Consider the following 72,089-nt stretch of genomic DNA (forward strand, 5'->3'; position numbering starts at 1 on the left):
CCTCGGGGACAACTTACAGTTTACAACCTCCTATTTCACAAAGCAGCATGTTAGAGAAATCAGACTTCTGCAAATTGATACAAAAAGAGCGCAATACGATAAAATACTTGAACAGGCATGATTAGTGCCTGTGAAACCAGTTGCTAATGTTAGCGGACACTCTTAAATTGAACCCCAGTTTAAACTACATGACCTGCTGGTTTAACTAGTAAACTGCCTGAAAATTCACCAAATGACATTAAGACATTAAGTCCTCAGTTATAGAGCTATGGCTGTAAGTTTTGCATCACCCTATAGAAATGAACTAATTTTGCTTCATAAAGTCGAATGAAACCTGCTGAATAATATTACATTAACAGATTGAATTACATACCACTTTGTAGTTTTCCATATACTTTAGGAAGAACTGACAAAAACTGTGACATTTCAAAATCTAACATAAAATATTGTACTAGTATTATGGCTTCGGGTAGACTTGAGCGATATCTCTTTGTAGTTTATTATGTTAATATATATTATAATATATTATATTATATTATATTATAATATATATTTATTTTTATTTTTAATTGTCTCAATCCTAAAATTATAGGTGATGCAAAACTTTTGGCCATAGCTCTAACTATCTTTCCTGTTCTTTTTTTTTCTCGAAACTTCATTTTTAAATTACGAACATGCGTTTACTGAAGGTTCCTGTTGTACCAACTGTCTTAATTTCCTGTAATTTCCCTTCATGATTAAAGTTGTGATTATTCATATGTGCTTGTAAGTAGTTTTGACATATTCAGTAAAAAAAAATAATTAATTTATTTCACTGTTAATAGATCAACTTAATTAAATCTCAAACATGCTAATTGTAATCTAATGAATTGTTCGTTTTTAATTTGGTTTCTGAATTCCTTCTTTCCACTGTATCATTTGTAAATGCCCTCATTTTGTTATTTACTTTTATATTATAACACAGTATGATATAATATCAGCAAACGTTTACAAATAAAATATTAATGGACTGCTGGCTCAATCTTTTGAGGTAAGGGACACCCTAATATTATTATTATTATTATTATTATTATTATTTATTTCTTTGCTGACGCCCTTATCCAGGGCGACTTACAATTGTTACAAGATATCACATTATTTTTATATACAATTACCCATTTATACAGTTGGGTTTTTTTACTGGAGCAATCTAGGTAAAGTACCTTGCTCAAGGGTACAGCAGCAGTGTCCCCACCGGGGATTGAACCCACAACCCTCTGGTCAAGAGTCCAGAGCCTTAACCACTACTCCACACTGCACCCCTAATAGAAAAAAGCAATGTATAGAGAAACACACAGACAGTATTTGAACAAACTCGACCTTCAACCAATAAAGCCACCTGTCTCTGTGAATCTTACACTGTCCTATTAATCATAAAGTCATTGCCAAGTTCTCATCTTTACAACCCTGCTCAACTCTAATCTCTCCCATCTCTTAATAAAAGGTAGCATTGTATGAACCTGACCTGAAGAAAATATAGGATCAACTCTGTGAAATAGCTGTTTATTGCATATACCATCATCAACATATATATTTTTTACCACTACTTTTTATTTGCTCTTGCAGTAAACCGCAATGCTGCAGATCCATTTGGCCATGCCTGAATTGCACATAAGCATCCCTTTCCTCTCTGCCAGTGATAGGTCGCACAGCACACGTCCCTGTCAGGGTCACTCTATACCAAGACTCCTCTTAGTGGGCAGGACTTCTTGACCTGGTTTCCCCACTCTGAGACAGGGGTCCTGGACTAGGACTGGGGAGATCCTGAGAAGCGAGACTATCTGATGGTGTTTAGTGCTTGTTTCTGGAGCAGCTTGACAATGCCCTGCAGGTCAGGTACAGGGAAAATGTGGGGGACGTCTCCTTCCATATTCTTCAAACGTGACCTCCCCAAACCCTTCCCTCTTCTTTCTACTTCACCCACCTCTGTTCTCATATTGCCTGTGCAAAGACTGAAAACGTCCTGTGTGTGCCAAAGAACTGTTGAACTGTATTCAGACCCTGACATATCACAGCAGAGTGCGACTAACACAGAGACGCATGACAACCAAACTTCAGTTTTCTAGTGTGAGGTCACGTGAAGATGCTCCAGTTTGCAGCGTATTTGAGGAGCAGTTGAAGGGCTGAACTGAAACTTTTTCGATATCCCGTTCTAGTTTTACCTCAAGTGAGTGCCATTGGAAATGGAAATGAAGGAAACACTGTGAATAAAATGTAAAATGTATAATATAGCTGTCATTTTATTTAGTCAGCTTGTGTTATGTGTTGCCTATTTATCCATAAAGCCTTCTGAGCTGTCTAGATCAAGAATCACTACCTACAGAAACCTGAATGGTGTTTTAAAGCTGCCTGCCTGACAACTGCTCCCCGGCTGATGAAGAGCGGCATGGTGAAGCAGAATGTGATGATTCTCTCCTGACAGACCATTGCTGTCAGGCTGCTTAATCCCTTGCATTTCCTTCTTGTTTGTTATAAATTGACGTTGGGGGAATCTAGTTGCTTCCAGCTAAAGATAATTGAGAGCTTCTTAAACACGATTGACAGCTGCAATCAGAGCTTTCTTTTCTTTTTTTTAATTGAACTGAAAAAGAAATGTAATTAAGTGTTAGTATTTCTGAGAAATCATTATGTACCTTAATAAAAGTGTGCCGCAGTAAAAGCATGGCAAAGTGTAAAAAAAAAGCATGGGTAAAGCATATTTAAAAAACATGGCAAACCGGGATAAACTGGGGTCAGGACGTTACAATTCTGATTAAAGAGTTTGATTGAGCTCCAAAAGGAAATGATCGAGCGAGACCAGGCTGAAACAGAACAAAGCTTCTCATGTTTGCTGTTTCTAACCAAGGCCCCTCCAGGCAAGAACTGCAAAAAGGAGCAGCTAAGGAAGGGGGGAAAATAAAAAAAGAGACAAATGAAATTAAGGGGGCACAGAATTCTATGTGTCGCTCTGGAGCAGGTGGGAATGTGATTGAACAACAGTGGAACACAGAAACCGGGAGCGTCACAGCTGACTTCAATAACTAAATGAATGTACCTTCTTAGCAGGGGTGGGCAGGGAACAAGCACTTGGTTTGAAATAAAAGTTTGAGGATTTGAGACCTGAAACCACTTTTCTCGCTGACACAAGCTTAGCGTGTCAGCAGGGTACTCCAGATGTGATTCTTTAAGACGGGTTTGAAATGGCAGGTGAGTTTCTTTGTGAAACTGCTGCCTCTGATTCTTGAAGAATTAATTTGGCCACCCTGCTAGAGTGAACCACAGCTGGGGTTTCTTAAGAGAATTCTACAGCACTGGGTTTATCTCATCAGGTATACGCTGATGAAATCCAGCCCTTAGTGCTACCGTCCATTTATGCACATGTCCCATCTCCTCCCCCAAGTTGATTTCTATTTACTGTACACCATTTGTAAAATACAAACATTCAGATCTATACTACAAAACGTACATTTAGAATTTAGATTTAGATTTAGATTTAGAATACTTTAACCACTAGGTCACCCTCCTTCCTAGTCCCCCATTGTCTTCACAGCCACAATGAAAGCACTAAACCTCACTACCTCTCAGTCCTTCGTGTGAATCACTAACCCAACGCATCACTCCAACTTTCACCCTTAAATGTCAGCCCCTAGCTGGATCAGACAGCCACGCTCCCCCGGACACACACACACATGTGCACGCGCACGCACATGCCCGTACGCACACACACACACACACAATCGATTTAATGAATTTGTATTTCAGGGAAAACAGAAGCATTTAAAGAAACGTTAACATCACTTTGATAAAGATTGCCTGTTTAAAAAAAAAAAAAAAAAAAAAGGCAAAGTGAGCTTAATCCAAAACCGAATTTGACTCTGTAAGATGGGAGTACATGCATTGGATCCTAATATAAAACAGAAACAATACAGTGAACTGGAAGTCCTGCTTTCCACTTCCATTTCCAAGCCACTGTACATTTCAAAAAGATACCAGCAGTGTTTTAAACTGTGGTTGCAATTTCACCAGCCATGTCTACCTGTGCTCAGCGGTGTGTGTGTGTGTACGGAGCTGCAGATGCTCACATTATTGTAGAGTTTAAATCTCTTCTTGCATCTGAAATGGAATTTTAATGATTTTGTGTGTGTATGTGTGTGTGTGTGTGTGTATATATATAAATATAATGTGTGTGTGTAATGCGTTCCACACGTGTTCCAATCATTATGCGTGTGAGACGTTGGCTGTAAAGTGCTGTAAAAGAAATAAAACAACAAGATGCACTGTGTGCATATTATCCCTTAGCTCAACTCAATCACCCACACAAGCAATGGATGGTTGTTTATACACTTCTGTGCACTTTCCTAAGGGTGATGTCAAGTTACTCAGGGCCAAAGGCTTTTAAAAGTTGCCTGCAGCATAATTCTTAATTGGACAAATCAGCTTTTATCAGCTCTGAAGATCACAAGGAATCTTTTAATAATCCTGCTCTTTGAGTTCCCCCACGTCACAAGAAGTAAGGTAGCACTTGTAGTTTCATGCAGTTACAGATGAAGTTAGTGTGTAGTAAACTGTACTATGATGTTACCATGTAATTACATCAGATAATACAATGGTGTTTACAAGACCATTCTCATGTTATTACATGGAACTGTTGGTAATTAACCAGTTATTCTGATGTGATCACGTGACAATTCGTGCTTGGACCCGTTATTTGTTAAATCGGCATTGCATGCATTCAAATGGGTATATGTACAACATGTGCAAGTGACAAAGGCAGTCATTTTCCCTGTATAACATTGGTCATCTTACTAATTCATTTGAATTGTTCTTGTGTGTAATCTGGAGTTTGCTGGTAGAGCAGGCATGTATCGTAGTTTTGCTGACTTTGATTATTCTCCTTGTGCTTCAGTCCTGTCTGATTGCAACACTGGTGACAGCAAACTTGAAGGAGCAGCGCATAGGCAAACTTCCTCTTTTCATTCTAATAAAAACAAAGAGGTAGGAGAGATCATATTCAGTAACATCTCCAAATAAACACAAATGAAGGAATGAAAAAATCGGTAACTCAGCCGTCGCTCGAATCCCAAATTATTCCAGGGTTACGGAGTGGGGCAGCCCAGAGCCCCACCATGGAGTAACATATTCCATTGCCTAAGGCTAGGAATGGAGGGGAGCGCTGTCATTGCATACTGATGTCAGCGTGGAGAAGCTATGATTGAAGCTGCGGAGAGCTGCCCAGGGACTTGGGTGCTTTGTGTACTCTGTCTCGCTGTCTCTCTCTGTCACTCACTCTCTCTCTCTTACAAACTGAAGTAATGCAGGTACTTGTTAATTGGACACTAGCTGCTAGTTCAGGGTAACATCAGAATTCTTCTTTTTCTTTTTGTTTTTCTTTCATATTTTTCTTATACTTTTCAGACCAAACATAATCAATGTGGGTCCCTTTTAGGTGCAAGTACCAACCGAAAGATTAAATACTGTGTTCCTTTTCTTCCCCATTAAACTGCTCATTATCGCCTATTAGTTTTATGTTTCTCATGTGCCCCCCCCCTCCAGAATCATTGCATTATTTTTTCTTTAATTAGGGTGATAAATGGGGTCACGCAATGTACATGAGACTATGTTGCTTAAGTGTCAAAACACTGTTGAGTCTCTGTGAATAATCTGTACAGCGTATGAAGTCAATTAAAAGCAGCGTTATATTGCAAATGAAGAAAGTGGGTGACAGTTTGTACTCACATCTGAAATATCATTATATAAACGGTGTCTCTAAAAACTAGTTACAGTTTGTAACCTAGTGGTGTGATAAAAATAATATGGATTACATCAAGAGTGCAGACAATTTGAATCATTTAGCCAAATGACACTGATGTGCTTAGAAAATAAAGGAAGGAATCAGCTGAATGTGAACCCAGAACAACAGTACAGCTAACTGGTGAAGAAGCCCACTGTGCCATCTCACTTCCATGGAAGAGCATGCTTTTCATTGACTTATAAGGTCAAAATACAGAGGGCAAAACTATACAGTAGTTAAGGTGTTATGCAAGAATAGCAAGCTGATTTATGTTATATTTTACCAAAATGTAATGAAATAAAACATGTGGTAGAGACCGGTACAACATTCTATAAAATAATCCAGAATCACCTATTGAATATAATTAATAAACTGGAAGAGCATAGTTTGGCCAAATGGTCTTCTCTCCTTCCCTATGTTCCTGTTACATTGCAGAGTGAACCCCCCACCCCCTCTAGTTCATATCCTGCTACCAATCATCAAACTGATTGGTAAATTGATACCTGTTGGCCTCACAGGAGTACGGCCCCATCTACCATGTAGGGTGAATGTCATACCCAAGTCTAGGAGTGCGATTACCCCTCTGGAGCACACGGCACTGCGGCACAGCAAACAGGTGGTTAGTCATGCCTGCAGGCCAGTCGAGTTGTACCACAAGTTAGCGTTTGTTTCTTCTCAAAGACGCACGTGACGCTCACACACGCATCAGTCGCCGGCTAATTGGACCCTGGTGGGTGACACTGGCAGTGTAATTAAAGCAAACAAAATCTACCATCTCCGCAACTGTATTTTATGGGCCTTGATCACAGCGCAATTGGTTACTATAAAAGACCTGCCTAATTACTGCAGGTCTGAAGGGTGTTTTTTTTTGTATATGTGTGTTTTCTTTTCTACGCAATCCCCTCTTTTTAATCAGAAATGAAAGCCGAGCTTGTCTGAGAGCTGGAGGACTCGTTAGAACTTAGTAATTAGTATGTCTTGTTAATAAGCCCTGCTCTGATACTGCTGGGCTGGGAACTCTGTAATGAACACACCTGCGTTCTGAAGGGCTGCCCCTGCCTTGTTACTCCAGCGAATTGACATGCAGAAACCATTGAAGGGTCCCTCACTGGAAGCAGGGGTTTGAAATGCAATTTCCATTTCACAGCAGATATTTTGTTTTAATGAAAGTAAAAGGTCCATTGTGAACACAACTGGACAGAATAAACCCTTTTGTCTGGTAGAATTTAGATGATGTTCAACTGTAGAGAATGCGAGTCAGACAGCAACCTGATTATAAGAAAGACAGATGGATATGAATCAGGATCTAGTTAGACAGTAAGAAAACGTTTGGCAGATTTAAATTGAAAACAGAAAGACAAAATAAACAGAGCAATGAAATATAGTGTAAACAGAGGAACATCACCCAGTGCATCAAAGGGAAAGACAGATCAGACGAGGAAGAGAAAAGGCTAATAGTCAGATGGACTGAAACTCAACATTGAGTTTTTTCCACTCTTGGTAGATGGATAAGCTTGCACCTGGACCCACAGCGATGGCTGATGGTACTTGCTTGCTGGCTTGGTCACTGACGTACGTCAGCTCCAGTGTCTGGGTGATTAGGCAGCAGGCAGGTACCTGTCAAGCCAGACATCATCTTTCATTAGAAGAATACAATAGAGGACATATGCTCTGGCTTCAAGTAGCTAGGATTAACGGATAGCAGCATTTCTAATTTGAAAGGAATGGGTATGTTCTGTATTAAGAATTTACACTTCAAAAGGAGAGATAGTTACAAGCCCTGCAATTAGTACAGAACAGTCTTCTCAAGTGCTGGATCCATGGATTTGTAGTTTAGCTCCTTGGTGGTGTTCGTTCTTTCATTCTTTTGTTTTTTCTGTTGATGGTGTTGTTTTTTCACATTGTCCAGCTGGGGGCGGAGGGGGGAGGGTACAGTCAGTATAAGCATCTTAAGCTACTTGCTGGATATTTGACACATTGCAGTTCCCTTCTATATTAGTCCTAGATCACTTGCTATGCAATAAACACACTGCATTATTTATTCCTTTTTGATAAGCATAACATCACTGCCCATTGTACTGAAGGGTTTTTGGACACTGCATCTGCAAGTATTATAAACAGGCTACTGTGCACGCATACCACAGGGTCGTTTTTAGAAATACAACGCTGCTCCAGTCACGCGGAAAATGTTTATTTTAGCAGGTTTACTGTCTATCAGGAATATTATAAACATTTCAACAAGGTATAAAGAGAATGATAAGGCAGTAAATGCCACCTCTGTCACGAAATGGTTAACGCTTGAGGATAATTATTACACAAAAAACTGAAAAAAAATACAGCCTAGGCTCGGAGTAGCTGAGAACAATAATAAAGTTATAATCAGTCTATTTCTGAACACCGACTCCTGCTTAATTCTTGTGCACATCAAAATACAGCAGCCCTTCAAATTGTCATTTTAAGTATTTATTTCCTCATAACTGGCCGGTGAATTTCCTTTGTAATTCAGCAGCAAGCCGTTCTGTGTATGCCTTATACATATTCATCTGAAGATGCTATAGAACACGCGGTGGTAGCTGTCCTAATTGTGTCCTTGATGAAAGGATATTAATATTGAACACTTTGCAGTCACCACCACAGTGCAGTGGAGGCTCACTGGTTTTCTTGGAAGACACAAAGCGGACGTGTGTCTGTCTCTAATGGTACCTGAGTCTCCCAGGGCAGGGGTAGAGCGAGTGTCACTTCTTGATCAGCCTCATCAAAACAAATCCTGGCCTCTTCTCCCGAGGGAGACGGAGTCCCAATCGCATGCCATTTAATGTTCATCAAAATGAAGTGGATGGTTAAATTATTCCATATACTGTTACTCGCCGGGGGCACACTCACCAAGTTTGGGTAATTTATTCAGCACGTATACAGCCATACACCCCCACACCAGGGCAGGTGAGAAATTACTGAACTTATCCACATGCACAATTTAAAATCAATGCTTTACTGTTGCTAGATATCAACCTGTTAATAAAGACATTGAAGAGATCAACATGCAAATTGCAAAAGGATGGGACTGTACACCACCCCCCCCCCCCTAAAAAAATAATAAATGTAGTGGGTTGAATTAAAACAAAATAAACCCAAGAGTTCACACAACTGTAGCATCTGAAGCTGGAAACAAATTGCAGTCGGGTATCTATCAGCTAGCTGGAACTAGTCTACTATTGGCATCAACTCATCGCCAGTAAAAGCTATGACTGTAGTTGTTGCAGCCCTACATTAAGCAATTAAAAGGCAGGAAACACGGTGTTTGGGAAGTCTTGAGTTAATTATGTGTGCATCAGTATATGATTGTGGTGTTTTAATGTCTGGCTTGGTCTTTGAGTTTCATTCCAGACCTAGGTCTGGTGTATTTTTCTGTTGGTACGTCTGTTAGTTCTGGTTTTGTATGTTCCTAATGCTGTTAGCAATTGTGGCTGGTGAAAATGTTCAACACTTAAGACATTGAGAAAGACTTTAGGTTTTACACTTTTTTTTTTTAATACAGTATTTCTAAATGTACAACTTTTGAGTATTCTTACACTAATGGTTGAGTTACAGTAGTTAGTAAGCTATCGCAGGTGCACTGGCTGTCAAACACATGTGTTTTCTAATTGCAAAGCAGGGAGCCCAAGAAATTCTCAGCAGCTGTAATTTTATTCCAGATGTTTGGTTAGTATAAACACACACTAAAATGTATTCAAACGGCATTAATGTCAGCTGCTTTGAAAGGGCCTTCTTTAATATATATGTTCTAAAGGGTGTTGAACTGAACATGCTGTTTTGCAGTAATCTATATTTAAAAGCAAGTCTTTCAAAGTTTTGACCCTGAGTTATAACAATGTTAAGCATGTCCAGTGGGCAGCACTGTGAACATGTGCTAGCAGTGTGTAATGACTTCTCTGTTATACTTTGAACATGTGCTAGCAGTGTGCAGTGAGTTCTCTGTTATACAGCATACTCATTGTGTGCTTCCATTCTCGCTAAAGTGCTCTTTGTGAAAAACATACTGATTTAGAGTATGCCTTTCACTAATGTAACAGATGCATTTTAAAAGAAGCTTTTGAACTCTCGCAAGGATCTCATTACTCAGCTGACCCAGGGAGAAGCATGGCAGGGAGGTGGGACTGTCCTCAACAACGCCCCCTAGCGCTAATTCCGTGCAGTTTCATTGGTGGGAGCCACAGTCACACAGTGCCAGCTTGAGTAACATTGCTGGGATTTGCAGACCCCACAGTGATAGTACTGGGTCCAAGTTATACAGAACTTCCAAAATATATATAAAGTTGGCAAGAAAGCTTAATATCTTGCACAAAGGTCCAAAATAGACCAGACTGGTAAACAGCGCTTCATCATCCTGGCTTGAGCTAAACTTGCCAAGGACTGGAGGCATAAGCAGCAGCCTTATTAAAACATCTCTTTGTTTGCCGCTCCTGAAAGGCTGCACACCTGTGTAAAGAGAGAAGCATGTTTTTGTGCTGTTCTCGCTAGCTAGTTTGACGCCCGCTTCGGGGCTACACATCAGAGATAGACTGCTAAAAACAGGTTGCAGGGGTCCTCGCACGCAGCCTGCCCGTGGTGCTGCCTGAAGGGGTACCATGGAAACAAGCAGTCTGACAGGCTCTAGGGGACCTGCCACAGCTGCAGGCGCTTCCTTTTTGACAGGCAGATGAAGACATCATCACCACCCCCACCAAGCAAAACAAAAACATTACCTAACGGCTATATTAACCGCTTTGTGGCTGAAACTGCATGTTGAATGTTGGGTGTTTTACTTTTCCTGAATCTTTTCAAGGTCCTCCGTGCTGGTTAGCTGGGTTTTGTAGAAGGTTTAGGCATGTCTGTTATTCAAATGTAATCTTGTATAATCTGCTACTGTGTGCAACACAAGTTCGTGTTGAATATTTAGCACATACATTGAATTGTAACACGTGTTCATGTCTAACCCCTGTGAAGACTAATTCAAGCAGGACGTTATCTTAGTGACCATGCAAAGAGTCAGACTTACTAAGCTTTTTATCCAGCTGCTGTTTTATTTGAAAGTCTAGTCTGCATTAAAAAGGCAGCGTATGTTATCCAGTTCATAAAAGTATCACTGAAGACTTGGTAGATGTCATGGCTCTAAGTTTCAGTTTCTTGCAAGTGTGTGTTTTCTGCCTAAACTTTGCTTAGTACTTGTATTAGCTAAAATGCATCACAGCGTACCAGGGAGCGACTGTAACATATGCCTAATATACATGCATCCATCACAGAAAAAAGTTTGGTAGAAACCAGTGGAAAATTAAAAACAACAAGAGCTTCCTATGAGTTCCTGTTTTTATTGCGATTCCTGATTGAAAGAAACAAGAGATTTGCGTGTCTCTTGTGAGTCGTGTCATTATGCATTTTCTTTCTTCCGAAAAATCATTATTATATGGTAACTTTTGTCTGCGCCATTGTTTTCATTTATTTTTGATTGAGCTCCATCCCCATACGTCCTGGTGGAGAGTTTTACGCTTGTTAACGAGGAGGGATTAACAGTTTCCTAGGCGCGTTAACATGTACCTACTTGGTTCCACCCAGCGCAGAGCCACTTGTTTTGTTGTTGTTGTTGTTGTTGTTGTTGTTGTCCTGCTGCACTCACAGTGTGACGGAGCAGTGAAAGCGTTAAGGATTCAGCTTGTGTGTGGGATTTATCTAGTCAGAAGCTCGGGGTCACATCCACTCCCCCTCACTTTGAAACGGACTCCTGGCAGCTGCTCCTCAGAGAGTCCAGTGATGTCTCCATCAACTTGTCAAAGGAATAGCCCGGGGCGATGCTCGGCCCCCCTGAGCCAATCAAACTTTTACAAAGCTTTAACTGATGCTCTTTCCCTGGTTTACAACTGTGCAGGAAGGAGGGGGGAAAGGATTGAGATACACAAAGCAGGCCCTGCAAGGTTAGTAAGGACTGAGAGGCTTCATACCTCAAAGCAGTTCTTTCGGGGGGGGGGGGGGGGGGCGCACAAAAATGTCCAGGAATGGTTCTGTTGGAGGTGTTGTAATTCTCACTGAAAGTAATTCATTGTTAATTACTGTGACTGTTACTGATAAATTGATCTAGCTGCTGTAAACCCCATTTCAAACCAGTAAAAAAAAAGAGCCCTACAGTAGTCCCTTGACAGAGGGCTTGGGCATGGCTGTGCTGTAAAATCCAGCCTTGGGTTATCCCATTGGGCTTGAGGTTAATCAAAAAATGCATGCCCCTCTCCTGGATATCTATAGCAAACACAGTCTGAATGTCCGTTTCCAAAATTTCAGCATGGCAAATACAGTCAGCACTCGCATATCTTAAAATGTTGAGTTCAGTGACGGTTAAACGCATGTGATGCGTATCTGATTATTTCATTTTGGCCCGTTCCAACCCTTGTCCATTTTTCAGGGGACACAAAAAAGATACAATATCAAAAATACATATCTGAAAGGACTGTGTTTTAAAATAAGTAGGCCATTTAGATGTGTTGTATTGGTTTTGTTGGTACAGTACTATATTTTCAATAAAATAAGTATTTTAATTCAGAACAATATGATAATGAAAATATCACTTGCCAAAAGAGACGACATGTGTAATACAGTACATACTTTTAAATCTGATACGTATTGTAGCAGTATGCAGTGGTAAAACGTGGCTGACGTGTATCTGCGTAATGGATATCTGAGTGCTGGCTGTAAGTGTTTTCAGTGTGCATGATGCACAAAACACAATCAGCACTTTCAGTGACTGCAGACCCGGGCGTGTAGTCAGTGCGGGTCAGGCACAGGAGCACAGGATGACCGAGTAGGTATATTGATAGGTACCTTCCTGGCTATCTCTGCACAGCTAATTGTATGTAGTGTCTCCAAACTTGTGTCTATTCCCCAATGTGAAAGCAGCGGGCTATTTTAAGTGGAATTGCGGTCTCATTCATTCTACACCTATTTTCCCAGGCAGGTTTTGACTTTAAAGGAATCTTGTCTGCCTCTGTTTTCGGGGGTTATTTTAAAGCTGGGTGCCAGCACACTTCTTGAGGGGCCTTCTGTAGCAGTTTCAGACAGGCACAAAGAGCAATCAGCCCCCCTCAATTCTGCTAAGACGTGAAATGAATACTTTTGTGAGCTCCACAGAATAACAACGCGCGCAGGCTCTGAAAGAGTTCATAGAAAACATGTAAGCTGTTTTTTCTAACATGCCTAGAATGCAAAATATGAGGATAATGGAGAGGGGAGCACTGTTGCTGAATTAAAGATATGCTGTTGAGAACATATTTCATGTGGTGAAAAATTGCAGATTGCATATTGAAATAACTATCGGTCATTGTATATTAATATAGAATTAATGTTACGGGTTGGGGGTCAGTGGTTTTTGTTGCACATCAGTTAGTCAAAACAAAGTATTTGGTAAAACTTGATTTAATTGTTGTGTTTAACACATCTAAAACATGATCCTGATAAGCAAGACTTATCTTGCATATATTGCATTTGGTTCTCATTCCCCAGTAAATAATAACCGCTGTATTTTAAATAGCACACCAGCCACTAATCCCTTCTTCAGTAGACTGCATGTACATATATATAACCCGTGTGATTTCAGTGTTTAAGTGTGTGGATAAATAAGATGTTATGACCACTCGTGCCCCAGAGGTCGGTACATTATTGCGTTAATTAAAAACCTCTGGTGTTGAGAATGAACCTCCTTTTACAGAGCCATTAAGCATTGGAGATTTTAATGGAAATTGAAAGTGCCAAGTACTAAGAATTGAGAGCCCTCTGTGCGCTCATTGGGAGGCTGCCATTGTGAGCCAGACTACAAAGCAGAGCCATAGAAACGGGCTGCTCACAACGCGCCTTTGATCTATTCAGAAAACAAGGTATAGTGGTGGCAGAGCTATCTCTATAGCGGAGATCCTTTAAAGTAAAGAGGGAATGTATGCATCGTGTGTGTGTGTGTGTGTGTGTTAGTTAGTGTTGTTGCATTGAGAGCACAGAGCCTCAGATGTGGTTTTTATCTATGTATTTCTATGTTGCATTTCCCTGACTATTTGACCATGTTTGCAGTCGTTCCAGTGCTTCTGGGTTCTGTTGCTCCAATATTGAGCTCTTCTCACGTTTCTCTAAATCTGCCTTTTAGCTTGACTAGAGAATCCAAAGTGCTGGGACTGAGACTTCCTCACGCGTTCACATCGTGAGCTCAGCCAGCTCCTCCTCCTAGCTGTCTACAGGGCCGAGACTCCCTCACGCGTTCACATCGTGAGCTCAGCCAGCTCCTCCTCCTAGCTGTCTACAGGACCGAGACTTCCTCACGCGTTCACATCATGAGCTCGGCCAGCTCCTCCTCGCTGACTACAGGACCGAGACTCCCTCACGCGTTCACATCGTGAGCTCGGCCAGCTCCTCCTCCTCCTTGCTGTCTACAGGATCGAGACTCCCTCACGCGTTCACATCGTGAGCTCGGCCAGCTCCTCCTCCTCGCTGTCTACAGGACTGAGACTCCCTCACGCATTTACATCGTGAGCTCGGCCAGCTCCTCCTCCTCGCTGTCTACAGGACTGAGACTCCCTCACACGTTCACATCGTGAGCTCAGCCAGCTCCTCCTCCTCCTCGCTGTCTACAGGACTGAGACTTCCTCACGCGTTCACATCGTGAGCTCGGCCAGCTCCTCCTACTCGCTGTCTATAGGAATGTGGAGTAGGAGGGGCTTGCAGAGTTGAAAGGTCACATAGTGTTGCTGCTCAAAGACAGATGAGCCGTTCTTTATGTGGATCTAAAATAGTAATACAAACTGGAGCAGACTAAAAACAAATGTTTAAATCAATTCCCATTTCTTTTATTATTTATTTCTAATCTTATTTACAATAAAATAAAGGCATATTTATATAAACATGAATTTAGATATACAGCTTTGTTAAAAAAAAAACTAAAAAAAAAAAACAACAATACAGGATTTTAAATACATTTACAGCCCTGGAGAAATACATATTCTCAAAGTAGTATGCACCGGAATGCTCTTTACAATGGACTGGAACTCGTGTGCATAATAACACTCTTCAGCATTACAAACATAGAGCCCACCATTATAGAGAAGAAAATGACAGAAGACGAAACACAATGAAATAGGCTTGCTGATTCAGACATTTCAATAGCAGATCTCCACACATTCACACAATTCTTCATACTACCTATTGAAGAGGAAAACAAAATCCCATATCAGAAACTGAAAGGCAACTGCCAGTGTTTGATAAAAAAAAAAAAAAAGTATAATAATAATAATAATAATAATAATGTTGACAGAATAAAAAATACAATCAGTGTTACAGCAGTAGAGAGGAGTACAGAGATGAGTTTATTTGCCACAAGCAACATGGAAAGAAACACAAACATAGAAGCTACTTTCTAAACACGTGCACTACACCGAATCCCAACTTAAAACATCATGTAACATGCTCCCAGCAAATACAAAAACTTAAGAACTACTTTTATTTTATATACACACACATTCTTCATTTTGTTTGGACAAAGGTAGACAAGTAATGGATAGCAGCTTTGAAGAACACAAGCATCATTTTAGACAGCGAAGGTGCATGGAAGTGTTTACATTTGTGATGAGTGTGTACATACAGCACACTTAGGATAAAAAGAAGTGCCTAGTCATTTAAAGCAGCAGCAGCATCTTTTTTTCAGAGAGCCTAGTTAATAGCTAGACATATTGCAACAGTAAATGAGAGGAGACAGGTATCCTGCTCTGTGGTCAAGCAGACAGCCAGACGGATTAGCTGGTGCGCTGGGCATTCCACGGTATGAAATTTCAAACTTTATTTCATCCAGGGATATGTCTGCAGTGTGCACATGGACAGACAGACAGACAGACAGACAGATGGCTCGAATCCCAAAGTCAACCACGCTCTCCAATAGGGCAGTATTATTATTTCATGCCGCACTGCTCAGTATATTACATTATTAGATACTGAAAGCGTTTCAAGCACCCCAGGCCACTCAGCAGGATCGTGCCACAGAGGTGACGAGAGCAGAATTAGTGCGAGTGGTGAGACAGCAGGCAGCAGCAGGAGGGCTAGAGGCGGGAGCTGCAGCTTCACTAGGTGAGTGTTCTGGCATTTCAAGGATAGCCCAACCTTCCATCTACGCACCTTTTCTTCCGAAGCGGGCTGTGGCTGGTGGATGGGGGTTTTAATTCGGCGTGCTGCACCTGTAAAAACAAACAGCCATTCCGTTGGAGGCAGGAAATGGGAGCTCGCTGGAGCGAGCTAATGGCTCCCCAAGGAGCCGCGGCGCAGGAAAGCAGAGGAGGGTTCAGAAGTAATGAATCATTTTCTTAACACAGGAGCAGAGGGGATTAATCACTGAGAGGAAGGATTTGAGAAGTCCAGGGTCCCTGTTTCTCCTCCCGCCTCCCCAGCAAAACTAAAATATTAAAAGCAGATTTCAGCAGTTAAAGAAACAGGCTGGCAGGCAGTTTAGAACAAGTTTAATCACTCATTACTAATTCCATGTGAAGTGGTTTTACACAAACCATTGCATACCCTAAATCAGAGCCATGACAGAACCCCTGCTTGCAAAGTCTTTGTTTCTTTAGTATAATGTCGTTTGGCATTAAGACCCCAGGTGTCCACGCTATATATGGAGTTCCCCTCCCACCTACTCTCAGCGACTCCCCTCTGCCATCTACTGTTTCATGATCAACTTATTTTTTTAGCATTGAAAAACTGACGTGGAACAGTGAACCCTGCACTTGCTCCTTGACCCTTGGGTGTGTCCAAGCTCACACTATAGAAAGCAATGTCTGAAGCAGATATGTGTGATCAACACATGTTCTGAGGGTTGTTTGTTTGTTTATTTGTATAACAGTTAGCACAGACCCAAGGTAGGGGGCAGAGGAAGGATTGATTGCCAGAAGTTTCTTTTTTAGTAAGTAGAAACTAAGAATGAATCCTTCAAGAGTATGAGTCACTTTAAATACAAAGAGGAAACGCACTGGCTCAAAAACCCAACCAGTCTGATGTCTACCTCAGTACTTCAGGCAGACAGAACTCCGCCAGTTTCCTTGTTTTATTTGGTATACAGGAAACTTAGTGATATGCATACAAATACACACACTCCTGTATACCAGTAGCAGACAGCCCCACTCAGCTGAAAGAAGTACAGCGAGTTCCTTAGAGAACGGCAATGGAAGCTTGGCAAGGAGTGCTACCAGTCTACGTCAAGGGGCATTGAAGCAAGGGCAGAGGGTTAGACTTTATTTCGAGACCAGACTGTTTGTGACACAGCCTGTATTCTTTCTGCTTGGAGCTGAAGGAGCACCTCATTGATAGCAAGCCACTTCCTGCCCTTCGCACAGCATTCACACAGAGAAAACAGACAAAATGCGCTGAGAGCTCTTGATAATTACAAAGGAAAGATTTTCTGTATTGGCAGTATTCTCGTGGCATGTGATGTAACTGCAAATGACACATCAGCCATCGCTAAGACACACTTGCATATGGATCACAGCGGGATTGCTGTAGCTCACAAGTTCATGTACTGACTTTTCCAACCCGATGTGACAGCGCCCTGTATGTGGGTTCAGCTGATAGAGTCTAGGAAGGATCAGCCAGAGAGACGTCGGCTTCATGTTGCTTTCTAATGACGAGATTCAATTTGCCCAATGATGAGGGGTGCCACATTAGACCTTAGTTGTGGTTCACCTTGCTTCAGAGGGATAATGCATTGGTTTGGAAGCTCTGATTGACCATGTTACTCCACTGCTTGTCTCAACTGGGAGCCTCTGCTCAGGACTGAGTATTTGGGTGGCCACTACTGTAGAGTAGGCTGGGATTAGGGTGCACTGGTAGTAGCCAGTGGTGTCATCTTTCAGGTATACTGAATTAAAATACTTGCAAAAAAGAGTCTGTCTGAATGCAATGTACTGTATAAAGTGTGTCCCTGCTTGTTCTTTTGGTACTCCTTTTCAGAAAAAAAGTTACATCAAACTGCTTTAGGATTTGTTTTGATTGATGTGTTTTTGTTAATCTTAAAAGGTGCTGCTAAAGTATTAAAAAATAAAACGCAGCTCAAGTAGCTGGAAGGGAGACACAGGCCAATCAGTTTTCAAAGTGTGACCAGATCCTGACAAGCTCCTCTCCGTCTCAATCAGACACTTACCTTCTGTATATCCGAAGGCACCCTGGAGAGGAAATCTAGGATTTCGTTATTGTCGATGGTGTAGTGATTCCGTAACTTCTTGGTAAATTTATTTATTCCTTTAAAATAAAAAGGGGTTCATTAGAAAAATCCCCCAAGAAGGCTGTATACAGTGATACACATTACAAGGGTTAAAGTTCACAAGCTCTCTCCTGACACATTCACAGCAAACCAGAGCGCCAGAATACAACTGAAGTATTTGAAATAGAAAACCTGGCTAAAACAGCGACACATCTGCCCACTGATTATCATACCGCTAGTTAGTATCTGTCTCTGCTGTACTTACTGTGCCAGAACAAAAGGGAAAAAAAACATCTGGCCTGCTGTTGCTAAGATAAACAGTGTGACAGTGAATAAGCAGACAGGCAAACTAATACCAGACAGGCAAACTAAACTGGTCCATTACTCTGAGATTACTGAGATTCGCTGTAGTCTTCACTCAAACGGTTAGAATGACAGCGCTAAGCAAAGCAACAACAGAAGAGAAGCTCCTCGGATGTATCTTCATGCAATCGGGAGGTCTGTGTCTGAGCTGTTAAAACAAGGGGGGCTCAGCTTCCCATCCCGAACGCAGCCCAGCACTTTCACTGTGAAGTCTAACAGCCCGGCGGGACAGGCTCTCGCTCCATTTGTCCGAAGGCATGTTGAGTCCTGCACAGTTTCACACAGCTCAGGCAACGTTTCTGAGAAAGCAGATGTGCACTCACTCCCCAGACACTTCTTGACCGAGCAACAAAATTGAATTTTGCCCTTTATTATTATTATTATTATTATTATTATTATTATTATTATTATTATTATAAAATTTTATTATTATTTCTTTATTTTCTCAAAGAAACAGTATTATTCTGATAACCAATTATGCAAGTGTTTTTGACACTGGGCAGAAATAATCTGCTGGTTTTCCCCCCTCGTACTTTGTTTTCTATTGTTATGTTTTCAATGCCCACAGGGCTGGCTGTGCAGCTTGAAAGCTCTGTCCTGAGGTGAGAGTTAACTGGAAATACAGGAAGGGGTTTGCTCGGTTTGTTTGATATTATTTGCCTATTGATGGGGTTATTGATTCTGCTCTGCACAGGACACAGCCTCAGCACAGTTCCTAGGAGCTGCATTGTAGAACCCTGAATGGAATTGTAGAACCATGAATGGAATTGTAGAACCTAAGATGCTCCTGAACTGCAATGTTCCAAAACAGCAGACTAGAATGTGTCTACCAAGCCTGGCCTCCCCTCCCAAAGCAAAAGAAAGCAGTGCACTTACCCCACAACAAAACAATGTACCGCAGAGGGATGAAATACAGTAAAACCATGGCAACAACAAGAACCAGGCAAGCAAGACTGGACAGGAACGGGACGGTCCAGTTGAAAGTGCTGCAAAGGAAATAGACAGTTATTCAGTGTGTATTTATCAACACAGTGACAGGAGTCAACTGGAGGGCACGGGTAGTGGACAGTACATGGGAACCGAATCGAGCATTTGGATTAGGTCCAGTTCCACGGTCATTGTCCTTTACAGAGTATGCAGAGTCACTTACAATAGGACATTGATTTAACATCTCATCCGCAGGATAGAGCACAAGGAGGTGAAGTGACTTGCTCAGGGTCACACAGTGAGTCAGTCAGTGGCAGAGATGGGATTTGAACCGGTGACCTTCTGTTTATAAGCCCTGGACGTTAACCACTGGCCCACACTGCCTCCTTTTATTAATAACTGTTGATTGAAGTTGAAATGAAAGTCTGTATGTGCTAGATGTTTTAAATAGGGAGCAAACCTTGTTAATAATCAAACTGGCTGGACTCCTGTCACTCATCTTGATAATGTGTTGGTGAAAAGTCATAAACCTAGAACACAGAGCACTGAATCTGGGTCTCACCTGCCCAGCCCCTCCTTGAGTAATTAAGCACAGCCGCAGCATGCGCTACTTACTTTTTAATTCTTTCTCCGAAGCAAGCAATTTCTTCCAGGTTATTCTGAACTGTTATCACAATATCCTGAACCATGTGAATTTTTTCTATTAATCCTTTTCTCTCAGATTCCTGAAAACAGAAATAAAACACACACATTAAAAGCTATCCATGTGCATTGTCCCTTAGTTTCAATAGGCTGCTTTGCCTTGGAGGTGCAGGTGGCTTGGATGTACATTACCGAACAATGGAACGATGAAGCCAGGTGGTTTTTAAGCTAAAATACACAGTGTAACAGTAGCTGCAACTTCAATAAAGAAACAATAGGAAATATGCACACCAATCATATCGCCAGACTGCCACTCTGTGCATTAGGGTTAAAGCTGCTGGAGAGCAACGTGAACAGAGAGCCTTCTCAATCCACAGGTAGTGCCAGGACATGCCTGCTCTTGCAGCTCCGAGTCTAATCCCATTCAACGACCTGGGCTACCTCTTTGAGAGTCTTCACACATTCCTGAACGAGCCTGGCAGTGTGGAGACAACACAGCCTAACAACCACAACACAGCGTAGCAACCAAAACACAGCCTAGCAACCACAACACAGCCTGGCAACCAAAACACAGCCTGGCAACCAAAACACAGCGTAGCAACCACAACACAGCCTGGCAACCACAACACAGCCTGGCAACCACAACACAGCCTGGCAACCACAACACAGCCTAGCAACCACAACACAGCCTAGCAACCACAACACAGCCTGGCAACCACAACACAGCCTGGCAACCACAACACAGCCTGGCAACCACAACACAGCTGTTTTATAAACAAAGTGAAACGCTTGGGGAGGTGCAGCTTCTACCAGATTCATTTTAATAACAAGTAAGAGACGTTGTAGTTCCAATACCTTCCTAAATAACTGGATCACAATGAACACAGCCCTAACTTTTTCAACAGCCCTAACTTTTTATTTTTGTCTGCCAAGTGAATTTGGGATTATTTATTGTTCCACATTACCATATGGATTACAATATGATTGTGTAGCATGTGTAAAGCAAAGTAAAAGCAATTCCCATGAGACGTGTATGTGTGTGTGTGTGTGTAGACATGTTGACCGCTACACCCCAACACTGTTCAAAAGGATCAAATTGTCTCTTGGCTGGCGTGAGTGTCCTCAGGCTCCAGCCACTGCGTCAGTGTAAACACTTCCGAGGCTCATGACTAAGGCTTTCCAGTGGGACAGTGGGAACCCAAGATATGAAAATTAAACAGGGATGAGAATTCTCACATCAAAAAGATGTAAGGAATGACTAGCCATCTGATGTTCTTTGTCATTAGAGGCTTGAGGATGTGTACATGTTTCTGCTGAAAACAGCTCGGTGTGACAGCCTCCAGACAGACTTCTTTATCAGGAAGCCCCTGGGAACCGGGGAGAAACACAGGAGCTCAGCCAGAAAGGATCGAGTCTGAGAGCCTTCACGCCAGCCCTGAAGCAGCTGGACTAAACAAGACAGAGAGGCAGAGCAGGGAAAGTCCCCGTCTCAAAATACTTTCCCTTTGATTTCCCATCCAGATGATCCTTGTATGTAAACCATAAAACTGTTCACGATGTTACCACTCAAAGTTCAAGCTGCACACCAGTACTTCTCAAATGGGCTTATATTGCTGGCATGGCTCATTATTTCAGATAAATGATAGTTACAAAGTAAATGCATGTATCATGCACGCACGGGCAATCCATTTTGCATTGAAAATCTCACTCACATACTGTTAAATAAATGAAAAGATCTCCAAAGAACCAACTACCATTGAATGATAGAATAATTGCATGACCCACAATGTGTAGTGCATGTTAACACATGATGCGTGTGGCAGGCTGTGTGATTGGAGGACAACCAGTCAATCAGGGCTAGGACACTGACAAGCCGATTGCTTGACAGTATAACCCTGCTCCACTGGTCACACAAGTTAGGTGCTAGAAGTGCCCTTGAATTAGCTAGATGAGGACGGCGTATTTGAGTGAGGCCTCCTTGTCTCTCTTTCCCATTTACTGGCACCTTTAATTTCAGCAAAAACCCAACTAAAGTGTATTGGATTCTACACTGCTGAAGCGATATTAGACCTTGACAGCATGCACAATAAACACACGCAGGGATCGCCCAGGGATCCGAGCCATTTGGAGAAATGAAAGAAAGTTACAAACTCTTGGTTAAGTCCCCCACATAAGGAAAAAAAAGAACTAAAACAAGGACATGAGTTTGGCTGTGACAAATACACACAAAAGGTAACCCATGTCAGAGCCGGCTTCACAGTCTGAGATGAAAAACGACATCCCGGAGCTTTCATCTTAATAAAGACCAAAGAACACAGGCATAAGTATGCTCAGCATCTGAATCAGTGAGCTGTCAGGATTATTTCAATTTATCTCCCAAACTGCCTTTGAAGCCCTCCATCTTTTAGCGACTCCTGCAAATCTTTCAGTGCTCATTTGATGATCATAATCTTTTCGTGCGATTCTTTTTTTTGGAGTTCCATGAAAAATGTTTCATTACCTCTGAAAAATTAAATAAAAAAACAGCGTGAGTGAGAGATTCCAAGGATCTCAGACAGTACAGAGAACTACTCATCAGAAAACCCTTTGTGATTCCGCATTCATTTAGATAAAGAATACCATGTAGCAATTTACCGACATCTACAGACGGTGATACAGACATATGCAAACTTCATATAAATGCTTATCTCTTATCCATTTCAATGCAGACAGATGTGCCGATAAACAGATTCAAGTTACATCTGGTGTAATGTATCTTACATCGTATGACAGAACATATGCACTATTGCATTTACAGTCCGTCAACAGAAGGAATACACTGCATTTAGTTTTGCCAATTCAGAAACAAGTACCATAGTACTGACATCACACCTGTCTGACTAAGCATCCAAGCAGATAGTCAAGAGATCAGGTAGATATGAAACATTTGCAGCAATAAACGTCTTTGTCATTGCAACTGCACTGCAGACCAGTTCAAGCTTTAGTACTAGCCTCAATACAGTTTGTAACAGGGTTAGCAGCTCCAGCCTGTGGGTACCTGACAGAGGTACCAGCTCCAGCCTGCGAGTACCTGACAGAGGTACCAGCTCCAGCCTGTGGGTACCTGACAGAGGTACCAGCTCCAGCCTGTGGGTACCTGACAGAGGTACCAGCTCCAGCCTGTGGGTACCTGACAGAGGTACCAGCTCCAGCCTGCGAGTACCTGACAGAGGTACCAGCTCCAGCCTGTGGGTACCTGACAGAGGTACCAGCTCCAGCCTGCGAGTACCTGACAGAGGTACCAGCTCCAGCCTGCGAGTACCTGACAGAGGTACCAGCTCCAGCCTGTGGGTACCTGACAGAGGTACCAGCTCCGGCCTGTGGGTACCTGACAGAGGTACCAGCTCCAGCCTGCGAGTACCTGACAGAGGTACCAGCTCCGGCCTGTGGGTACCTGACAGAGGTACCAGCTCCGGCCTGTGGGTACCTGACAGAGGTACCAGCTCCAGCCTGTGGGTACCTGACAGAGGTACCAGCTCCAGCCTGTGGGTACCTGACAGAGGTACCAGCTCCAGCCTGTGGGTACCTGACAGAGAGGTTAACAATGGAATGACTGCTCGTGAAGGCGTGCAGGGTGCAGGGGGGAGTACAGCGCTGTACAGGAGAAACAACACAGAGGCTGACAGTTCAAAGCCGAGAGAATCCAGCCGTGACCCCGACAGTCTGGATTCCCTTAGAAAAGCCGAGCAGAGAGGGGAGGGAGAGACTCCCAAGGACTCAGCCACGCCGGCCGGGGGCCAGCGGGAATTGGAGTGCTTTTTATCTTTTACAGTCATTTATGAGAGAAATCGGGGGATTTTTTTGCTGCAATTAAGCACTGTCTGTCAGCCCAAGATTGATAGCTTCAGCCAAAGGGAAGTCGCTTTGACCACATCATTTGTAAACAGACCCCCTCTGTGGACAGATTAGCGTTCCCAGAAAGGGGCTCTGCTATGTATTACATGCACCAGAAGGGCATTTGCTTTCTTTCTTTTTTTATTTAAACATGTATCTCTTCTCAAATTTGCACTCAGGCACAACATTTAACATTAATCTCCTTTAGTAAAATCTGGAACTGTATCCCATAAACCTTTCAGAGCTTTCTTAACTTGCTTTCTCTGGGTTCATTCAAATTCAAATACATATTGTGCTTTTACTATAACTGGATGTTAAGGGTTTGGGAAAATGGAAAAATAAATTACATTTTTTTTTTTTTTTTTTTTACTTTTTAAAAAATTCACCTCATCCCTCAAAAGTTTTCCTTAACTTGAATTTATGGTAAAGCATTTCTTTAAAAAGCCTAGATTATTGATATTATTGGAAATCCAATTAAATATTAGGCTATTAAAGCAAATGTAATCAAAAGAAGAACTCCACACCTCCACACTCAGTCTCCTGAAGTGTTGCACACCAGGTGGTCTCCACTGTCATTGGGTAAGCCTCCATCCCCACATCACATCGAAGAGCAACACGCGGTGTAGAACCTAACTGCCTGAATTCCCTGGAGAGGGGAGGACTGTAATTAACCACTCCGAGAAGTAGGATATTTACATTGTTCTGCTTGGTGGGAAGATAGCAAACAAACCCATCTGTGCAAGTGTATCTTAAGAGGTGTCAAAAAAGTGTAAGAAAATAAGGTGTCCACGTATCAGACATAAAATTGAGGTAGGAAGTGTCAATCCATCCAATTCATTACCAGCACAGGTTAGAACACTCATTAGCCAATGGGATTGCTCCCTCTGACCTTAGCACTGAGTGAAGCGAGTGCCAGTATAGGGCAGCAGTGTGGCCTATGTTCTAGCTCTGGCCATGTTGATAATACACCTTGTTAACGGTAGGTTAGAAGGTTTCACTAAAACTCAACGACGACATCAGGAGGGTACTTTTACAATTAGCATTTCCTGACAATGGAATGTGTATTTATCAAGCTTTGGCCACAGCACTTCTCCAAACAGAGACCTCAACAACACAAATGACCAAACCCCAAACTCACCAGCAGCCTAGCCTTCTCCTCCTGGACATTACAGCGTTCCAGACATGCCTGATCACAATGCAAAGATGCCCTGATTTCAGACTGCATTCCCTTGCTCCCTGGTGGGGCATTATTTTTATTAAAGAGAAACCGTTTCCCCACAACTAAAGCAGTCCAAGACAAGGTCCTCCTTGAAACTGGTAAGCAATCTGCTTGCGTGTGCACCACTCTGCTTTGCTATGTGGCCCTATGCAATTACAGTGAGACAGCGCCGTTTCCCAGCAAGCTAAATTTACTTTGACATTGGGACCTGTAGAGAGCCACACATATTTTAAAACATATAACGCTATTCCCACCCTGTTGCATGAATTTTAAGAAAGACACGTTCCTGCAATTTTTAGTAGCCCCTTAGGGTAAGTTTGAAATAGTTTCATGCACAATCTACATGGTGACACTTTTTATTATATTAGAGAGGGAAAGATTTCCCTGTCCATGGATATCTATAGTCCCTGATCAGTGGAATATAGACTTGAGCCACAGTGGAAAAGTGATTCCCTGAAGCCCAGAAACGGCCTGCAATAAACCATGCATTTCTGGTTACGTTACGACAGCATGGGCTACTCCCAAGGGCTCAAATCCCTATATATTTAAAACATATTTAAAACTTTTTTTTAATTAAAAATCTGAAAAACTTTTCAGCTGAATAGCCTTCAGGAGAGCCCCGACTGCTCATGTGGAATCACAAGAAGGTAGGAATGTCTCATGGATTTCAGTGGAGAATGTCTCATCTAGAAACGTGTGCCTCACAGAGGCCATTTCATTACTCTACTCCAAACAGCTTCCGTGAGCTGAAACAGCAAAAGCATGCGTCAATTAGTGCCTGCGCTGGTGGAACCTGAACTCACTATTAGGCTCCAAATGACAGGGAGGCAGAAATTACTTCTGTGGTTAAAAGTTTGCTTCTCAGAGTTTCGCTGCAGTATTTTATCATGTCTGCTAACATAACTTCTGAGTTTTCAGTAGTGAACAGAGGAGAATACCCAGCAGAATTAGATCAGAAAGTGCTAGGAGGGAGTGATATTATTTTGAACAGGATTTTAAATGCAGCCCTAATTGGGACTCAGGAAAATGGGACACAGTGGGCAGTATTCATTTTTCACTCTTTTTTTTTTAAAGGACTTGGCTTACAAAAAAATAAACTGCTAGCTATGAAATCAATGGAAAAAGGTCTACAGAATGCTTGTGAATTTTGAAAGCATTGTGTTCTGTGTGAACTGTGTGCCCTCTACCATTCAGTGTCAGCTCAATACTCATGGCACTCTTTGTGATCCAAGTTAGGTAGCTTTAAGTGTCAGAAATTCAACTGCAATGTATTTAGAAACAGTGAACTGGTTCTATAATATTACGTAACTACACATCTATTTAAATAGTGCCTACTTTGTAATAGTACTAATGACACTAATGCTAGTGGCACTGTTACTCCAGTCCAGTAGAGCAGTGCACACACTCCTCTGTTTAAAACAAACAATCTCAAGAATTAGGAGACATTTACCTTTTCATCATCGTCATCATCGTCGCCCAGGCCCATACTTTCCTGGTTAAAAAAAAAGAAAGAAAAAGGTTCATTCTACTACAGCAGTGATAGACAGGAGCCTATCAATGAAGCCACAGGTTGCAATAAAGACGCAGTGGCAGTGACTGCTAAAGCACTGGAGATAAAATACAAAGAGGGCTCACACTGTGGGCTTCAGAAGACAGCGTTGGAGTAACAAAATAGGCCGACACCCTCCTGTAATTTCTTTAGCGGAGGTTTTAAACCTGGCATTGCTCGTCTTTAAAAAGATTGTTATTTCACCTCCAGTGAAGAGGAAAGAGGAACCTGGCTAAAGGTTTCATGAGTGCAGCACTCACCAGGTCCTGTGTGCTGCTGCCCTTCCCACAGGCCATCTGGAAGTAGTTCCAAGCGAGCAGGAGAAGCAGGTAGAGAGGCACCATGTACAGCTCCATATACCACACGACAACCAGGAACAACTGAAACAAGAGCAAGAGGTGGCTCGGGCATCACTCCCACAGCACTGAGTATACTGTTATTATTATTATTTATTAGCAGACGCCCTTATCCTTATCCAGGGCGTCTTACAATTGTTACAAGGTATCACATTATTTTTACATACAATTATCCATTTATACAGTTGGGTTTATACTGGAGCAATCTAGGTGAAGTGCCTTGCTCAAGGGTACAGCAGCAGCGACCTCCACCTGGGCTTGAACCCATGACCCTCCGGTCCAGAGTCCAGAGCCCTAACCACTACTCCACACTGCTCCCCTATACTGGCACTCACTTCACTCAGTGCCGAGCGCCAGTTGACTCCGGGCTTGCCTACAGTATTCTTATTTATTTCATTATCGGACTCAGTGAAAACAGTGAATTAGTGAAGAGCCCTAACAAAGTAAAATATGGGATTTGTACAATTTACTGTCAATTCGTGACTTATCGCATCATCACGAAATATCGAGGGAACAACTATATAAAATGATAACCCTCACAAAAGCTTCTGAATGGTGTAATATTTTACTAAAACAAAAAAAAAAACTTAGGTTAGAGGGTAGCATCAGGCATTCAGCTGGTTTTTGAATTTTCCTGATACTTTTGAATGTTGTCAACCACGTGTAAAAATACGTAAATGGAGGCAACTTCCTGGCACAGTGAAATGTCATACAGGAGGCTGACACCTCAATCAGACCTCTCAGATGAGGACTCGCACCTAGAGCTACACTGCATCTGCAACACACTGCGCTGCAGGTTTACTAGGTACAAGATGTCAGTTAAGCCCTGAACGTGGATTCAACCAGTACAGCCCACAGGCCTCAGCGGCTAGACCGCTAGCTCACAGAACCGCTGTTCTCAGCCGGTTCCACCTTTACAACACATGGCTTCAGTCAGGAGCTGTAAGATCTCACTGCACACATTCCAACCGCACCAGCCCTTCACAGGGGAAGCAACACAGCTTTTACTCTGGCTTAAAGCAATCAGCAGTCGTAATCTGAAACAAAACAAGTTAGACTAAACAGATCAGCGGGTCCTTTCACTGCACCTCGACGGGAACGTCATACTGAATAGAGTCAGAGTTACAAACTGGGTGTCGTCACAGTTGGGTTGCAAGGAAGAACCTTAAACTTTCTGTCTTACCTGGTTAATATCCCGTTGTGTGTGTGTGTGTGTGTGCTGTATCACTCTTTATTGCATGCTTACAAACTATTACATCATCAACTATTACATGCTTCTGAACAGACTCTTAAAATAATGATTGCGGGGAACCCAATTAAATGGGCCAATGTGGAGCAGATAAAAGCTGAAATCGCAATACAATAAAAAGCTTCTGCAGCAGATACCCTGTGAATATACTCTTTATCAGTGGTGTAGGCTGAAGAGAAAAGCACCATTCTACTGTACTGCACTAGAATAACGAATCAAAAAGCAAGTGGCAGATTCTGAGCAGACCGTCCCAAGCCTTGCACATTGCAGGGGGCAGCCATTTCTATTCCAGCTGGAGACACTGTCTGCTCCCGCAGGGCACTTGTTCTCACCACGGAGGAATTAACAACTCTTTTGGACAGGTAGCTCATCTTCCCCGGAGTATTCATTTTAAACATGCTCCTAGACCGACTTAAAACCCAGCTGGGAATTTGAACCCTGTGCCCCAATGCAAACGCAGCTATATTAACTAGCAGGGTCTAATTGCCTGATCTACATCATTCTGAGACTCTAACCCAGGACCATATTCATCTCCACCCGGGTAGCTGAGGAAGTACATCTGTCACAGGGATTCGTAATGGAGCGTTAATGCAAATTGAGATAACTGTGCATGGCTTGGGAAAGAGGTAATGGCATTAAATTAAAAAAAAAAAAAGAATGTCATTTGTTGTGTTTAATTCGTGTGCTTAAATGAGACTATAAAGCAAGCCTGTCAGAATCGCCCTGTGTTCTGTGATGCAGCGTGGCGGGTCAGGTGAGCAGGTTTTACAATGCTAATAAAAACGAAGCTGGGAACATCTGGAAAGCCCATTGCGTCTCTCCTTTCAGGCTTAAATTCTGCAAAACAAGTCGGACACCCTTCATTACTGTGCACAAGCATGGGAGCCCCATCTCTGCCTTGCATTTGCTGGTAGTTTGCAGAACAGAGACGTAACTAATATCTTGCTAAATGGTTCATGTTTTATTGCCAGAAAGCATAGTGAATAAAGACAAAAGGGATTTGGAGCCTGTCAGTGTCTCGGTTGTAAATTTATACTGGAAATAATCCCCCTTTTTAATTAGCTGGTCATTGACACAATTTCCAAGTGTAGAGGCGTGTTGCACAATGTTTGATCACCAAACACAGATCAGATGTTGCGCGAGTGTGCCTCGTGGACCCGGAAATATTTTATCTGTGAAACAAGAATGGGGGCTGGATAATTCTTTTATTCTATTATTTTCTCAATTCTAGATTTCAAGTGGATAGACAGATATATATATAGAGAGAGAGAGCTAAAACTTAGCTCTATATTACAAAATGTATGCTTTGCACCAGCATCTGGAAAAATTCCTTTAGATTATTAAATGTATCATGCTTTTTAAAATCTCAGTGTTTAGGATAAAAAAGCCTCTCCTATCTGTAACAGCTCATAGACAAGAGTAGACCCTTACCATCCCAGTAATACCATGCACAACTCAGTAATACCATGCTCGAGTCTCAGTAATACCATGCTCGACTCTCAGTAATACCATGCTCGAGTCTCAGTAATACCATGCTCGAGTCTCAGTAATACCATGCTCGAGTCTCAGTAATACCATGCTCGAGTCTCAGTAATACCATGCTCGAGTCTCAGTAATACCATGCACGACTCTCAGTAATACCATGCTCGACTCTCAGTAATACCATGCACGACTCTCAGTAATACCATGCTAGACTCTCAGTAATACCATGCACGACTCTCAGTAATACCATGCTCGAGTCGCAGTAATACCATGCACGACTCTCACAAAAAGACCAAATCCTAGTGGCACTCCTCTCTAGCCTCTCTTTAGTGACGGCCTGAAGCACATGCCAGGGCTGTGTGGATGCTGCTGCCCCAGTACATCAAACCAGCTTGGCTTTAAGGAAACAGAACACATCAAACTACTACTACAGCACCGGCTTAATAAAAAATACAAAAAAAAAAAGTGTAGGAAAGTGAAATTCTAAAACACCTCGCTCTTAAATTGCTTTTTTAAAGAAGCGTTTCACTCAAAGCTGGTTTCTGCAACGAGAAATCATGCCTTCCGGGTGCCTGGGAATGGAGCTGTGGAGGAAGTGCCAGCCTGACTGCTGCAGATTAAGGAAACACAGCAAAGCAAGTTTAACAAGGCTGACTCCAGGCTCACCAGAGGGGGATAACAAAAAATGTAAATACAGACAGAGAGAGACAGAGAGAGAGAAGAAGAAGAAATCTTGCATAATCGTCGCTCGAATCCAGATACACTTTTCCAGGTGAAATCAAGGACGGTTGGTGTAATCTGTAATGCTTCCTCAATTAAAAACAAAAAGAAGAAGGATATGAATAATGAATCAAAGGCCCCTGTGGCTGCGATGCTCATGTCTGCCTTTTTTTTTTTTTCCCCCAGCCGAGCTTGAAGTTAACGTCTGGCTAGGGGCTAGTGGCAGGGATGGCAGCTTTGTACTGGCAGGAACGAGGTTTGAAGCAATGAGACATGGAATTTGTCGTACAATTGGGACGGTTAAAGCCTGCGTGAAGAATGTTTTCAAGGGTGACGGCGAAGTAAAGCCGATATCTGATTGCTTTGCAGGGCAGGGTACAGCGTAGGGTAGCGATGGTGCAGAAAAACAGGATACAGTACAACCACATTCAATACATGAGAAATTCCAATCTTTTAAAAGAGAACAAATACTATAGCTGAGGGAGAAACTGTCTCCTCGTCACTAGTTAGGCTGCTTAATGTAGTCGACTCAAGGAAGGCAGATGGGCCCCTTGGTGGCTGTCAGAGGACAGCAGCCACACAGACTGTCACCTCTGGACTCTTCAAGGAAGCGTTTGTGTCGCTCGCGAGGGTGTTTAATCCGTGTGGGGAGCGTTAGCTCCCAGGCGATGATCAGACACCAGACCCTCTCCGTCACTGCAGCTCTGCACACACAGAGGGGCAGGGTTCACAGAGTTCCATCAGGGAGACTCAATTCCATCCACCCTGACTGACCCAGGAGCTGTGTATGGGAACATGTGCCTAGTCCAGCCCTGCACCCCGAGCCAATGCAGATAAAGAAACATTCCTCAAACAGCGGCACCAGCACTTCCACATGTAGAGTTAGAAGAAAAAACTAATTGGACTGGGTCAAAAGAGGACACCCTCAAGCAATCTATTAAGCACATCTTAATGCAAAAACTACACCCATAAAACACAAGCAGATCCCACCTTGCATATTTTTTGTTTGGTTTGTGTTGTACTAGAGTAACAGAAGTCCATCTCGTTTACAGTGCTTTGCAGAGGTCAGCATTAATGAGCGAAAACAGAATCTGGATCGTCTTCTGCTAAAATGATACAACTCTCCCGTCTCTGGGGTCCCTTGGTATATCCAGAGCCTTGGTCCAGCTCCGATCCTGAATTGAGAAGCTGCTTCTACCCACACAATTCATAATCCTTTGGTTCCACCTGCAGGCCGCTGTGTTTAGTGCAGGACAGAACTTTATTTGACCCATTTGCAGAGCGGATGCTGATCATGTATATAAAATTCAGCTTGCTCAGGATGGATTAAAAACACATTCAAATGGACAGGTTTATTAAGCTTCCTTCTAAGCTGTCACAGTACCCCACTTTTTTTCTGTACAGAATAACATGCAGTTGTCAGATCTTAACTGTACAGCACTTTGACTTTTTCAGATATTATAATGAGGGAAAAGAAAGTTTACGTGCTTCAATCCTTTTTTGTTTTTAGTTAAGGAGTGGTGGTTGCATAACCATTTCAATTGCACTTCTTAATTACACAGTACCTTTTTCACATCTGGATCCATGGTTGACAATGAATGGCACATCAGTTACAAAATCCCAATCTAATACCGAAAGGCATGTGAATGTATCTGTTAATTATTAACACGCTCTTCCTTGCAATGCAGGACTTGTTGTATTTATCTTCTACGTTTAACCTCTTTACCACTGATCCACGGAGATTAAACAGTTTGCACTCCGAAGCCACACCTAATGAACAGCCGGTCAGTGGTTGTGTTGTCCTATCCACCATCACAGGTTAGTCCATGATAACCAGGCTCATGGGCCATGCTGCATGGTGTCCATGAACAGACCCTGCATGTCAATGCTTCCATTACAAATCACAGAAGTGGTGGATGAACAAGCTAAGCACAGGGACCCGGCTCCACAACCAACCAACCTTGAGGACTTGGCTTCATACCTGTTTAACAGTGTAACAGCCCTGGCACAGTGAACACGAACTGGGCCACAGAAACAGCGGAGAGAAAGGCTCCAATTATATTAGCTACACTTCTGAGAAGCAAGGAGAGACCATGTGCCAGTCTGACACAGTTCCCTTCTTCCGACTGCCTAAAGACAGGAATATAGGAGAGCTCTCCCCTCATTAACACACGGGGTGGCACGCTGCTTTACCATTGCAAATGATTAGCCTTGGAGCTGAGGCACTAGCGTTGCTTGTGACAGCAGTGTACAGTATGTGGCTCAAGGTTTGGAGAGATAGTCTACTGCAGATTTTTAAGATCACTGTACTGATGATTATTCCCATTTCGGTAGCACGAAAAAGAAGAAAGTTCTTAGATTGTAATGGCCTAAAGCTTCCAGATGTGCTCATTGCTGTACAGTGTGTAAGGTTGTATTTTACACCCCACTTGTATCATATTCCAATACAGGATTTGTAATCAAGCAGACTGTTACAAAGTACCACCACCACCCCCCCTGCGAGCTGAAGTTAACAACGCTTCCCCCCAGAAAAATGGACGTGACTTTCTGGAACGACAAAACCAAAGACAATAGACAAGTTAGACCTCCACAGCGTTACAGAATTGAGCTGAAAGCCAGTAAGAGTTAGCTACAAGAAGGATTAAAAGTGTGCAATGCAGATAAGAAGTCTTGATCAACCCTGAGCGCTCCCACACACATGCAAGGCCTCTGGTATTAGCATCAGCTGGAACCCGGACCTGTTTAACACCAAAATCGGTATTCCATCACAAGACTATGCACTACAGGTTTAATAAAGTACACCTGCAGAAATCAAATCAAAAAAGTTAACAGAGAAAGCTGCATTTGAAAGTCAGCTGACATGACATAAGAACCCACTTTTTTTTTTTTTTTTTTTTAAAAGAGCATTGTAAAATCTAATATGCAGATCAAAAAAAAATTGAATTGTTATCTTTTTAAAATGACAGACAATATACGACTTTGCAAAAGGGGCCCCTGGGAATCCAGGGCCAGCCTAGGTTTCTACGTGATTTAAAACAGTGCTGAAGCTGCAGAGTTATAAAACTGCACCATGAAAAAATTATAAAAATCAGAGACACTATGTAATGCTTCCATCACATAGACATCAAAAGACAGAAGCTGGAGAGGAAGCAGTAATTGTTAAAAAAAAAAAAAAATCTCATTACACTGAACAATGCACCTCGGTAAATTTTTAACAGACCACAAACGCACGCTTCTTTTCACAAACCCCCAGGATCAGGTAGCTAAAATTAAACCCAAATCTCTCCCGTCTCCGTCACCTGCGGTGGATATAATTATAGGCAATGTCTGGGAGCGTGCTCAGGTCACAGTGATAGAGGGGCTGCTGGCTTGCCTGCCTGTCTGGGCCCAATTCTCCAATGCACATTGCAGGCACGCCAACCAAGGGGAGCTCTGAAAGGATCAGCGATCAGGGAGATTATTTAAAAAAAAAAAAAAGAAGAAGAAAAGGCACTCTGAGACAACAACACTTAAAAGGTTTTTTTTTCGTTTTTTCGGTTTTTTTACAAGTTGTCGCATGTGTGGCCAATTCTACACTTTCTGAATTCCCTTTGGCATGGAGAGGTGGGACAGGAGCAGCTACAGACTCCCCCAATGTGAACTGCATTTAAAAAGATAAAGATTGCAGTGACAGTTAACCAGGGGGAAACCTAAATCACTTACCAGGAAGGATATTAAACTCCTTGGTGTAGATTCCCACTGAAAGCAGCTTTTAATATACCGGATCGTATTCAATATGGCCACAGTGATTTTCCTAACACGATCAACATTCCTCGTTAATATCTGAGAACACAAACGGGGAGGGGAAAGAATTGTCAAGGTTAGGCTGGTGTTTGGCGGATCTGCGAGCAACTGGAGCTACTGTACTTTGTTCAACATGACCATCCTGCATCATGACAGTGCGAATGAAGTGTGTACTAAGGGATATCCAGCTCAGTTTTGAATTTGCTTCTTGTTCAAACGCCTTCCTCAATTCACCGTTCAACAGCGACTTCTGTGATGCTTACAGATATCCAAAAGGAGCACGGCTGGGACAGACCACAACACACAGCCCTTGGACCTCCAGTCACTACTGACCTGGGGCAAATGAAACACACGTGGTGAGGCTGCACAGTATGATCATACTGACAAGCTGCCTGTGCAAGGTCAGAAGAGATGAAGAGCAGCCAGATCACAGCAACCCTAGACCCAAGCCTCTCCCGAACACAGGGCTGGCTTGTGGTTCACAGCCACCCAATAATGGGAAGTAATACAAACCTTTTTGGAAAATTTGGGACTATCCTCAATGAGTCTGGTCTCCTGCGGTGTGAAGGTGCGGATGCCTGCTTTCACCTGAGGAACATAATTATGAACACCATCAAACCAATTAAGAGACTCACGCAAAGCAAGGGCTCCTGACCGCACTAATCTAGGGCTCAAGAACGAAGGCTTTGTGTGGAGATTTCAAAGTCAAACAGATCCACTGCACATGTACTACTATATCTCAGTGAAAGTACCACTGTGGCCCATTGCTTTGCATGGCACCACAGTGTTTTTCAAGGGGAAACACAGAATCAATTTTTCCACTTACCGGGTTATAAAAGACCTCCATCTCCAAAAAGATAACGCCTTTCGTTGGTGCACCCAAGTCCCTATTCTTCAGCATGAAGGCACTGGACTGACCGTTCCTTATCTAGAATTAAGTAAAGAGAGTTCAGAACATGAACAGGACCATCATCACTCATTGGGTTAACAAAGGTATACAGTAAAAGGCCAGGTGTGCAAGAAGAGAAGAAAAGCACCTACAGAGAGTAAAGGGATGGCCACTTTGCCAAGGAAATCGGGCGGTTTGTCTCCGTCTTCATCCAAAACGGTCACCTCCAGAACATCGTGGATATCTTTGATGGGGCTGAAATCAATAACACGGTCCAGGTGAGTGTTCTGCTTTACCATCAATTCCCACAGGCTTTACAATTGCAATTGTACTTTTTTTAAGGGCCACAATGCCACTCCGAGTAATGGCTGCACAGCTGCAAAGGAGAGTGAACACCTTCGATAACACAGAACACAGAAGACTAGCACTGGCAATGTATTAGTGCTGTTGGAAAATACAGCAGTATCACCAGTTTACAGATACCCAGCCCCATTCACAAATCTGCCACTAGTGAGTTTACTTATAGACCCCTAAGTAATAGAAAAGGCCACAAAGTAAGCAGGTTGTGTAACTTACAATGTAAAGACTTTATTCCACTCAGGGTTGAGGTTCTTGTAGATCGTGTGGGTCTGTAACCGGTCATTCCCCAGCTCCAGCATGCAGAAGGGATCACTTTTCCCTGCAAAGAAAGCAGCAGCTTTGAAATTTCAAATCTTTTTTGTTTTTCAGGCTCAATCATGCTATAAATTCACTTCCTGTGTTACAGTTTATAATACCCTCCCCCCCACCGTGTCCCATGTTGCACAGTGCAGGGTCAGGTAGGATCCTTTTGCCTGCAAACTTCCATGAAAGTTGCAGTGTAGTGTTAACTTCATTCACACCACCTCTAATAAAAGGAGATAGAGTACCTACAAAATCAGCAGCGATGAGATCCACAGCGTTTAGCACTTTTACTTGGAGAAAGCCAATATCCTTTAAATTCTGCAAGGAGTTCTTTATATGCTAGAGAAAAACAAAGATATGCAAAAGTAATTATCTTCAGGGTCGTTCCGTAAATCTTCAGCAGAAAGAAAACATGTTACAAAAGCACAGTATTACTTGAGTCTTCTTCGAGTGGGTGAGAACCACATCAGATCTACCAACTAAAATCAACAACAAAAAACTCTGACTGCACAAAAATCAGGACAGGGGCTGTAAACAGTAACAAAAGCTGTGTTAACTGTCAACATGAAGTTTCTGTTGAGAAAGACTAACCGAGGACAACTCATTCAGTGTCTTATACTGAAAAAGAAATACAAATGGTAATAAATACAAATACTGGTTCTCTTTCTTATACTTCTAGAGCGCTCTGCAGTGTTGAGTGGAGTTCTCTTTCCTATACTACTAGAGTGATCTGCAGTGTTCTCTATCCTAGACAAGCATACAGTTCCTCAGTGTTAAAGGACTGACCTCTCAGTACTTACGTATCTCTCCAGTATCTGCTTTCTCTCTTTGGGATCATCCAGGGGACAGGCACCCAGGTCAGAGATAGAGACCCCGGAGCAGGGTTTAAGGGAAACCAGGGTAATCACTGTCCCTTGAGCATCCAGGGGCAGCTCCAGCACATTGGTCTGGCCCCCAGGCAGCATAGCCAGATCCACATTGCACCTGTCCAGATGAGAAGATGCAGGTTACCTACAATACTGCCAGGTGATCCATGCAAGCGGAAGCAGATTCAGGTGTCGAGGCCCCCATTCGGTCCCTTATCCGCTCATGGAAAGTGGTGAAGGAGCAAACACACTTACCTTCCGAAGCACTCTTCAAATCTCCTGCCTTCCTTCCCCCAAATCTCGATCTCCAGCATAGCCTGCCTCTCCTGGAAGTGGTTGAAATCAAACTTCTCTCTCCACTGGGGGTTGGGACATTTATTCAGGGTCTACAAATCCAAATAAAAAATAGAAGGAGCCACATTTATGACTAGGGATCTTTATATTTGTATGTATACACTATAAATGTAACCCCTGTCTGATGATAATTCTCCCTGCAGTAAGGACTCACATCCAATGTGTGAAGCTATGCTTCTATTCTTCCAGGAGCAGCAAGTCAATGTTCTGCAATTCTAATTAGCCTTAATGCAGATGTAAAAGAACATACATATATGGGAAACATAAATCTTATACAGTGGCTTGAGATGTACAAAGTGTCTTGACTCATGATGCAAAGGGGTCCTGCTTTACTGGAAAGAACAGAGATGATCTCTGGGCATGCCTGGCTCTGGGAGTCACCCTGTGCCGTGCAACCCAACAATGACCTCCATGCAAAAACATGTCACAATTATTTTTGAAGAAAAAAAACAAAACACAAAATCGCTTTGTTGACAGTGTCCTGCTGGATTAATTTTTGTAAATAAAACATGTTGATTTGCGATGATGCCCAAAATAAAACCTTTTTGCCAATATAAATCTTGCTGGTTTTTCTTTATTTTCCAGTACGTTTGTGAACTTGGTGCAGAACCATTTACAGCAGGAAGGCCATTATTTGAGGAGGCTTATTTTCTGCTCCTCCTCCTCCTTCTCCTCCTCCTCATGGCAGTCGTTTGTAAGCACCTTGCTCTTGTATTTCTGATCACCCAGTTTAAAGCGAATGAAGAACTCGCCAACGCCCTCCTGCAGGCCCCGCCCCTCCACCAGGGTGATGGACACCACCCCAGTCCACAGCTGGCTCTTGTGCAGCGTGTCCACCAGCCGGCTGCCATTCTGCTGTGAATTCGGCTGCAAAACAAACAGCAAACAAGCACACAGTTACAATCAGGGGGCTTGTTGAGTTTTATGATCCAGACTGTGAGATGCGATTACCATTTCAACTGGAACGGGAATGGGAATAGGCATTAACGGCACACATTGTTATGATGTGTTCATTGCGGGCCGGTTATCAGTAGATACAGATGTGAAAAGGTGGGAAATGTGAGGAGGGATGGAATAGGAGGAGGAGCTAGAAAGGAAGAGAGAGAAAAGAAAAGAGAAAGACAAAATGAGGTTGGGTAGATTTGCAGGTAAACTCGTTTAACTTGGATGGTTCAGAAGATCAATGTCAGTTATGCTACTAATTCCTGTTCTTTTTACTTATCAGTTGTGTTCGTAGGGCAGAAACTGAACAGTCGGGGAACCTACTGTAGATAAAAAAATGTGAACTCCGACACACCTTAACTGCATGTGTGGCCTGCTTCCACACCTCCCTTTCTCTCTCCCTCCCTTCCCTCAGCACTGCATGTGTGGGCTGCTTCCACACCTCCCTCCCTCCCTCCCTCTCCCAGCGCTGAGACACGGCCCTTGTACAGTATAAGAGCCCTGCTTTCGATAGAGATGCCCTGTGCAAAATGACTTCAAATAATAACAGCAACAAGAACAACCACCACACAAGAGGCGACATAACCCTCTCCGTGATTAAGATCCAGAGCTCTAGTCTGCTGGAGCTCCTTTGATTCTCCTCTACCCTGGCTACATTACAGCTTCAAAAAGCCAGCCGCCACACCCCCTGCCTCTAACCCGTATCTACTTCCCATTAGGATATAGAAATGTGGGAGTAACTTCCAGCGGGGATCAAAGAACATCACAAAGACTTGCATTAACCTAAAATAAATGACAGCACCTCTATAAATACCCCTTTAAAAAAAGTATCCAGCGAGCCAAGTGCTGTCATCCACAGTGTTTATATTGGATCCACTTCTATCTGTGCGTCTCGTAAAACAATCCCACTTAGCTCCGAGAGGCCCCTAAAAAGAAAGTCTATTCTGGGTTATAAAAGAGGGCCGGGGATTGCTTCCATATGGTGGAGCAGCAGGGGTGCAGAGCAATGAGCTCAAACCAGGGCCCATTTGGCTGGTTCTGCAGCTCTGTCCATCCACAGCTGTGATATTACATCCCAACATCTGGATTATTGCTCGTTATCCCTGGGAATTATCAGCTTTTCATATCGAAACCATCCAACTGAAACAGAATCACTTAAAGTGAGTCCTCTCCCACCCCCCCACCCCGAGGGAAACATGACATCTCAAATGAAACCGATGCCAAGAAAAGTGGAAGGAATTGTATAAATAAGCGCTGCCACGCACACACACACACACACAGACACACACACACACACCTTACTGATTCAGTGCTGTCATTGAGAGATTCGGATCAAACAGGGCTTTCGTTTCAGAGCGTTTTATTAAAACTCAACCAGGGTGTCGTCCCATAACATCCCAGCTCCCTACTGGATCGCTGTCAGATCACTCCCCCCTTGGGAGGACTGTGCAGAGAGCTGGAATGCCTTTAGGGTTAAACTGGTGCCTCCACCACCAGACGTGTTCATTGTTTGCAGTGCATCCGACAGAGTTTATACAGCACCTTTGAGAAGATACACCTTTATACTTCAAGGGTTAAAAGGACTGCCATTGTTTAGACATCGGTCCAAGGATAAACAGGTCCACTCCTAAAAAGCAGCGAACCAAAATAAACTACCAAAGAGTCAGCTCATTCAGAGCAGCCCTCAGCATGTGACCCAAACAATGCATTTTCATTGCAAGAGCACAACTGCAGTGCCAGGAAGTTTCCCAAACAAGGAGCAGAGCTGATAGACAGATGCAGCTCCAAAGAAGAGCACACATTAACATTCACCTATCCATTAAAACACATGTCTTAGACAATTAAATACACTTCAGTGAGGCTCAACATCTTCTGGTACTTCACCATGAAAACAGCTTGATGAAGGCCGTCTGGCCGAAACGCTGCTCTGCTTTGAACTTGGTTCATTTTAAATAATACAGAATGGGAATTTGATCTCCAATCTGTTATTATGGTGTTGCACCTCTGCTTGCATCAGTCATGAACAGTATTGGGATATTTGGGAGACTGACCCCGGAGGTAGCACCCAGGAATGGGAATACTGGTCACTATATCAAACAGTCAGTGTGCAATAAGGTACATGTTTTGGACTTTACCATAAAAACATGCACCAGGGTGCAATGGACTTCAACAGTGACGGAAGGCTTTCAAACCCGGTTTGAACCAGTTCTGAGAGAGAGAGAGAGAGAGAGAGAGAGAGAGAGAGAGAGAGAGAGAGAGAGAGAGAGAGAGAGAGAGAGGAGAGGTATTTTGGGAGACGTGTCTCCTTGGCCAAGGTTGAAAAAGGAGTTCACATTCCCACACAGTTCTGTATTCACCTTGCTTACAGACTCCACTGCTCCAGAAACTTGTTTTCCCTTAATATCCAGTGCATACATTTGAGACATGGTGAACTACTGCCCCCTGGTGTCTAAATGTGAACACTACAAAATGCCAGCTGTCAGCTGAACTCCATTCTGTATTAGAAAAGTTCCTTACATTGGAACTACACGGGGTAGCTGTTGCATAGACAATCAATGTCATTTCAGGCTTTCCCTTTAGGTATGTAGGCTATGTTTCAAGTAGTAAGAAGTGCAGTAAATGCTGAAATGGCTTACACTGATATGCATAAGGATTGTTAGCGATCGAACCCTTTTCCAGTCAGCCCGTACTCTACCTTTGTGCTGCTCCCTCGCTTCCTTTGGCTCCTCCACTTCTGGTCGTCACAGTGAGCATGGCAAAGGAAAAGGAGGAGAGAGACAAAGCGGGTTTATTTTTTTCCCCTGTGTATTCTTTATGTATCTATTTATTTATTTCTTTATGTGTATTTGCTTTCTTACCGGACTCTTTCTCTCTTGGCTGTTGATGGACAGGTAGAGGTCCAGCACAATCCCACCCATGTCCTCCTCCAAGCTGTTTGGGTCGTTCAAGGGCAGAACCTTCTCCACAGTCCTGCGTGAGAGAGGAGACAGAGTGGAACCTCCTGAACAGAGAGGGTGTGCGTTCCAGAACATCATGACAACATTCACACTGCACTGCACTGCCCTTCAGAGTACACCAGCATGCTCTAATACCAAGAAGCAAAGAATATCCTACAGGGTGCTCAATAATACAAGCTCTACTTCACAAGAGGCCAGAGCGGCGACGCCCTAGTGGACTAGTTCAGAGTGGGCTTGCTGTTATTAATATACACAGTAGTTAAATATGAAGCATTACACCGTATAGCTCTTTTGTAATGCAACATCATTCCCATCCAATACAAAGAAATTTCAAGTGGCCGTCCTCTATATACAGTATCAGAACTTCTTTCAATCTGCCAGCTCATAAAAGCGTACACAGCAAAGAGGCTGAGAGACTCCTTTTGTTTTGCAGCAGGTAGGAATTTTGGAAAATGCAGATGTACTGTGAAGACAATGCAAGGCAGTCTCAGACGGTTCATTTCATCACCCTGGGCATGAGGATAAACATATGAAAGCAACTGTGTGTGGTACTTAGAGCAACATTTAGTATCAGTTTGTAAAGCTCCGAGAGGTACGCGCCCCCCTCTGCGCTCTCTCTCTCTCTCTCGCTCACCTGTCCAGTTCCAGGTCACTCAGGGTGATGTTGGTCGAACCCATGAAATCGTCGGTGGTCAGGTCCCGGTCATACACCTGAATCCAGTGCAGGAGGGAAAAAATACTCAGAACAATGATTCATCAATACACTGATAAAATCGAAGGAAATTCAACACAGATAAACATCAATTCGACTTGTGATCATGCTGCCCCACACATCATAACACCATTGAAGAGGGACCAGCATTTCAAAGCCAGCACTTCCCCTGGGTTGCCGCATGTTAAACTGCAGCGGACGTTACCTTGATATACATTTTCTGGTCCAGGTTCCTAACTGGTACAGAAAACGATTCATTCCACTCTGGGTTGAGATTCTTGTACACAACTTTGCTCTTGTAAAGGGTTTTCCCGTCCAGTTTAAACTTGACATAGGGATCACTGGTGCCTGTGGAGGGGAGGAAAGGAGCAGGAATCATACAGTGAAATACATACGTACGTACCTACCTACGTACCTACACACATACATATACATATCTCTGAAAAGTTACATTTAACACGGCAGACATTGGAAAATAACTCAACACAGCTGAGTCGAGGGTATTTTTGTATGATATGTTTCCAGTTACTTATCCGAGAAAGAAACACATGTCTGTATGATACCTAACAGCCCAGGCTCAATGGCTGTGGCGGCATAGCTTTTTGGATGCTTGCATATCAAATAGGCAGTAGAGTTTGTATTGCGTCTTAAATTGATCACAGCAGAAAAAATAAAAATAAATACCCTGCTTTGCTCCATAGCACCTCCCTGCTGCATGCTCTTAGACAGTACAGGAAGGTACAGAACTGTGTCTCCACAGTGAACCCTGCTGGGTTAATTCACATCGTATCTCGTAATAACATTTTAAAAAGATACAGCGGGCTATAATATGAAAAGTCCTCTTGCCAGCAACAGGGCCAAAGTACAATGCCAATAAAACCAGAAGCAACCAGTGTCTAATCCCCTCTCCCCGCTAGCAGGACTCACTCACACTGGGGGCAGCTTCGTGTGCCCTTAGCCAAGCCGACTGCCTGAAAAGAAAACAGCCTCGCTTAATTTATACGGTCAGATAAAATGGTGGTAAAAGAGAAAAATGTAAAAAAAAAAAAAAAAAAAACACAGGGAGGCCTAAATCTGATCACAAAGACTCCATGGGGACCAGCTGTCAGGCTTGGCAGCTTTTTTTTCCCAAATAAAGATCTCCAAAAAGCAGCCAAGGCTTACACCAGTGCCTCCCAAGCTGGGCTTGACGTGGAAACCTCCAGGCAACTTGACAGCAAAATAATGTTTGAACTGTTCTATGGGTGAAGGGAGGCTGTGGCGTGACTAAGAACCTTAATGATTGGAATTGCAGAATGGCAGAGAAGGGGGGGGGGGGGGATGGGCAGAAGAAGAAGTGTTGCTTTTCAACACGCATAGCAGTGGATAGGGTCAGGCTTTGGCATGGCATTAATTGTTAGGCAAATAATTGAGACGCAGGAAGCATGCAGAGATTGCGAAACCTTGCCATCTTGTCAGGGAAAGTAACATCTTAACTATAGGGTGAGATTGGAAGGGAGGAGAGGGGAAGCTTTTGAAAGGAAATAAGAGGGAAATCAGCCAACTGCTGCTACATTGAAAAGAGGGTCTGAATGTATCAAATGAGATCCCCCAGCTAAAAAGCACATGTTTTAACAGCTTTGTTTCCATACGCTAGAAATCAAGACACACTCTCTAGTCCTCGGGTGCTTTTTAAAGACACACATTCTAGTCCGAGTTTCATACTTTTAACAAGCCACCTTCAGTGAAGTTTCAGAGGCTGTCCCAGTGTGGCTGCTCCACTGTGTCAGTCACTGACTCTCGATTGTACCCACATTTGATTTGCTTATGATGTATTCAGGGTTCACATTTTAACAAGAGAAAACAAACTGGCATCAATATAAAGTGGTGCCCACCTCAGTTTATTTCCACATCATTCCCAATGGTAGAGTGCTTTTCAGACCCTAATCTCCTGTTCACCTGACCCAGTCGAGCACTGCTGCACCGATCTCAAGAGATCTGAATGTATTGTTAACTGTTAATGTGTGCCAGATCTCCTCACAGACACACAACCAAAATATTTAAGACTGGCAATCTCTAGGTGTTGTTTTCACATACAGTATTACCGACTGGTGGGACCATTCACATTACAGGCTTCCGCCCTGTAATGTGAACATGAAGGTAACCAGCGCTGCAAGGTCTGCACGGGGACAAGAGTGGGATCAGAGTCTGGGAAGCTTGTTTTCTACTCAGGTTCCTAATGAAACATCTCCTGAATCTCAATGAAACGTCTCCTGAATCTCGCTGAACTGATATCGACCCGGGAGAGCAGACCTGCTGTGCACACTCCATGAGGGAGGTGATCCCAGGGACAGACAGGCAATCCATTCATCATTAATAAAGTGAGCAGAGCCTGTGCTTAACCAAGCGTGTCACCCGTCCACTACAAGAATAACTTTGTGAATCCCAGATGCATTGGAGGAGAATCACAGTGGGTTGTCACAAGATCCGCGGATTCAATTTCATCTGCTGTGTAACAACATAGTGAACAAGCAGAGGTTAGACACGGGCTAGCCCGTGAAAACAAAGAACAGCCAACAGCAAACAAACATCAAGCAGGGGCTGTACTGGTGAAAGACTAAGAAGTGCTTCCGAAAAACACAGCGTTCCACGTCCCCACGTTTTGCACATCTGTTTACATGATGTACCAGTCATTTTTCTTTTCACTGTAAGATCCTAGACAACATTTTACACTTCTAACTTTAAAGTCTGTTTCAAAGCTCTTTTCAAAATATCCGCTCTAGTGCACTGATAGTGTAAGGATTATTGCCCACATTGTCAAACAGATAACACAGCAATGACAATCCATGTACAGAACAGAGAAGCCACAGCACTTGCTGTTATTTTATTTTTTTTAATCTTCTGGCAGTGATTTAGAGGACAGATCTCAAACCATTTTGAAAAGAGCTTTGAAACAGACTTTAAAGTTAAAAGCGTAAAAAAGTTGTCAGGATATTAACATGAAAAGAAAAACTACAGATAAAGTATTTAAACAGTTGTAGCAACATGTGGGGAAGTATAACGCTATGTTTCTCAGAACCCCGCTACTTCTCTTTAACCCTGAGGAAGCATTTGCTTTCTCCCCAGTATTCATAATTGCAGTGATCCACACCCCTGGATAAATGCAAGGTCTGAATAAAGATGCACACACGTCTGTAAGCGTGTGCATACAGAGTGAATGGAGCTCATGCAAGTGCACCACAGAAACGCGTCCCACTAGTAACCTGGAACCAATGCCACATCCTAGGCACAGTAAACAGTATCCTGACAGTGGAACTCACTGAGCTGCAAGCCCCTCAGCTGAAGAGCTTGTTTACCCAGCAAACCAGTCCCACGCATGTGCCAGACCGTGCGTTTACTCTGGATCGCTGAGCATCCTGCTGTGCTGAAAGGTACTGCAGGTTTGCACACAATTCTACAGCTATCCAAGGGCAAATCGAAAATGACAGAGTGGGAACAAACTCCACAGCAGAGAGAGACCTGAAACATGGGACTCTTAGCAGAGCAGGCTACATTGGAAGGCACTGAATGATGCGCTTGTGCCTTTATTATCACAAGATAGTGTTAAATAGCAGGTTCCATGCCTTAAAACAAATTCAAGAAGATTCAAATATTGCATTTGGATCCGACCACAAGCAAGCCCTTCGGGAATACTACGTAAACACTTTATTTAGCTAAATAAAACAATATTAAAACACTGGTAAACTTTCTGCTTGCCATTCTCAAAAGGACCACAAGATGTCTCTACCACAAAGAGTGAACATGTTTAAAAGGCCAAACCAGGAACCTCTGACTTATTAGTAAGTGTAGCCTAAGCAATGTGGGGATCTGGGATTGAATCCAGCTCACATTAACAACATTGCCAGTGTGATGTATCGAAGCTCCCAGGGCTGCTCGACCTTGCTCTGTTCCACCTAAATATACACAAGAGAAGAACACAAGCACGGAATCTGAAAATGAGAAGAGAAAAGCAATGCTCTCTGGGTACACCCCCAGACACACACAGGCTCTGGTGCAATACAGGAAACGCTGTGGGAGTGTTTGCTCTGGGATGACATGTTTGTGAGTGATTAGCTTGTTCTAGTTGTTCCAGACAAGGACGCCCAGTAAGCAAACACAATCCTTCCTTCAAATCCAAGCGAAACGTTATGCGCCAGACTGGTCCTGCATCACAACATTAACACACACACGATACACTAAACATGCCATGCCAATGTATGCAATGAAACAAGCACCCTGCATTGAATACAGCTGCATTATATTAGACAGTAACGTATTTGTGTTTTAGTTTTGTAAAATGAGCAGGTGTTTTCTTTCCCTCCTTTAACAAACTAGGAGTTATTTATTTTTTATCAGATGAGAGGTAACTCTTTTAAAATAAAGCCCCACTGAGGTGCAGGTCAAGAATGATCTTTAAATGAAACAAAGCAGACACACAAACTCACAGCACAACACTGGGGGCCTTTTCATCATGCGGTTATATCTTTGTATCACCAAGAGATGGCAGCATTTGTCAGTACCAATGAAAATTCAACAGCAATTGCTCATGCTTTGCCATAAATGTCAAATAAAAACTCACAACTCTTTAATCATGTGTACAGATGCACAGTCTCACAACATATGATAGGACACAGCCCCTCTGTAAACAGAAGCTTGTATAAGGTAGTTAGAGAATGGAATGTATACACTAATCTAATGAAGGGATATGCAAACGTGTAGGTGCACACCTGCCTAATATACAGGCACTCATCCACACAGTATACATCATCAAGGACAGGAATGAATTAGAGGCAGACCATTGGGACCCCTTTTCCCAGCCTAGACAGGGCTGTTGGAGGTCCCAGACTCCTCACTGGATATCCAATGTGCATTAAAAAGGCTCCAGAAAGGTTTGGGGCTTTCTTTCAATACAGGCCGTTGGGTTGCTTTAGACTCAGTTGTTGGGAGCCGTGCACATACAGTAAATGCATTTCGCCCACACACTGCACACACTGCTGACAATCCCAAGCTGCTTCGCATGCTGCCCCCCTCACTGTGCACTTTATATTTGCTATGCCAGTACAGGATCCACGCAGTGTACACAAACATTCACCTGGCTCTCTCGTCAATGGCAGCCTTTCAAAAGGGAGTTACTTCAACATAATTAGAAAGATCGCTTTCATTCAAGATGAGCAAACATTAGCACCACCCCTGCGCCTATAGCAAATAGGCAGATGGCTTAAATTAAATGAGAAGCCAGGTTTAAAAGAACAAATACACGCAAAATATAGGGACCTTTGATTTGTGTGCTTTTTATATATAGTGCTCCTTCACTATAACGCAGGTCTCGGGGGACACACAATATGAGCGTTATAACTGAACAGCGTTATAAACAGGGGAGGGGTGGGGGGCGCCGCGGGACACATAACAACACACATCCGACTAAAATACAAAATAAAATAACTATCTATAATGCACATATAGTGAAGCCAAAATGTAACTTTCTGTGAATTAACCTTGCATAAAGCACCATGTAATCAATGCTATATTTTTTACAAAAAAAAAAAAAAAAGTAACATTCCCATTGGATCATTTTAATTAGCAGTTTTTAAACTATAAATAGCCTCGGGAGTTCAGTTCGGAGCGACAGACAAGCAAACCAAGTGCGAGAAGGAGAGCGGGTAGGGCGAGGGGATGAGGGAATGGGCTCGCCCCAGGTTCGGCTGCCAGAGCGGGGCTGAAGCGTCTCGTCTCCCGGAGAAAGCTGCAGCTCCTCTCGCAGCGAAAAAGTAAATACATTAAAAAAGCTAACCATGTAATAGGCCTAATATTTATTCACTTTTAAAACGAATGCTGAATAAGATGTATGTGTTATCAAGTGCCAGCGCAGCTTTTCTTCAGTTCAGAAGAAAAGCTTTTCCCTTTTGATACAGCACACTGTATCAAAAGGGAGAGACAGAAACGGGTTAGACTGAGAAGTTGTTTACAGTTTGAACACTAGTAATGTATTTACTGTCAAAATATTGCATGAATCACTAGTATAGGGAACTGGGGGACATGCTGTAGGAGCATTATATCCGAGGCACGTTATAACCGAGAGCCTTATAGCGAGGAAGCACTGTATATAATCTGTGCAAAAGGCGCCCCATCTAGCAAACACCTTCTGTACTTTGGATAAAGTTTTCTTAAAGTCACTGGCTGATCTAGCTTGTGTTACACACACAACATATATGATTTCTGGATGTATTACACAATTAGATCTTCATATTGAATTTCCTGGCAGCACAGTGGGAGGAGCCAGATTCCTGTCAGGTAGGCTGGGGGTGATATATGAATTAGTGTGGAAATAAATTCTCCAGGGGCATGTCCTCACACTTGAGAACAGCACACACAATCACAGACTTCCGCAGCTCTATGACAGGATGAGGCCTGTGTTGACAGCACAGTATTCTGGCAGTGCAGTTCAACAGGGATCTCATGACTGATGCCACTTGGCTACTTCAGATAGGATTTTATCTTTTTTTTTTCTATATTTACAATTAAACTTTTTTAAATAAAAAGGATTATTCCAATTTGGCTAAATTGTTTTTTACTCTTAATTGTTCTATTTCTACAAACTAGCTTTTCATCTCAGTTTTTTTATTTTTTTATTTTACAATTAAAACCACATTTTCGTATTTTTGTATTTAATTTCTGTTTTATCAAATTCTGTATCAGACATTTTTTAATGTAATGGTTTAATTGTTCATTGTGTGTGTCAGTGTGTGTGTGTCTGTGTGTGTGTGCGTGTGTCAATGCGTGTGCATGTCAATGTGTGTATATGTGTCAGTGTGCATGTGTCAGTGTGTGCGTGTGTCAGTGTGCGTGTGTCAGTGTGCAGAGTGCTTTGGAATCCTTGTCATGAAAGCTGCTATACAGACTGTGGCTGTGAAGAGGACAAGGCTGTTGAGCTGGGACATTGATAAAGTGAGCTGTGGGTTTCTGGATGCCACACTAGAATCAGTCATGGCCCGGAATGGGTTAACCCAGTGCTCTCCTATAGACTCTGCAGCAAGAACAGCATCTCTCAGCACAGCAACTCATAATCATTGTGGTGGCGATCAGCAGTGACAACAGGAAACCGGAAGCACACAGCCCTTCAACAGCACTCTGAAGCAATGCAACGTTAGCCTTGATAAGCAGTGTGAACCCACAGGAGCGAACACATGTCACTGCAGCTCACCATCATCAGCCCCATTTATACAATACAGAGTAAGAACCAAGAATAACATCTGTATTCATTCCAAGGAGATTCAGCCTGCCCAGTGACCCGGACTGCTGTACTTTAAACCACATAACCATTCACCCCCAAGCCTTATCTTCTAACCCACAGAAAAACGGAATCATATTTCAAGTAAACAGTTACAACCACCAACAATTCAAATGCAAATGCACTTTACATTTACCACAGTAATAACAAAATAAACTGAGCAGTTAAGATATGTTCTGAGCTTGACTAGTTTGTTCAATTACCAGCACCCCACAGCTGAATTCAAAATGCCAAAGACTTTGAAACAGTTTGTTCAATTACCAGCACCCCACAGCTGAATTCAAAATGCCAGACATTGAAACAAACAGTTTGTCCAGCTTTACTTTGTTTCCACCCGCACTGCTGAAGACCGATTCACACGGAGCCACATTCGCAAAGTGTTTACTCCAGCCTTTAATTCATGCATATTATTTTTAAAAGAAGTGAAAACCCATGTTAATTTAGAGCAAAACTACCTTTCAAAAAGCAGGAGTTAGTTAAAGAATGGAGGAAACGCTCTGAGAGTTTAAAGTGATGGAGGAGCAGTTATCATGCCGGCTTACCTGAGCGATCCCGGATCACAAGGTTCCTTCCTTGCTTCAGATTAATGGTCAAGACGTACGAGACCCTGCTGGGTAGGACGGCCAGAGAATCAACCCTCTCGTCCAGCATCTACAGGGGAGCAGAGGTGCCATTAGTCAGGGTGGCTGGACTGCTACTGCACTTCCAGCCCTTATCATCCATGCGCTCGCTCTTTCTGTACTGTTTCCATGAGCATAATCTATGTTCCCTCTCACTGCCAACAGTCCCGGGACAGGTACTGTAGAGCATTCAGGTGACAAGAGAACGTCATGCAACTTCTGAAAATATCACCAATACAAATACTGAGTGTGGAAATAGAAAAAATAAGAATTGTGACTGATACAAAAAAGGAGTAGTTGGGTACATACAGTACACTAGAAACACAACAACAGTATTGTATTGAAATGATCTTAAAGCCGATGTCAAATGATCATTCCCGATATAAAACCAAAGAACAGCTCCCTTGTGTGATACTTACAGAATTAGCTGCAAAGAACTGGGAGGTCTGAGAGACGTCGAGCTCATTGTTTTCAAAGCGTTCCTGTAGAAACAGCAACACAGAGTGTACCTTTACTGGTTACTGACTGGACACACGATGGAATTCAGTAGAAGCTACCTTTCCACTGGTTTAGCCGAGCGCTGCACTGTAGTGTTTGCAGCAGATGTTCAGCACAGAGATCCTAACCAACCAAGGTATCGTGCCTCAAGAGCCACAAGCTAAACCAGTATTATGACTCATGACTTCTCTTATTAAAAAAAAAAAGAAAATGCATTCCACACAAGAACAGACTACCCATACCAAACAAAAGAATGCATTCGCCTTCATAAAGCAAAGCCGCGTGCATTAAAAAAGAATGCATTCGCCTTCATAAAGCAAAGTCGCGTGCATTAAAAAAGGATTGCATGAAGCTGCTTGTAAAACACAATGTATTTATCCATTTGAGCGTCTTGTTTCAGGGCTGTCCCGTCTCTTGCTGAGGTACGGTGTCTGGATGGGACGTCTTCACGTGGGTTTTGTCTTCCACTCCGACCACTTCTGTTTTTGTTGTTCATTTTTCGCTTGAGAAGTGGTGGAGGTGCTCCTTGCAAACTGTTTAGTTTTGTACTGTACTTTCTCTGCTAGTGCTATTGGCAGCCCATCATTGCCAGCAGTCACAACTTGCATGCCCTTACAAAGTACCAATGTGCCACAGAAACTTAGTAAAAAGAATCGGACGAGAATTTCTTCTGCAAGCCTTTTTTTTTTTTTGTGGTGTTTGTGGTGAGAGAACAGCTTCCGGAAATCTAGGTCACAGGAATAATGCAACAAAGATGCGACACGTTAATCAAGACACAGAGGTTGAACCGCCACTAAAACAGACTTACAGACAGACCTACATATTGTATAAAAGGATCCTAAAGCATTCCTCTGAGATCCTCAGACATGGACAGTCATATCAGCCAATGAGAAAGCTATTGCAGCGCAGCCTAGTGGCTACAGAGGCCCCTGCACAGTAACAAGGAGAGCAGCTCTGTCGGAGCCACGTTCAATCCCAAAAAATACAAAATACAAACTTTTGGCTGTGTCACCTGGCTTTAACTATCGAGCAGAGGCAAGATCAGCTCAAACACACAAAGAGAAGGTAGCAGGGGGAGCAGTACTGCAGGGAATAGATATCACATCAGAAAGCTGTACCTCACACAGTCAAGCATTGATGGAAAGAGGTCAAGCACATGATCCCAGTGCACCACAAAATGTACCCAGAGCTTTAACTGAAGAGATAAAAAAGAAAATACTTTGCACTATGCAAACCTAAAAGATAACTAATACTCCATATGGACCACTATGAAAGGTTAAGAATAAGACAATTATAATTATTTTTTATTATTTATTTTTGGATTAGTTTCAGAAAGGCACGGACGATGTTCGGAGTTTACATTTAAAACACATACCTCACTTAGCTCTTCAGTGATCTCCACCGTGGGCACTTCACCCTGTGCAGCAGCAGCAGCAGCAGCCGCCTCTGTAGTGCTGAACCGGTTTGACTCCTCTTCACTTTTAATCTCCCATACCAGTGTAGTGCGAGACAGGCCCTCCACTTCATCAACGCCCATCTGTGTCTGCAGAGAATCCATCGAGCCCCAAGCCTGGCTCTCCTCCGGCATGGACAGACGGTTCTTCTGATGCGTGGCAGCATGGTGGTTGTTTAGGGCTGTGTTTAGTGGCGAGGGTGTGGCATTGGAGGGGAGCGGGGCTGTCCTGTCTGTGCTGGCAGCGCCGCTGTGCAGCTGACGAAAGTCTGGGACCGAGGTACTCATCATCCTCTGGTCCAGAAATCGCTTCTTCCTGACCTCTGCTTTAATGCTGCCCTTCTTTATCTTTTTGATGCTCAAGTTGGAGAAGAGAGGCTTCGCCCTCTGTCGGAAAGAGGCCCAGGCGGTAGGCTTGCTGGGCTCCATTGTAAGCGGTGGATAAAGTGAGGAAAGTGCTCTGCGCTCGGTCAAAACGGCCTTTTCTTTTTGACTCTTATTTTAATGGAGCCTGCAGGGGGAATAAGAACACAAACATTAATGAGGTCTGCAAAATGCAGTGGTGTCAATGAGGTTAGGTGTAAGTACTATAACAAAAGAACAGGAATGTTCATGTAGGGAAGTAATCTGTGTCCTTATGTGCCATGTTCTTTACAGACGACATGTTTTACACTGAAAACAATTGTATTTATTATTATTATTATTATTATTATTATTATTATTTTAAATGAATGATTATCTCACCCGAGATAACTGCCTCAGAATGGAAGGCATGTCACACACCCCTTGCTCTAGGAAATCAGCTGCTTCTAATAACAGGTTTAGAAACAGCTTAGAGTACATGGCTCAAAGGGGAATTGGTGTTTCAGTTCCTCCTAGTCCGGTTCACACCTTCACAAAGTTCCCCTTTAAATATCTGTCAGAGCTGATAAAGCAAATCCCTCCAGGAATCAAAGAGCAGCCTTGTCTCCTCAGTGTTTCCAGGAAGTGCTCCAGTCAGATACGATCAAGGTAAATCTACTACAGCAAAATACAAGTAAAGAGGCCAAATAATGTGTGGCTTCACACTGTACTCAGGACAGCAAATGACAATACAGCCTTTTAACTTCACTGTGTTCAAATTCCCATTGTTCACTGAATCTCATGTGCAATGTCTGCAGTTCCTATAAGAAATGATAACACAGCCGTTTTACTTTACTGTGTTAAAATGCAGCGTATTTCACTGGCATGCTAACTGGCTGAGTCAACCTGTTTGAGGAATTAAAATACAGTTTGTGTGTGGGAGTCAGTGACTAGTGCAGGTACCGAGTGATGCTCTGGAGTAGGGATTAGTCTGTGTAGTCCTGCTGGTTCTGAAACTCCCAGCTGCTGGCTCCCTATACCCACAAGATTCTTATACTAGACTACTGTGATAATGAAGTCCTTAGCGAAAGCCATCACAACTGGTAGAAGGTGTTCTGTAGATGTGTAAAAATATAAGTGTGATATACATTCAGACAGCATCCATACCCTCTGAATCCTGTTTCAGGCATTTCTTATAGCCATGAGGGAGGATGTTTTTTTTTTTTTTTTTTTAATTTTATTTCTTTTTATTTTTGCACAAGCTACTGTACATGCATCAAAGCAATCTTGCAATGGAAGACATCTTTAATGTTTTGTAGTGCATCTCAAGGTAAGAGCAGGCTGGAACAGGATCCAGGATGTGTGATCAGCAATACACCACTCCTCCTGTCACCAGTGAATAAAAACACACACCCACACGGGGGTGCACACAATATACAACACAACACATACAACAATTCTCATTAGTGACAGAGGGACCACAGCCAACACTGGTTCTGTACTTCACTCCCCATGTCCTGCTCCCAGAACTAGCATGCTGAAACAGGATATTGAAATGCTCAGGGGAAATTCATCATGTCCCTGTACAACATAGCATTAGATAATATCATATTGCTAAATGGTAAATTGATCACATTGAAAGACTTCCAGTACTTGCATGAACATGCAGTGCAGGCAAAGATGAATCATTCCAAAGTTTATTCCAAGTGAACATGTTGTTTTCTGCTGCACAGGATGGCAGGTAATGGGGCTGCGCTGAAGTATTGTAGGTACTGTGGCAATTCACCAGTGCAACGCAAGTGTTGTGCTGCAGTTGTGCTTTAGTGAACGGTAACAAAAAACTAAATGCTGGCAAAATGTAGAAGGCATATCCCTTTAATATAATGAACGACACAACACTGTGCACTGTTCTACCAGAGAGATAAGAATTAAGTGCAGCCTTTTAATGCAAATGCTCAGATAAGCAGAAGATATGGGCTGTAATGTGGTTTTGGAAGGAAAGCGAGCACTAATTGCCCAAGTAAACAGCGATGGATCCACAGAAAACCCTGGCACTCTTTACAGTAACTCTGTATTAACCCTGCTCGTGTTTAGCCCTCAGTGGTGAGTTACTGACTGCCTTGGTAATTTCATTACATTCAGTTACAGGAGTGCCAGGCATGGCTTTATTTATCTTTACTGGTCCCCCGATACAGCTCTGGCAATGCCTTTGGGTTCAGGAAGGCGGTGGTTCATTAAAAGAACACATTTTCCCTTCCAACTTTAAAAGTGTTTACTGTAATTAGCATAGTGCCCAAGCTCCATTAATGTGTTTCACATTCTGTCTGTAAAATGCATTATCAAAACCTCCTTTTCTGACCTTCAGGCATTCAAATGGAAAGCAATGAAGACACCACCTCAAAACCGGCTGCTGATGAATAGTGGAGTAATGGGCAGAACACTGAGGATACCCTGTCTGGTATTCTTCTGCTTTCATCAGATCAAATTATATAATCTCCTTTTCTCTTTTGCATGTTCATTTCCTCTGGAAACATACAATTATTGCACAATTCAAGCAAGACAGTCCTACAAGACAGAATGGCACCACACCGCTATACCTAATCGAGGGAAAGTCACAGGCCACCTCCATAGCCAGCAGAACCCCTAGAAAAGTTGTATTTTCTCTTCAGGAATATTTGCTCGACACACACCGTGTACTGTAATCACAACCTCAGGTTAGCTGTGCAGTACGCTGCTCAACATGCACCGGATGGCAGGGTGTCATAATACTGAGCTGGATTGCACAACACATGGGAAGGCAATGCAGATTAAGGCAGGGATGAGCAGCGGACACTAACAGACTCTCAGTCATGCGGATTCTGGCACAGGCCCGTCAGTGGAGTGTCTCAAATGAACCAAAACTGCCTGTGGGAGTAACAAGAACTCTGTGGGTCCCAGTAAATCACAGGCCTTGATTCTCTACTGATGGCTTCCCCCATGACATAAGGAGTCAAAGTCAAGTATAAACACTGGTGTAAAAGACCTTGACATATCTGGCCCCGTGTTATATCCCTGGGGGCACAGTAGATCTGTTTAGGATCCCGTGTTATATCCCTGGGGGCACAGTAGATCTGTTTAGGATCCCGTGTTACACCCCTGGGGGCACAGTAGATCAGGATTCATTTCACACTCAAGTGGGATCATTCGGGCATCTTTCAGCATTCGCTTCAGAGCGAGAAATAATCTCCATAATGTATCAATGAATTTTGACAGCAGCCTGGAGGAGTCTAAGGACAGTCTAATCACATAGCTGTTCCGCTTCAAGAAATGATGGAATACACTTGGGTTTGAAACACAGGGTGCATCAGCTCCCATGTCTACAGTACAGGAATGAAAACAAGACTCCCATTGTACAGCAGTTTGATCCATTCCTGCTTTAATAAAACACACCTGAGCTTGTTACCTATATACTGTGGCTAACCAAGCTCATAACAACAGCTAGAATGGGTGAAACTGCTATACAAGTGGAGTCTTCTTCCAATCCTTTCAGTAACTATGTTGCCCAAGTGCTTCCATCAGCCTCCTTATCTGTACATTGAGCATATCCTACTGTATATCACAGACATCATCAATCTCCACCCCCTTTAGACATCCAGTCACAGGCAGGGTGTACATACATTGGGTACACACCCAAGAGCATGCAGTACAGAACTGTAAACACAACATCATGGAGACAGATCTGTACGTGTGTGTATTAGTGCAGGTCTGTCTGTCTGCATCTCAGCCACTTTTGGATAGTTCTATTGATACAAACCATACGACTGCGTATTCTCTGTACCAGTGCCAGTAAGAATTTGGAACAATCCTACAGTACAGTATTGGAAAGGTTTCCCAGTATACACTTGTATATTGTATGTATTGCTGGCAGTTCAATATTTTCGTAACTGATCTACAGTCACCGTGTACAAAATATTCCTGAAAGTGGTTCTCTTCTCAGCTGCTCTTTCTGTAAGCTGTAAGCCTTCACGTAGTCGTTGCATACTGTAACTGTGCAAAGATGCTCGGATTATCACTTCTATAGATGAGACGCTCCTCTTGTTTTTGTGCAGTTGACCCCTCACCCAGCACCCACGGGGTTAAAACCAAATTAAGAAATGCATGTCAAGAAATCTGGGGGTTAAGAAACACTCCCCCTCTCCTCCCGACAGCACTTTGAATATTTGCCTGAAACCACAGAACATTCCGTTTTCATTATAAAACCATCAAGCTGAGTAAAGCAAATGCCTGCACATGCCTGAGCTGCAGTCGACAATGTGAAGAAGACAACAACGCCCCAGTGTCTGGTGCCTAGCCTTGTGCCAGCTTAGGGCTAGCTGAGTTCAAGTCACAGAGTTTAGGATGGCTGAACAATCGTCATGAGTAACGACCCTACTACAGTCTTGGTGAAGCACTGATCTGCCAGCCCCTTACTTTATAAGACAGCCCGAGAGACCAACTTAGCAAGAGGATGAAGGAAAATCACTCCAGTACAACCTGTTTTGAGTTGAAGTTGTTGTTCAGATTCTACATTACCAGTATGTTGGCTCTGAAAAGCAGCTTCCCAACATTACATGCCAGCTCTTTGATGTATCTGTTTTGTCTTTAAAAGTGAACGAGGGCTCTTTGTCAATGGAAACAGCTGTGGTATTTATATCTCTCTGTCTTTGGAAGCACGTAACAGCCACCGCCATCCTTCCCAGAAAGAAATTGTTTTCAATCTAACAAGTGTGGAAGAACCCTGGACTGCAAACATCCTGTGTGAAACATCCCAGCACTGCTGCAGGAGGAGAGCCACTGTATGAACAGGAAATGGAAAATGACAAAAAACAAACCGCAATATTAAATCAGAACTAAAAGGAACAAACACACACAAGGCAAGGGGCCTGATTAATTACTCCACGAAAATCTCAAAATGGATTGTTTGTATACGACTGTAAGTCGCCCTGGATAAGGGTGTCTGCTAAGAAATAAATAAGAAGAAGAAGAAGAATTAGATTCTTAAATTGAACAGTCTTGTCAAACCCATCCAGGGAACCCCTCCAGCAGAGTGTTTAAGACAGTGTACATAGAAAAGAATGAATCAATATTGAATAAGAAAATAACATTAGCAATGCTCTGAAAACATACTGTACTATAGATACTGCATCATGCATGTTTTTGACAAACAAAACCTTAAATGTTTAAAACACCGGACAACATTTGAACATTTAAACATTGAATTAAGCTCTAAATTATTAACTCCCCTGGTCCAGGTTTGCTTATCAGAAGGAAAAACAACAACTTTCCAATTTTAGAAACTGAAGACTATCCTATTTCCTGCACTCAAAGACAGATTCTTAACTCCAGCTGTTAAATACAATTAGGAGCTCGAGACACTACAGAAACTGGGAATCACAAAGTCCCTTCGGGGCACACGGAGAGGCATTCAGTCAGCTCAGACTGGGACAAGGCATTCTTAGCAGTGCCTCTGACAGACCCCGATTAGCACTAGTATTGAATACGTTACCTGAAACAGCACCAGCGAGTTCAGGATCAGTGCTAATCGGGGGTCTGTCAAGCCAGCCACAGTGTTCAACAAGATTTACAATGATTTAATATACAAGTGTCTTTGTTTCACACAATTAAAACAATTGCAATGTTTACTGATCTTCTGCATTAGAACAACTAGTGGCAAAGACAACCTGTATGGGCCATGTGTATGAGACAGAGTCCCATTACAGTATCAGTGTTACCAAGCAGTGATATAATGAGGAGGGCCTTGTCATGGGAGGACATGCCAGTAATTAGGATGTTTACTGTACTTTAAACAAAACAGATAACTTAACCTGACAGTGAAGACATGGAATCACCAGTTCTGATCTTTCCAGGGGCGTTACTGGAGACACACAACTCATCAGCACGGGGAGTTTGGGTTTTTTTCAGAAAAAAAGCCAAACTACTTTAACACTCTGTAACTACAGAATGTGTCTGTTTGTTAATGGTAAAACATAAGGTGTAATCATAGCCTCCACCTTGAAGAGCAGATAAAAAGCATTCGCCTGGTTCAAATCGATAGCTAGCTACTGCAGGTGGAAACGAGTTTATTGGACCACTGGTCCACAGCTTCTGCAACAGATCTTATAAACCCAAGTGGCATTACGGGCTGAAACATACTGCAGGCTTTGAAACCCTTAACATGTCTGGTACAAAAAACCTTTCGGTCCTTTGCCTTGTTAAGAACGACTAACTTCCAGTGTCTGGCTAGGCATCGTGGTTCATGCAGCCCAATGCATTTCCACTCACCTGTGTCCACGCACGCCTCACCTTTATACCTAAATCAAAACGCGCACATCAAAGCAATGTAACAGCGCACCCATTGAAGCAAACAACGACCAAGGGAAGTCAGAGCCAACTACTTCCCACAGTGTTTGTGAAACTTTCCTTCATGCTCTGTCATTGATATTACGTGGACAAAAGTTGAAAGTAAATGAATAAATGTGTTTTATTTTGTTTATTTATTTTGAAACTAAAACGGAAAGCGCAGTCGCTAAAAAGCACTAATGAAAAAAAAGACCAAAAACACAGTAGCACACCTGACAATGCACGCATGCTGTATTACGTAGATGCAAAATATGTATTTTAGTTTATCAAGTTTCAAATGATACTAAATTTACGTTCTTACCCGTTTCTCGGATTGATTCATCCTCTTCAGACAGGTAATCCAGCTGCAAAACTTCAGTTTAATGCCGGTCAAAAGTATCTCAAACACTTTGCGTCGGTACACCCTCGACTGAAGACTTCCTCGTACACAGCGCACCAGGCTAAACGAGTCAGGGGCGGGACTACTCCAACGCAAGCACAGGAGAGGTTTATTATACCGACAGAAAAACGACAGGAACAGGTTTGACTATTGTCATTGTTATTATTGAAAACTTATCATAGTGGTCCCCCTTTACTGTAGAATTATAAATCATGCACACTCTTAATTGAATATAATAGCTATCAAACGGTGTTTGGGATTCATGTATACTGGGTACCCAGTGAGAAACCAGTTAAAGTGTATGCATTCCAGTTTCTAGTTCCAGTGACCATTTATTAAAAAAAAAAAAAAAAAAAACTTTGCCATGATCTTTTATTGCTGCACATACACTGCATTTGAAATCAAATCAAATAAACTTTAAAAGACTATAGCTTTACTGAAAGATCCTGAAAGTACAAGAAGCAGCAAGTGGCCCAGCTCTTAAAGGGTTAAAGTAAACACTGACCCAGCTGTTAGAGGGTAAACACTGACCCAGCTGTTAAAGGGTAAACACTGACCCAGATATTATCCTGAACGGGGAAGTAAGTGCAGAATAAACTGCCACACCCTAGCCTTCTAGTCGCCTTTATTCCCTTGCCTCCTTAAACAAAGCCCTCAGGCATTAGTTTGTTGCACCACAGGTATGCTGCTGGTTTACATGCAGGGAAGGTTGAAGTGGGTGAGTCAGACAGGGAGGTGAATCTGCATTCTAGGGGCAGTGGTTGTGTTTAAAAAAAAAAATACAAAATGCAGCTTGTAATGTTTGAAGTGCTCCCCTGATGGCTGTAAGAAGTCCATAGTTAGCTCCTGGGATATTTGACTGTAACCCTTTTTCATTGACGTGTTTAAGTCTTGGTTCTGTTTTTAAGGAGGTGGTGTTTTGTTCATCATTTGCTGTTTCTTCCTTTAATGTATTGAGTTCCATCTCGCTGCATCGCCGAGCGCCCCGATGTTTACGGTTGGTGTGCCGTTTATTTTATACGCTGTTGATGACTCACATCCTCTGTAATCTGCGGTGGTTGTGTCCAGAAGTGGCTCGACCTGTCCTTGCACTGTGCTCCTCTATCTGCTGCCATTGCCATTCTATCTGTGGATCTCAAGGAGGAACAGCAAGCTGTTTAAGCACTGCCCTGGAAAATGAACACTGAGACAAAGGGTTACTTGGTTTTAGACACACTCCCCCATCCATGGAGTATTACAGCTCAACCACATGAGGAATGTCCTTTAGTTTAGTGGACTACGTGATTGAATATAAGACTCCTATTGTAGAGCAGATTCACCCATGCCAGGTTTTTGCTACGAGACTCAGCGTATAGGTAACAAGCTCAGTTGTGTTTATTGTAATAAAACTAGGAATGGATCTAACTGCTATGCAATGGGAGTCTTATTTCCATGCCTGGACTGAACTGGGATTTAGAGTCAGATTAGAAAGTGACAATGAACACTGTGATCAACAGTGATTTGTTATTTCATTTAATTGAAATGAATGATGTATGCAGTCTAGTGAGCAGCTGGAAAGTTGTGTCACTGTATTCACTTACATGCCAGTAAGGATATTCAGAAAAGTCCATCTGATCAGATTGACTTTCTCATGGTGATCTCAGTGGTTCATAGTGTACAGTTTTGTCTGATCAGATTGACTTTCTCATGGTGATCTCAGTGTTTCAGAGCGTACAGTTTTGTCTGATCAGATTGACTTTCTCATGGTGATCTCAGTGGTTCAGAGTGTACAGTTTTGTCTGATCAGATTGACTTTCTCATGGTGATCTCAGTGGTTCAGAGTGTACAGTTTTGTCTGATCAGATTGACTTTCTCATGGTGATCTCAGTGGTTCAGAGTGTACAGTTTTGTCTGATCAGATTGACTTTCTCATGGTGATCTCAGTGGTTCAGAGTGTCTGGAGTTTTGTCTGATCAGATTGACTTTCTCATGGTGATCTCAGTGTTTCAGAGCGTACAGTTTTGTCTGATCAGATTGACTTTCTCATGGTGATCTCAGTGGTTCAGAGTGTCTGGAGTTTTGTCTGATCAGATTGACTTTCTCATGGTGATCTCAGTGTTTCAGAGCGTACAGTTTTGTCTGATCAGATTGACTTTCTCATGGTGATCTCAGTGGTTCAGAGTGTACAGTTTTGTCTGATCAGATTGACTTTCTCATGGTGATCTCAGTGTTTCAGAGCGTACAGTTTTGTCTGATCAGATTGACTTTCTCATGGTGATCTCAGTGGTTCAGCGTGTTGAGTTTTGTAGTTATAACATTGCGTTTGGAGCTACCCTGTATCTGGAAGAACCCTGTGCTTGTTGTGTATGATCACACAGCTGAATTATTTAGCTGAAAACAATCCAGTATACCCAACACAGGGCTGTGTTTATGAAAGTGCTTCCTTTATCGAGTCACATTTGCCCCCCCCCCCCCCCCCCCCTAATCCACAGCTCTTTGTAGGACAGATCCCTTCTTCTCATGCCAGTCTCAGGAGAGTACTCAGAGCTTTTCAACATTTACTGGCACAGGAACACACATGTCCTGCAAACTCTCATACCCAAACACTCACAGAAAATAAACAGTTCCTGATCTCCCGGACAAAGGGCGTACTTTATTTGAAAGCCTTTCAGATCGTTTGTTTGATGAGCGACTGCCAAATACCACCTGAGTACAAATGTAACCTTCTTGGTGTGAAAGGACGAAGTGTTCACTTGCCGGAAAATAACTGCTGGATAAAGCGATATATGCAAAGTGGGCCAAAAGATATCTCTTTTTCCACGGTTTCCATTGTTTACACATGAAACAACTCCTTTGGTCACAGACAACACATTCCAGTCCTCGGGCTGAGATTAGTTTAGTTTTTTCTGCCCTTTTTAAATGATTCAATTTATTTGAATAATCCATTTAAAAGCAACAGAAACAATGCCCTTGCACATGTGTACTCACTGTAGTAGACATGTCATTGAAAACCTTGTAGAAACAACACTCCATCAGTCTCTGGAAATAACTTGTGTGGAGTGAACTCAGATAATGAAAGTCTCCCCTTTCTGGAGTCCTGGGTAGTGTTACCTGGTCAGGCAGGTCAGGCTTTTCATCACAGTGCATTCTGGTACGTTTTACCTGTCTCAGGTACCTTTCAAACCAAACGACACTTCCCAGAATGCATTGGGGTGTGCGTTGAAAAGTCTCAAACTGTCCTAGTGTACATGGAGTCATGTGGTAACCCTAGTCCCAGGGGCAGCAGGAAGAGGCTCACTCACACGTTGCATACTCGTTTTTATCATACAGCTTCTTAAAAGGTTTATGAGAAAGAACTGGATGTGATCTGGGTTAACAATCATTGAATTCGGAGCACGCAATCAGTAACCCATATTGGATGGATATGGTTGGATTCGAACCTGGGATCTTGGTTAAAGGAATACTGCAATATGAAACACAATACTGTGCTCTCTACTGCCACCCTGTGGAAGACTGGAGATCTGCCTGTGTTGATAGACCTTATGCAAGCTGCGCTTCTGATCTGGCTGCTGTTGCGTCGCATGTTTCTTGACGTCAGACTCAGGAATCCTAAATACAGAACTAACTTTGACTCCCAGTGTTGTTCCTGAACAACTGCATTTCTGGTCACATTTCAAACTTTCAAAACAGTTGAAAAAGCACCAATTTGCAAAACGATTTGCTCCCCTCATAAACCTTCAAGCAACACCACACACGTGTATTTAGTTATTCTCCTGCACACACGCTTTCTGTCTCCTGTTCACACACAGCTTGACAAGGCCTCCCTCTGGTGGTTAATAATGGGAACCACATGTACAACTAGTGTCGGTGTGTATTTGTCCCACGATTACACAGTAAACAAGTGCTTATCAGAAAAGCCTTTTGATGTACTCCTAACTATTGTTACTGTGGCACTGGTGTAGAAAGACGGGTCAGTTGAGATAATTTGAATACTGAGCTTAACATTGAAATCAGTTCTTGGTTAGGGTTAGGGTTTGGGTTTGGGCAACGGCTCAACGAGAATGTTTCATGTGTTCAAAAGAATGTAGTACAATTTTAAATTGGCACGTCTTTGTGCACAAGAGTTGTGCCCCATGCAGAAAGGCAATGCTAATACCCCTGCAGAACCTGCCCTGGTGCTCAGTAATACAAATCAAAAGACAGCACAGGCATGGGATCCCTATTATAACCTCCTCAGTCCTCGTCTCCATTGAAGGGGACTTGGTATTTAAAGTGAACTTGCTATTTCATTATTCTGCAGGTAATGCACTGCAGGACTTTTGGAGCAGGGACCTAGACTGCACTTATGCAGAAGATACACACACCTCCTAGTTTAATCACCCAAACTACTACAGTGTAGGATTGGGTATGCAGGTTTGATGGGTTCCATGCACGCTGGAAGCCCTGGAGTATAAGCATCCTCCGATATTATTCCATTCACAGCCAGTGCTGGTCGATGATCAGCCCACAGCACCACACCCACTGGCAGCTTTTGCTGCTGCTGGGCTCCACCAAATAAGACACCGATGAACTGCCATGATGAGGAACAAGAGGGCATCGTTTTCACAAGCTGCTAAATGGATTTTGGAGAAAATGCATTCCCTTTTTAATCTTAGTCGAAACTATCAATCTGCATTCCTTTTGTATTGCAGTTTAAATTAATGTTTTGTCCCATCCTGCTAAGCAGCAGGAGCACTTCATTGACTGAGATTTACTCAACTCAACCCCCCTGCCCCTGCCCCGCCCCGCCCCGCCCCACCCCACCCCAAATGCAGCTGACTCATCCTGGAAGGTAATACACCTTTCCATACACCACTGTCAATCAAATCCCAGCCCCTCCCACAGAGCCAGCCCCACACAATTCAATCTATTTGCAGAAGTCTGGCTCTGGGGGTGCGGAATGTGACACTACTTGATATCCGGGTGTTACTGTGTTAATAGGGTTTCGGGTGTTGTGTGCGCATGTGTTGCGAGTGACCCTTCCCTCCCCTCCCCTCCCCTCCCTTCCTCTCACTTCCCCTCCCCTCCCCTCCCATCCCATCCCCTCCTCTCACTTCCCCTCCCCATCCCCTCCTCTCACTTCCCCTCCCCTCCCCTCCCCTCCCATCCCATCCCATCCCATCCCATCCCATCCTCTCACTTCCCCTCCCCTCCCATCCTTTATGGCTCATGTAGCTGGCGCTCAGGTATCCAATGGTCAAAGCTATAGGGCTGTTTTTAAATTGATCATTACAGGTGAGATATTAGTTATGTCTTACTCCTAATGATCACCTTGGGTATATCATACATGAATCCATGGTGCTGTGAATAATTGAAGGGAGCCCCAAGTACACAATAAAAGCCAATATCTTTACTTTAGTGAATGCAGGATACAAATTTGTACAACAATCTCTAGCATAATATCTTAAGTCATTCGATAAAAAGTTCACTAGAATATTTATTGTATAATGAAGATAAAACAACACATTCAGGGAAAATAAAACGCAGGTTAACTTAATATTCTCTCTTGATTCTGAAACGTCTTGTTTCATCTCCATGGCAACAAAGTCCAGCTTGTGCCGCCAAACGGTCTGAACCTTCAAACCGCAAACAGCTTTCTGAGTGAACTATTAACTACAAACAATTACCAAATACACAGTTCTGTTTGAAAAAACCCAGAAGCAAAGCAGTGTACTCTTGCACAGCAAAGTGAAGAAAGTTTTCTACAAACGGCTCTTTTTTCCAAATCCCTTTCTTTCACATTCATTGTTTTATGCACTTTTTATTTTTCCATAAATAGCATCCAGACCCAAGGAGCTTTAGTTATATATCTCAATATATTTCTTTATATTTACTATGTATTTCTTGTGTGCACACAACACAGTAAGAAGGGAAGGGGGAGAGCTACCTGTATTCTGTGCACTTATCAGATCCTTGAGTAAATAGGTCACTATTACAATAGATCTAAAAACTGGCTTTAACAGGGGCTGCCTTGTCCATTAGAAACCCTTATTGCAATTCAGTTGCTGTTTTTGAAGCTTGTATCATAGATGGGTTTTCTCTTTTTTTAAATGCTAACTGGTACATATGTTCCAACAGTGAGGTCTGGCATAAGCTTGAGTGCTGTATAAGCCGAGGACAGTTTGCTGGTGGAACTGCATGAAATTAAAGGCAGTTCCACAATCCTGAGCAACAGTCAGCTTTAATTGGAGCTGCAGTAACAAGCAGAGCTCTGCAGCTTGAAGGACTATAAAGAACAGTATTACTGGGGCACTGCATATTTCAAGAGGCTATACTGTACATGTGTTTAGGCTGCCAAAGGGATAATAGAGGGCAAACGAAATGGCTAAAACACAGCTTTCCAGCAAATGCATTCAGAAAGCCCTTGAAACGATTTTGCAAGGTATGCCATAGGTTAGTGTTTCTTGTGCTTAACTGGTGCAGTGGCTGACATCGATTGCAGTTCAAAACTACATCTGCGGGCATCCCAGTCCAATAAACACTGGTGAGCACTTCAGTGTTAACAGTCATAATATCAGTTCACTAAGAACTGAGTAAACTTGGAATGATGTGATGTGTGTGTGAGGGTGTCCTTGATGTGATGATTAGCAGTGTGTGTTCTACACTACAGTGCTGTGTGTGTGAGGGTGTCCTTGATGTGATGATTAGAGGTGTGTGTTCTACACTACAGTGCTGTGTGTGTGAGGGTGTCCTTGATGTGATGATTAGAGGTGTGTGTTCTACACTACAGTGCTGTGTGTGTGAGGGTGTCCTTGATGTGATGATTAGAGGTGTGTGTTCTACACTACAGTGCTGTGTGTGTGAGGGTGTCCTTGATGTGATGATTAGAGGTGTGTGTTCTACACTACAGTGCTGTGTGTGTGAGGGTGTCCTTGATGTGATGATTAGCAGTGTGTGTTCTTCTACACTACAGTGTAATTGTTTGGGAAATGGATGGTCTTTAGTGCACTATCCGGACACTGCATAGATTATTAGTTTAGAGTCACGTTCAGTGGCTGGGAGGAGCGATGCCTATGGATCTTGAAAAAGGCACACAAGGAAATAGACAGCAAATGCAAAGGGGAAACTCCTTCAAAAAGTTGTACAGCAAACCTCATGTACAGGTGCATGCGAAATCCAGAAATGAATTCACATTTCTTTTTATTTTTTTGCTACTGAAGTTGCTGCTACTTTATCACCTTAAAAGGGACTTGATTATTTATTTATTCATTTATAAAGACAGGAGCAAAAGATGTAAAATATTGTAATTAAATAGTTAAAACTGTAAACAAAAAAGTTTTTTTTTTTTTCAATAAAAGGGTTATTCAAGGTTTTAAAGTAGACAGCTTGTTCAGCAGCTTCATCTCAATGCTCCAGCGATGTGTGTGTGTATTATATACACACACACACACACACACACACACGACAGAATTCCACAGTTAGAACTGGATCCAGATTTTCTTTTTGCTTTGCATTTTTTTTTCTTTACAAAAAGATACAGTGAAGCTTTACCATACAGCACTGTTTTACAAATTTTAAAGGACACACATTCACCACCATTAAAGGGAGAACGACCCAGAAACTACCCTCTGAAAACTCTGGATATTAACAATAAGAAGAAGAAGAATTCAAATTTGAAGAAAGTACAGCATATTTAACAAAATAGTAAATATTAACCAGTGAATACTCTACTTAATAAGGACGTCGCCTTGTCAACTTGGCGCTAATCCACAAAAATAGACTTTTTTTTTTTTTTTCTGGTGAAGGTACAATACATACGTACTTACACCAAAGGTGATATATATTAAAGTTGCTATGTACACAAACAAAAAAAAGTTTGGCTCAAATTTACAAACAGAACAGCGAGTGTTCATGGCTTTTGTCTTCGTTTCAATGTCTTGCTTGCATTTAGTTTTTTAGTTTTTCCTTTGAAAGAAAATGTAAAAAAAAGTTCCAAAGTTCCAAATAACAAATTAAAATCCATACCTAGAAAATAAAAACATCAACATACAGCTTTGGCTTGTATAAATAATTCCTAGCTGAAAGTGTTTAGAAGTATTTCAATTTATATATATAGATATATATGTATGTATGTATTGTTATCAATTCAAATGGGAGCTACCACTGTAGGTCTCATTTAATAAAAATATATGTCTCATTATTTCATTTTTTTTTAAATATCATTTTAAGGTATGAACTTCTTTTTCAACCATATTTCCAATTATAACTCAATATATTATTTCTCTTAATGCTTTATTTTCCTAAGCTAATATATTCATTTGACTCATGCCGCTTCCTTGTGCATCTTTCTCTGACTGGATGAAGCACGTATTCGTTTTATTCTTTTGCACATGCATCCCCAAAACACGGCAACACCAGCCATATCCAAACTGAGGAAACCCATTCCTTTTAGGGAAATGAACCTCCTAATCCTCTTTATCTTCTATGTACAGTATTGCTCAATCCCGTCTAGTCCTTTTGGTAGCTCCACACCTCAAAGCATTACTACAAAATACCAAATGTATAACTTTACTTTCTAAAACAAATTTTGGGACAGCACCAAATTTAGCAGGGTGACCCCACTGTTGGTTTCAGCAAGCAAGAGCAATCAGGTTGTGGGTGTCCCTATTCTTCCCTGTGTGTTGGTTTCTCTTGCAAACAGCTGATAGAAATAATATAAAAACAGCAAGAACAGGTAAGTGTCAGACTGCACCAGTGACTACAATGGTCGAGTTTGTTTTGTTTGCTTGTTTTTTTTTTTTTAATTAATGTGGGACTTCTGCAAATGTACGATTAATTTGCACCAAGTACCTGATAACATTTGTATATCACTCCATGTATAATTTCATCTACTCTGCGTTTTTTGTTGTGTGTGTGTGTGTGTGTGTGTGTAAATTAATTTAGATATGTCAGGACATTTTCCCTCTCCCTCACCCTCTCCCTCTCCCTCTGGCTCTCCCTCTCCATCTCTCCATCTCTCCCTCTCTCTCTCTCTCTCTCTCTCTCTCGAGTTATAAAATAAGATAAAGCCCCTGAAACCCCGCCCCCCCTCTCCCCATCGTGACTGTGAGCAGCGTATGGAGCAGCGGGACAGCTCCTGGGTTTTATGTCACCCAGTTCTCCATGCGCATGCGCTTCACTGAGGGGCTCTCTCGGTCCTCCCCGCCAGCAGGAGGCCTCCCCAGCCCCATTGACGCCTGGAAGTCGGTGCGCAGGTCCTCGCGGTCGCTGCCGTCGTACGAGCTGCTGGAGGAGCTGAGGCTGTCGGCGGGTGAGCGGCCCATGTCCTGGCGCGACGGGGGCGGCTGCGGCCCGAAGCCCGACGGGGGGACGCGGTCCCGAGGGGGTGAGATGGGCTCAGACTTGATGTTGATGTTCTGGTTGGTGTTGATGGAGAGGTTGGAACCCTGAGGTAAGTGGCTGCCAGACCTGCGGGGAAGATGTATTCATTTTTCAGTTTAAGAAACACTTATTTATACAGGAGTGAGTCATAATAGAAACATGGCATATTATTGCTCATCATTCTTATAAGATGAAAATAAGACTCCCATTGCATAGCAGTTTCACTCATTCCAGGTTTTATTACAAGCTTGATTAGCTGCAGTTTATAGGTAACAAGCTCAGTCATGTCTGATTCAACTCATAGTGAAACCAGGAATGGATCAAACTGCTTTGCAATGGGAGTCTTATATCCATTTCTGTTATATCAGGCCCAACTTCCAAGAATGTCTTTGCTCTTCTATTTGCAATTGTTGCATTGTTTATTTTATTATTGTTACTATCCTGAGAAACAGCAGTCATTAGATTCACAACGAGTTAACATGCAGTATTACAGTGGCGGAGTTTGAAAACGTCTCACTGCAACAGCACATGTGCAGTAAAGTTTGTTCCCGGCTCGTAGTCTTTCTTTATGCAACGAGGAGCAGACCTTTTCTTTCTTGCTTTGCTATACAATAGCAGGCTGCTCTACAGAGAGCCGCTGGAAGCAGTGGCTGGGAACTCCAGGGCTTCAGTACTTACGCCAGTGAGCTGAGAGTCGCCTGTCCCAGGTGGTGGTGCTGCCAGGAGGAGACAGAGTTGAGAGACAGCCCCACCGGGGAGCTGAACCCCTGCAAGACAGACAGGTCTGCACTGCTCAGCGAGTAATCTGAAAAACAACAGGGACATCTTTCTCTTAGTCTTCAAAGGCACTTCAGTGAACAGGCGTGAATGTGGTGCTCTTTATCTCTGCGCTGGCTGATTTATCGACCTCTTGATTACATTTCTAATCAACCGCATAAAGAAGAAGTCTGAGACAGAGCATTCATTTTCAGGGTGGTGGTATGGTACCATATCATTAATAACCAGCCCTCCGTTTAAATAAAATACAACATTTCTTTAGTTTTACTGAAACTTTTAGATAACTAATCCTGACTAAGACATTCTGTCCTGGTCTAGTACATCACTGGGAGTAGAGCTCATACTGTCCTGATCCAGTACATCACTGGGAGTAGAGCTCATACTGTCCTGATCCAGTACATCACTGGGAGTAGAGCTCATACTGTCCTGATCCAGTACATCACTGGAAGTAGAGCTCATACTGTCCTGATCCAGTACATCACTGGGAGTAGAGCTCATACTGTCCTGATCCAGTACATCACTGGGAGTAGAGCTCATGCTGTCCTGATCCAGTACATCACTGGGAGTAGAGCTCATACTGTCCTGATCCAGTACATCACTGGGAGTAGAGCCACACAAACCGATTACTCGATTACTGGGGTCAAGCTCTCCACAGGTGAGGGTCCTTGGTGTTGATCGGGCTGATTCACCATTCAGAGTGAAGAAACAGCTGCTTGACTTTGTGTGGATTGCTGCTCTCCACAGAGAGTCTAAGAAAAGCAGCAATCATCACAAACCCAAGTTTCCAATCAACACCAATGACCCTCGCTTGACTGCCAGCACCTGGTTTGTGTGGAGAGCTCAACCCTAGGGATGCAATAAGCGGCTGGTGCAGCACTAATAGGAGGCTGCAGACCCTTACCAGTGTTGTATGCAGTAGGCATGGCTGAGTAGACAAGGCCTTGAGGGGGCAGGCTGGGGGTGGTGACTGACACCACCGGGGTGGCAAGCGGCTGCGACTGGGAGCTGCTTATCCTCTGGGCATTCTGGAAAAAGGACAAATAACCAGGGATTAGAAAACTACAGGTAACCCCTTCACCTGCCATTCCTGAAACACACGTGGTGCACAGATACCTTTCTACAGGTAACCCCTTCACCTGCCATTCCTGAAACACACGTGGTGCACAGATACCTTTCTACAGGTAACCCCTTCACCTGCCATTCCTGAAACACACGTGGTGCACAGATACCTTTCTACAGGTAACCCCTTCACCTGCCATTCCTGAAACACACGTGGTGCACAGATACCTTTCTACAGGTAACCCCTTCACCTGCCATTCCTGAAACACACGTGGTGCACAGATACCTTTCTATAGGTAACCCCTTCACCTGCCATTCCTGAAACACATGTGGTGCACAGATACCTTTCTACAGGTAACCCCTTCACCTGCCATTCCTGAAACACACGTGGTGCACAGATACCTTTCCAGCTGCACCGCAGAAAGGGGGAAAAAAGACAAACAATCGTGTTAATATAGAAAGACGATCCCTAGAAATGAATCTCCATTGAACCGCCTGTTCCAACTAGATCTCTCCTGATGCCAAAAAAGAAAATAAAAGATAATGAAATCAATAGAAGTACATGTACAGATTCTTTTAGACAATAAACTAAAAAGCAAACGCATTATTGTATATCCCCAGTATAAAACGTTTCTTTGCCACTGAACAGATCTAGAGCAGGGCTTCTCATATGGGGTTTTTATCCAATGGCGTGTTTCTCCATTCTGCCACTGGGTGTCACTGTGACTCTATATCATTATTCCGTTTCATAGAACAGCAAGATCGATGTAGAGCCACACATCATCTCTTTGAAGCATGTGCAGCTGAATAACAGCCCACTCGTATATTTAACACTATTCATATGGAAATTATTTTACATCTGCTTTAAATACCAAGCTATGAAAGACATGGTCACGCCACACTGGAGCATCCCAATTCTGAAATTACACTAATTTGGATAAGAAGACACTCATTCAAAATGAGTATTAAAATCCAGGTTCCCCTTGGAATCTGATTCGGAGAGCATAAGGATGGAATTCAGAGAGCTCAGAATATATATATCATGCTCCTCACATTTATAAATTACTATGCACAGGACAGAAAGTTTGATGTCGGTGAGTCCAATTATGGATGATCAGGGAAACTCTTTGTGATAGCTTCCCATTATATCCAGCCCGAGTTTGTTTTAGCCAGACATTAGTGGAATTGGAAGTCTATAAAGCTCTACTAAGCTGTTCTTTGATGCCATGCCCCTTATAAAACTGTGTCACGCTGCAAGCTAATACCTCATCCCTGCAGCTCTCTGACATCATGTATTAGCACACCGGTGCTTTACTGCACACTGTGAACCAGGCTGCACCAATACAACATCTACTGTAAGACAGTGAAGCCCCCAGTGCAAACCAGCCCAGCATGCAGACACACACTGTCAGCATACATCCATGCAATACATCACAGCATTGAACCAGAGTCATAGGAACAGCAGCAACACTACTGCAGTGCTTATGGAATCTCAGTTGCCTAGACTGCCTGACAGGTAAATTGCAGTGTGATCTTGCATTGTATTTCTTTGCTGATTCCTGCTGGAGTAGAACAGCCCATTTTGTGTGCATGTGAGTCTGTCTGGCTGTCTGCATAAACCCAATAAAATGATACAGAAAAGAATCCAAGCTCTACGTGCTGATGGTTTTCATTACTGTAAGAGCTGGCATTGATGTGCTTGGATCAATGAACAGCTAATGTACATTATCATGAAACAGGGAGCTCCCCCTCCCCACACACATGCACGTACGCACACACAGACACAGAGACACACACAGACACAGAGACACACACTCACACAGAGATGCAGACACACACACACACACACACAGACACACACACACGGACACAGTTCTCGCTCTCAGGAGAGATGAACTCATTCAGTCCAGGGAGGATGACATCACCCTATATGAAGTCATCTCCTTCACTTTAAAAAAAAAAAAAAAAAGTAAAAGGAGAAATAGAGCTTTTTGTGGTATTTTTTGAGGAACTTCACATATGGTATCATGTTTGTCCTCAGTATTGCAGAGACAGCTTACCAACACAAACAGTGCAGCGGTTTACAAATAACATCTGTATGAGGTGGCTGTACAGGGATGGCAAGAAGACCCCCACTGTATAGCAGTTTGATCCATTCCTGGTTTTACTATAAGTGAAATCAGACACACCTGAGGTTGTTACCCATACACATGGGCTGATTAAGCTCCTAGTATAACCTGGAATGGGCTGATAAAGCTCCTGGTATAACCTGGAATGGGCTGATGGAGCGCCTAGTATAACCTGGAATGGGCTGATGGAGCTCCTAGTATAACCTGGAATGGGCT

The 72,089-nt window shown here is 42.8% G+C and overlaps 2 protein-coding genes across 15 annotated transcripts in view; both read right to left on the reverse strand.

Moving 5' to 3' along the window:
• Nucleotides 1–14,631: 14,631 nt before the first annotated feature.
• Nucleotides 14,632–58,646, reverse strand: LOC117428174 (multiple C2 and transmembrane domain-containing protein 2-like). 4 transcript variants are annotated; one of them, XM_058995559.1, is made up of 24 exons: nucleotides 58,492–58,646; nucleotides 51,393–51,981; nucleotides 49,939–50,001; nucleotides 49,442–49,550; nucleotides 41,799–41,941; nucleotides 41,516–41,592; nucleotides 40,783–40,894; nucleotides 40,620–40,658; nucleotides 37,685–37,849; nucleotides 36,884–37,014; nucleotides 36,563–36,746; nucleotides 36,008–36,101; nucleotides 35,676–35,778; nucleotides 35,252–35,354; nucleotides 35,037–35,138; nucleotides 34,724–34,798; nucleotides 34,130–34,249; nucleotides 26,881–27,000; nucleotides 26,522–26,563; nucleotides 19,953–20,062; nucleotides 19,287–19,396; nucleotides 17,988–18,085; nucleotides 15,977–16,035; nucleotides 14,632–15,010 (listed from the first exon to the last, which is right to left on the reverse strand). In XM_058995559.1, the coding sequence occupies exons 2-24, from the start codon at nucleotides 51,897–51,899 to the stop codon at nucleotides 15,007–15,009; spliced, it is 2,670 nt and encodes an 889-aa protein (XP_058851542.1). In that variant the 5' UTR covers nucleotides 51,900–51,981; nucleotides 58,492–58,646; the 3' UTR covers nucleotides 14,632–15,006. The 4 variants fall into 4 exon arrangements, with proteins under 4 accessions (XP_058851542.1, XP_058851541.1, XP_058851540.1 ...); XM_058995558.1 differs by having other exon boundaries at nucleotides 14,632–16,035; nucleotides 40,620–40,655; XM_058995557.1 differs by having other exon boundaries at nucleotides 14,632–16,035.
• A 5,269-nt stretch (nucleotides 58,647–63,915) lies between these two features.
• Nucleotides 63,916–72,089, reverse strand: part of LOC117962473 (myocyte-specific enhancer factor 2A-like) — a 106,304-nt gene continuing 98,130 nt past the window's right edge. For all 11 annotated transcript variants that reach the window (XM_058995562.1, XM_058995567.1, XM_058995565.1 and 8 more), the window contains 3 exons: nucleotides 69,587–69,710; nucleotides 68,587–68,713; nucleotides 63,916–67,995 (listed from right to left, as the gene is read on the reverse strand). In XM_058995562.1, coding sequence (XP_058851545.1) covers nucleotides 67,671–67,995; nucleotides 68,587–68,713; nucleotides 69,587–69,710 — 576 coding nt within the window. In that variant the 3' untranslated portion in view covers nucleotides 63,916–67,670. The remainder of the gene's footprint in view (nucleotides 67,996–68,586; nucleotides 68,714–69,586; nucleotides 69,711–72,089) is intronic.

Source organism: Acipenser ruthenus, chromosome 21 (assembly GCF_902713425.1).
Source record: "Acipenser ruthenus chromosome 21, fAciRut3.2 maternal haplotype, whole genome shotgun sequence".
Taxonomy (NCBI): domain Eukaryota; kingdom Metazoa; phylum Chordata; class Actinopteri; order Acipenseriformes; family Acipenseridae; genus Acipenser; species Acipenser ruthenus.

Excerpts from the sequence above, each read along its gene's own strand:
- LOC117428174 (XM_058995557.1), bottom strand. The coding sequence starts at position 51,899 with ATGGAGCCCAGCAAGCCTACCGCCTGGGCCTCTTTCCGACAGAGGGCG. Across the intron at positions 41,593-41,798 it reads ACCAGAAAATGTATATCAAG|GTGTATGACCGGGACCTGAC; the intron begins GTAACGTCCGCT and ends CACTGGATTCAG. Across the intron at positions 20,063-26,521 it reads ATGATGACGATGATGAAAAG|GAATCTGAGAGAAAAGGATT; the intron begins GTAAATGTCTCC and ends TTCTGTTTTCAG.